The sequence below is a fragment of the Lampetra fluviatilis genome, chromosome 3 (assembly GCF_964198595.1).
Source record: "Lampetra fluviatilis chromosome 3, kcLamFluv1.1, whole genome shotgun sequence".
Classification (NCBI taxonomy): domain Eukaryota; kingdom Metazoa; phylum Chordata; class Hyperoartia; order Petromyzontiformes; family Petromyzontidae; genus Lampetra; species Lampetra fluviatilis.
In genome coordinates, this window is record NC_136277.1 from 22,716,310 (window position 1) to 22,788,398 (window position 72,089).

Consider the following 72,089-nt stretch of genomic DNA (forward strand, 5'->3'; position numbering starts at 1 on the left):
TGCGTGGAGCCTTGGACGGCATTTGACGCCGCTTTTAAATAAAAACAAACTAAATTAAGAACAAAAGTACCGACAATCTCGCAACTTCACGACGACGACGACCAACTTTAAGATCTTAACGCAGCTAAAATGAAACCAATAGTTTAGTAACCAACACACCGGTGCTGCTGTAAGGAATTGTCACCTTTTACTTGACACACCAAACTCAACTAATTGGCTGCGTCGGGGTAGCGGGCGGGGTGGGTTCAACGAAACATCTATAATTTGCGCGATCTAAGCCAACAACAAACAAAACCAACCTCTACCCGCGGATAATTAAATTTTTCTCGCCAAAAATCCTCTCGAATCTACGTCCACGACGAAGTTAAAACGCTCCCGCGTCCGCCGCCGTCGCGTGCGATCTGAAACACGGCCCAGGGAGGATGAACATTTAGGCGACGCTTGCTGCCCTCGAGGCGGATTGAGCGCCCCACGTGTGGCCATTCTCACGCGTCCACCGCCCCCAGGGCAGCAACCCGTTGCAAAATATTCTCCGACGTAAAGAGAGGTAAGTAGATGCGAGCTCACGCGGTTCACTCGCAAAGTTCCACGCTCACCCCAACGCCCCCCCCCCCCCGGAACATGAATGAATGCTTAAAGTACCGGATTATAAGACGCACACGAATCTTCTTCTGGTTCTTTCGGTAAAGTCACGTAGAAGGGAAATAATTAAAATAAAACATAATAAAATAAAATTCTCACGAAGACGCTGTCTTTCCGACAGCCCTGTTCTTCGCCTGAGGACGGATGCTTGCGTTGTGGCCGAAACGTCGTGAGAATTTTATTTTTTTATTATTTCCCAAGATGAATCCCTGCAGTCACGAAAGCTTTAAATCGAAATTTATGCACACGAATGTCATGTATTGGGGTGGTGCTGATGTGTTGGGCAGTGGTGCACAAAGCACAGATAACCTAGCGACAGAGTTTCTGTGTAAGTTTAATACGTAGGCTTTCGCGAACAATATTATCCATATTAGAGGGTTTTTTTTGGCTGAGATCGCGTAAATGTGTCGTTACACCCGCCATCACCAATTAGTAATGGTTATCACGTCAACAGAACATTCCAATTCGTTTATAGTACAGCTCACCGGTGTGTTGGGAGAGCAAATCCACATTTACAATCGGAGCACGACGTTTCGTCAGTAATTGCAACTAGCATCATCAGGCGATAGCCAGATTTGTGGAGAAATTTTCCCGTTTCGTTCTTAGGGGGGTACATTTGATGTAGTCACTTGTGAGCCCTTCAAGTGCGAAGGCCGGGGAGAGGGGGTAAGAAAAACCTCTATTGAGTCGTAACAATTCATCACACCAAGCAATTGGTAGGTTTGTAATTCAGGGTGCCGATTCAGGAATTCATTATTTGTAACATTGTGGTGAATGTTCACGTGAACCCACAACACTGGAAAAGATAAATTCTTGCGCAAGGGATTTGATGTATGAAATGAGATAATCTACTATATATTAATGAAGGTACCGATACATCATTATACCTATAGAAATAGTTACAGTGGTGTATTTTGATGGCGTTTGCTCAACAAGTGATGCTATCAGGCGCGTGATTTTATATGATTGAGTGGCATATGAAGTGGAATTGAATGCAACACGGGTGCTTTATTGGAGGACAAGAATTCTGGATTTGGTTTGGACGGGAATGAATTCTGCATAGGTTGACAAGGTTCTGTATTGAATGCAAGCAGTATTCTGCATTAAAAAAATAATACCGTATTGGACAAGACCAGGAATTTGTTGTATTTTTTATTAATATAACCAGACACTTTAGGTTAAAGAAGTTAGGACAGCCGATGCCATTGGCACAATCACACCTTGCTATCACTTCCTTCTGCCAGATCCTGCAGCTGTTGCAGTCGGCGCCCGACCTCCAAGGACAGCTTTGTCTCAACATCACCATCGTCTGTCTGCCTTTAGGTCTTCTCCTTGTTATAGTCCGTACATCTTTCAAGGGCCCCTCATACAATATCATCACCGCCACTATCTTGTTTGAAGTCTTCCCCTTGGTCACTGAACTCTGGGTATCGGTAGAGTGCCCTCCTGTATCATGTACACTTGTCTTCTAATTACATCTACAAGGATTTTACACCACTTTAGAATCTGAACCTCCACATTGTCCGCTCTTATCCTTCTATGGAATTAATAGCATATATTTGGACCTGTATGCAAAGGTCAGAAGCAACAATTTTAATTGCCTGTGTAAAGTCCAACTCACCAATAAAGTAGGGCAGACATTACAGAAACATTATTCATACACGAATCGTTTTTTTATTTAAGCTACCCAAAAAGTCAACAGCATATTTCTTTCCAACATGCACATAGGCTATGTGTCCAAAGCTGTCAGATACAAATGAGAAGCTTCAATATTGAAGAAAAATACTATGAATTGACTCTTTAGGACAGCCCAAGTGATCTGACAATGATGTAACGAGCAAAGTTTTCAAAGTCACAACAAGGACATCTCTTGAGTGCATCCATATGAAAACAATCTCACTAACATTCAAAGAAATGTAGGGCAGCCCAGGGAAACAGAACATAGGTTGGTAGCTTCTAGAGAAGTCAAATGTTTTTGGGTTGGATCTAAAACCAGAAAAGCCCCTCCAGTCTCACAAAGCCACTTTGAACAAGTGTCCATATTTGGAACGTTTGGCTACATCTTAAGCAATTTTTGACATTTTTTATTTAGCTCTCGAGTGGGAAAAACATTGGATTGCCTAAAGAAAACCCACCCACCACATATTAGAGGTAACAATAAAACTCAAAAATCTCCACCATTAAGCCAGGATAATGCCTGCGGTACTGCTTTTTGAAGGAACATGAGGAGCATTATTTTGTCCAGCTGACTTTAGGAATGTCGTAATGTTCAGTCAGTGTGTCGAGGTGGCGGTTGAATTCCTGTAGACAGAAACAGAGATCAACATCAGAAGCAGCTTCATAGAAGTAGCAGCAACACCATCAGCAGCAGCAACTTCAACATAATCATCATTAGCTTCAAAGGCAATCGTCACATTTGTAGGATTATCAGCAGCGGCTTCAATATCATCGCTTCCATCACCAGCAGCATTATCGATCAATTACCATCAGGATTGTCACTACTTCTTCCACATAACATGGAATCTTAACTGCAAGAGATGGTGGGTAATTACCACAATGACATTGCAAGATGCTCACCTCTACACGCTGCTTGTGTGTCTTGGATGCCTTCTGCAGCACTCGCTCCATTTGCTGAGTAAGCACAAAAACATACATATAAATAAATACACTTGTACATATATAACATGTACTAGCATGAATACAATATATGCATAAACTACACATACAAAGTTCTAAAAGCCAAGCACATCACCTCCCAAAAATTGTGACATTATAGCTGATATCAACCAATCAAAGGCTGCTACAAAAAACAAAGATTCTTCGTTTATCCTTAACAGACAGTTTGGGAAATGCTGTTAGCACCGAAGTCTGCTACCATACATATAAGCACGCACATCAACATATATCATCATCAGCCATGGTAATTTTACTGATAGATTAAGGCCAACACAAGCTGCAACTATGTCAAGTACATGTGATGTAATAATAAACCTACATCTCGTTGGTTGACGTCCTCTCTGACGCATACCACCCCTTGGCTGGTGCGAGCGTTAGTGTTAAAGCTAGTAGTGTCAGTACTTGCATCAGGGCCTAGTGTCATTGGTAGTGTCAGAGCTCGTGGTACTACGTGTTAATGATAGTGTCAGTGATTGCATCATGGCTATCACCATGACCAGTGTCAGTTAACTGTTTAGGGTAATCCATACCCTCTTCTCCTGCATCTTGTCGAACGCCTTCTGAGCGGGAGTCCTCGTGTCTATATGTCCCCGCGGTGTCTCCCTCTCGTCCTCGTTATCTCTGCCTCCCTGGGCGCTGCTCACGCCGGTCTCCATCACTTTCCTCGCATCTCCGGAACGCTTACGCTTCCTGTGAAACATGAGAAGATGCAGGAAGTGACAAAAATTAATAAACAGACGCAAGGGATAACACAAGGGTGGGGGGGTTGGCGAAAAAATAGGTTATGCAGAGCCAGGACGACGTAGATGAGACACTGGGTAGTGGGTGGAGGGCAGAAATGAATACAAATACACACGCAGAGAGAATAGGTGGAATACAGGGAGACATGGTGGAAACCCACAGGGCAACGTGAAGACAGGGAGACTCACAGAGATACGGACATGAAGAAATACAATAACATGCAACTATAGACATGGACTAAATCTCCAGGCAGAGGCACACAGATTACACAAAAAGACAACACAGGCACGATATACATATACACACAGGGAACAAAATAGTCCAAAGAAATAAGGCACAGACATTAAATACACTGAGTCACAGATTAAATACTAAGACACAAAGGCCGTGCAGGACACACAAACACACCGATATAAACAAAAACACAAACAAGGATAAAAGACACGTTTACTGATACATCGATAGACACTGAGAGCATCAAATACGTACAGACACGGACAGATATATATAAACACGAACCGACAAAGACAAATGTACATTAGGACAAAAACATAAACACGCACACAATGACAAGAATCAGACATTAGATACAGAGACACGCCGAGACGATCCACACACAGGGTCAGAGATAAACACACAGACCAGAAGATACAAACAGACTTAAAGACAAACATCACGTAATACAACTCTGTGACAATTCACTAAATAAGCAGTATAAGATTAATCATAAAGAGTTCATGCATAATTAGACCCATCTATAAAAACGTTTCCCGATAGCGCAATCGTGTACCGGCCTCGCCTGGCCTCGCCGTACCACTGAGAGAGGGGGTTGCTCGGTAGCTCCGCCAAGCAACACCGTAGGCTTCATAGGCCTCAACTAGGCCCGAGTACAATAACGATCCAAATATGGACCAATAAAGCGCGACACAAATATGCGGACATTTAAAGAAAAACATCGTGAAAACGTCGACGCTACACAACGAGTGCTTACTTTTTGACTCCCAGTTCCTTCACTCCTTTCAACTTGAGCGATCCCTTCTGAACGCTTTCGTAGTCGGCCATCGTTTAGTGCGAGACGAGCCCAGCGACGAACCCGACACGGAGACTCGGGGCGGCTACGTCACGGCGCCTCCTCCTATTGGCTGGAGGCGAACACGGCCACACAAAAGGCACCCGGATAGCCTCAAAGAGGGCGGTTCAGGGGCAAGTGCAGCTCCCCCCATATCGATCATCTAAATGCAAGTGTACCTCGGTTAACGATATTAATTGGTTCCACGAAAATCATCGTTGATGTAAATTACCGTTGATCGAAAATAGAAATACATCATGGGACCTCCTTTGACAGTAACCAAAATATGAGGATAGGTTTTCCCCTTTTATCTTCATTCCTTGTGAAAGGTTTCAGTTTGGTGTTTTAACAACTTAACACCTGTTTTGTTGCCAGATAAAAGAGGAAAAAACTATTATCATAGTAAATACATGTTTAAAAGGCTTAATTTGTTCCGAGGCGATCGAAAGTTGACCCTTTTCACCATAAAAAACGTAGCTTCTAATATTTAAACACGATATTTTAATCAATAGACGTTATGAGAACATATTCAATATTTACATTCATATAAACACGGATAAGTAATGAATCAATAAAGCATACAATTTTGCATAAATAGAACATAAAATAAAAACAAATTTCTTAACTTAGGTTAAGAAGATGGGTAGCTTAACGGATTGATGGAGAAGTTGGGGTGGGAGAAAATTAATAGTTATTGATCTTCTTTAACTTTTTAGTAAAAAAAACCCCACTAAGTATTCAAGGGAGCCGTTTCCAGAAGCAACGGACGATCAATCACTGATGAGGAGCCAGCAGCTAATTGCTCTCAAAACGCCCATGTAAGGAGCATCGCTGATTGGCTGTAGGCCGCCGAGTCTCTACTTAGGAGCGCTCCGATTGGCTGAAATTGGCGACCGGGTCAATATCGTCAGACACATTTGTTAATCGAACATTTTTCGTTTATAGAAACAATCGGACCCTATGGGAGGCGGATCGTTAATTCAAATATCGTTAATCGATGTCATCGTAGAACGAGGGACCACTGTGTGTATACTGGAGGAATCCGATGAACTATAAAGCTCTTTTTCACAGATGTTACAACAACAAACAATACAATACAAAACACGATAAGAGTGCAAAGTATAGGAAGGTAACCAATCACTTAAATATATATATGTACTAAACTATTTACAAATGTATACAAACACAACTAAACTATGTACACATGCAATTTTAATTTAGATACGTTATTTATTAAAGGGGCGCCACTTTGCTATTGTGATGTTAACTTTCTCGCCTGGTTACAGGAGGTCGTTCGAGATTCAATCCCCATCCTGACGCTTGCTGCTGAATATTTGGGAGTTTGCGGTGTCTCTCTCCCCGTGGTCGCGTGGATTTTTTTTTCTCCGGGTCCTCCGGTTTTCCCCTCCACATTAAGAAACATTTCGATTTATGAGTGTGCTAATCCTACATAATGCACGGGCATAATATGACTTTGAGACCCCCCCCCCCCCTCCTACGCATTCCACAAGTAGTGACTAATCCCATATCTGCATTTCCCATAAATATGCTAAATTCATCTGTTGATATGCAGATTCCTTTGTCAAGGCGCTCTTCCTCCCCTAACCCAGCTTAAATATACGCTGCCAAGCTTGGTGGTGTTCATTCAGACGCTGTCTTTCCGACAGACCTGTTCTTCGCCTGAGGACGGCTGCTTGCGTTGTGACCGAAACGTCGTGAGAATTGTATTCTTTTATTATTTATTATTTTTCTTATTTTATTATCTCCCTTCTACGAGACTTTACCGAAAGAACCAAGAAGATTAAGAAACATGTATTTCGATTTTATTTAGAGATTTCGCTGCTCTAAATGTCCACGTGATAAGCCACTTCGTCGCGCTATTATTTGTGGCCATGTCGTCGCTCCTGCTAAAGAGCCGTGAGGCTCAGTGGGCCTCACCTGGGTGTAATTTAACAATAGTTCGGAGTTACTGTGGTAAGAAACGCCGTGCCAGAAGATTGCCTCTGCGCAGCCGCTCGGCTTCACGAACAGCAGAGGGCGACTCGTGATCGCGAGCCGCAGCCTGCGTGGTCTGTGCCCAATGGGGCCGTCCATAAATGACGTCACGCGATTTTGGACGATTTTTGAACCCCCCCCCCTCGTCACACGGCTTCACAAAAAGTCAGACCCCCCCATAAAATATGACGTCACAAAGCTCTACCCCCCCCCCCCCCCCCAAAACCATTTTTCCATTTTGAAAATGAAACATGCTTCAAATCGCTTTAAACTATTGTCATTGTAGTGCGTATTTAATGTGGCGGTGCACTCTGATGTTGTAGGTGAAAACATTTATTAAAAAATCTATTTACTTAAGTAGAACGTGTTGTCTATCTATATATATAAAATCGCAAATCTGTCTGTCTGTGTGTGTGTCTGTGTGTCGCCGGACCATACGCAGTTTCATTGGACGGCGGTTGCCCCTGGCAACGGGTAGCGACGCATTCGCTGCGGGGTGGACGCCATTTTTAATTTCCGTAAAAAATATGCGCACGCATTAACACGCGACTCTCAGGTAAATTCATCAAAGTTTCACGTCCTCTTCACTCCCCCCCCCCCACCACAATGTGTGCAATTACTATTATAGGCTCGGTAGATAATACAATTATAGCGATTAGACAGTATTATTGTAGCGCGGGGGGGGGGGGGGGAACGGCCTCGGTACCCAGCCTCAGCCGGGTGGGCAATCTAGGCGAGGCCGGAGGCTCTGCACGGTACTAGGCCTCGACACCCAGCACGCGACTCTGAGGTAAAATCATCAAAGTTTCACGTCCTCTTCACTCCCCCCCCACCACAATGTGTGCAATTACTATTATAGGGTCGGTCAACTGTGTAATTACTTTTAAACCCGACGCGCCAAGAATCGATTCTCTGGTTCGCGCAAAGGAATCGAAAGTTGTAGATTCCTTTAGATTCGGACGATTCCCGTTTACTATAAGTTGCTTAAAGTCGATATAAACTGCTACGAACGGGAAATATCCGCCGTTGACCGGGGCAAAAATGTAATTAAAAACTCCTGAAAAAATAAAAAAATAAAATAACAATGAAAATGAAACTCTATCATTCAAAATGTAAACCCCCAACATGCCAGGAATCGATTATTTGAATCGCACAAAGGACTAATCGAAGGTTGTAAATTACTTTAGGATCGCGCTTCCTGTTTAATATAAGTTTTTATAGAGTTGATATAAACTGCTACGAATGGGAAATATCCGGCGTTGACTAGGGCAAAAATATAATGGTGAGGGCGGTTGTGAGTGGCGATTGTGAGTGGTGATTAGTGAGTGGTGAGGGGAGGTTGAGTGGTGAGGGTGAGTGGTGAGGGTGAGTGGTGAGGGTGAGTGTTGAGGGTGAGTGGTGAGTGGTGATTGGTGAGGGTGTGGTTCGTGAGGATGAGTGGTGAGGGAGAGTGGTGAGGGAGAGTGGTGAGGGTGAATGGTGAGGGTGAGTGGTGAGTGGTGAGGGTGAGTGTTGAGGGTGAGTGGTGAGTGGTGATTGGTGAGGGTGTGATTGGTGAGGATGAGTGGTGAGGGAGAGTGGTGAGGGAGAGTGGTGAGGGTGAATGGTGACGGTGAGTGGTGAGGGTGTGTATATATGTAAGGTTATTAAGAAATATATTTTTCACCCGGGCAACGCCGGGTACTACTGCTAGTCTATATATATAAAATCGCAAATCTGTCTGTCTGTCTGTGTGCGTGTGTCTGTGTGTCGCCGGACCATACGCAGTTTCATTGGACGGCGGTTGCCCGTGGCAACGGGTAGTGACGCATTCGCTGCGGGGTGGACGCCATTTTTAATTCCCGTTAAAAATATGCGCACGCATTAACACGCGACTCTGAGGTAAATTCATCAAAGTTTCACGTCCTCTTCACTCCCCTCCCACCCCAATGTGTGCAATTACTATTATAGGGTCGGTAGATAATAAAATTATAGCGATTACACAGTATTATTGTAGCGCGGGGGGGGGGGGGGGGGGACAGCACCTGTACCCAGCCTCAGCCGGGTGGGCTATTTAGGCGAGGCCGGAGGCTCTGCACGGTACTAGGCCTCGACACCCACCACGCGACTCTGAGGTAAATTCATCAAAGTTTCACGTCCTCTTCACTCCCCCCCCCCCCCCCACCACAATGTGTGCAATTACTATTATAGGCTCGGTAGATAATAAAATTATAGCGATTACACAGTATTATTGTAGCGCGGGGGGGGGGGGGGGTGTAACGGCCCCGGTACCCAGCCTCAGCCGGGTGGGCAATCTAGGCGAGGCCGGAGGCTCTGCACGGTACTAGGCCTCGACACCCCACCCGTGTCAAGCGACGACTTTGTGGTATAAACTCGATATACCCAGCGTTGCCCGGGGGGAAAATACATTTAAAATCTTATGAAAACTTTCAAACATTACATACCAATGAAAAAACAACTGTGTAATTACTTTTAAACCCGACGCGCCAAGAATCGATTCTCCGAATCGCGCAAAGGAATCGAAGGTTGTAGATTCCTTTAGATTCGGACGATTCCCGTCTACTATAAGTTGGTTAAAGTCGATATAAACTGCTACGAACCGGAAATATCCGGCGTTGACCGGGGCAAAAATGTAATTAAAAACTCCTGGAAAAAAAAAAACAATGAAAATGAAACTCTATCATTCAAAATGTAAACACCCAACATGCTAGGAATCGATTCTTTGAATCGCACAAAGGACGAATCGAAGGTTGTAAATTACTTTAGGATCGCGCTTCCTGTTTAACATAAGTTGGTTATAGAGTTGATATAAACTGCTACGAATGGGAAATATCCGGCGTTGACTGGGGCAAAAATATAATGGTGAGGGCGGTTGTGAGTGGCGATTGTGAGTGGTGATTAGTGAGTGGTGAGGGGAGGTTGAGTGGTGAGGGTGAGTGGTGAGGGTGAGTGGTGAGGGTGAATGTTGAGGGTGAGTGGTGAGGGTGAATGGTGAGGGTGAGTGGTGAGTGGTGAGGGAGAGTGGTGAGGGAGAGTGGTGAGGGTGAATGGTGAGGGTGAGTGGTGAGTGGTGAGGGTGAGTGTTGAGGGTGAGTGGTGAGTGGTGATTGGTGAGGGTGTGATTGGTGAGGATGAGTGGTGAGGGAGAGTGGTGAGGGAGAGTGGTGAGGGTGAATGGTGAGGGTGAGTGGTGAGTGGTGAGGGTGAGTGTTGAGGGTGAGTGGTGAGTGGTGATTGGTGAGCGTGTCATTGGTGAGGATGAGTGGTGAGGGAGAGTGGTGAGGGAGAGTGGTGAGGGTGAGTGGTGAGGGTGAGGGTGAATGTTGAGGGTGAGTGGTGAGTGGTGATTGGTGAGGGTGTGATTGGTGAGGGTGTGATTGGTGAGGATGAGTGGTGAGGGAGAGTGGTGAGGGAGAGTGGTGAGGGTGAATGGTGAGGGTGAGTGGTGAGGGTGTGTATATATGTAAGGTTATTAAGAAATATATTTTTCACCCGGGCAACGCCGGGTACTACTGCTAGTATTTATTTAAAGTTGCGCATTTTGATGTGACGTCACATTTCTCACCCCCCCCTCCTCGTCACACATCGTCACAAATGTCTGACCCCCCCCCCCCCCAGGTGCGTGACGTCATTTATGGACGGTCCCGTAGACTTGGCCTCAAAAGAGTACCTGTATCGGTAGTATGCGTGTCCTCGCCGAGGTCGACGCAGGCTTAGTTGAGTACCTTGCGCGGTGTGTAAACATCAGCTCTGGGGAGATAAAGGCGGCCGGGCGTAGTGCTGGTCACCCCCCCCCCCCCTCGTCTGCTATGCTGACCTTAATAGGTGCTGGCCAACAGCATTTGCCCCAACAGTCTGTGTCGGCTAAAACGGTGAAATATCTATGCATGAGTGTGTGGGCGAATATAACATGGGTTTACCGTTGCAGGCAGGATAGATCGACATTTCGGGCGACTGGCCGTCTTCAGGACAGATAGAGTTCAACACACACACAGAGAGAGAGAGAGATAGTATTACAGATACTGTAGAGGCCCGGTGGGGTTTGGGTGATGGTGAGAGATGTCAGAAAGAGTTAGATTGAGTGGTAATGACTGGCTCCCGCAAGTGCAATGAGTCCTCGCTGCATCCTAATGAGTTATCAGAGTGTGCCGAAATGCATGCAGGAGGTCGGACAGTTGCCCAAATCAGTTTCAAGACAAATACAAAGATCCCCCGTATAGCCTCTAACAGACTGTTGGGGCAAGGGCTGTTAGCAAGCACCTTTAAAAGCCGGCACGATACACGAGGGGATGGGTGGCCAGCACGACTCCCGACCGCCTTTGTCTCTGCAGTGGCGATGTTTTTGCAAAAACGCACCAGGTACTCATTTGAGGCTGAGTCGACCCAGGGGAGGGCCAGGACCGGTTCAGATAGCCGTCACTGGTGTTGGCCATGAGCGGGAATCGAAGTCACCAGGTGCTTAGCGTAGCACGTTAACCGCTACACTGCTGCTCCCCATACGGAGACACCACACACACACAAACATGTAAAACAATAACTCGGACTTTGGTTCATTTATACAAAATAAAAACCATTAGCAGTCGCTGAACAACTTCATCACATGTTGCCCTCTTGTCATAGAGGTCGAGATCTAAACAGACACAATGTGGCCAAACGGACAGAAGCAGCAGCAGCAGTGAGAGGCAGAGATTCCGACCTGCATTCGTTGACAGATTTGGTCAAATGTGAGCATCGGTGTGCACCGCTGGTGCGCTGGTCAGCGAACTGAGGCCAGCCACCCGCTGGGTGGCGTATGATCAAACATCCCCAGTGACAGATAAGGCACGAGGAGGATTTCGTCCAGCAGCGTATTCTCTTCAAAGGCCTGTTATTGTTTGAATGGGTTCGGCCTGTTAATGTAGAGATTATTTTTTTTCCAACAAATATTAAGCCAAACAACTGCATTCGGTTGAATAAAACAGCTTCAGTGCAGGACTGAAGTTAGTTTAACACGTAGGCTTTCGCGACCAATATCATTCATAATACAGGTGTTTTGGTTTAGATCGCGTGAATGTAAATGCGTCGTTAAACCCGCCACCACCCGACACGGCCAATTAGCGAGGTTTTGTCGCGTAAACAGAACATGCCAATTGGTTACTAATACAGCACACCGGTGTGTTGGGGAGCAAATCTACATGTACAATCTGTGTACGACATTTCGCCAGTAATTACAACTCGCGTCATCAGGCGGACAGCCAGATGAGTAGTGCAGTTCTCTGCATAGAGGTGGAACTTATGCTGAGCGCGTGAGTGCGTGTCACCCAACAGCGTGGTGGTGGGGCGGTGGCGCAGTGGTTAGCTCACTTCGCTACGAACCCGAGTTCGATTCCCACTCACAGCCAACATCGGTGGCGAATATCTGAACCGCTCCTGGGTTCTCCCCGAGGTCGACTCAGCCTAAAATGAGTACCTGGGGCGGTGGCTAAATATCAGGACTGGGGAGACAAAGGCGGCCGGGCGTGATGCTGGCCACCCACCCCTTTCGTGTACCGTGTTGGCCTTTAATAGATGCTCGCTAACAACACTTTTCCCGACAGTCTTGTAAGGCTATATGGGGGATCTTTGTCTTTACTCCATGAGACGTATTTCTGACACAGCAAGGGTTAATATCGCATCTTCTTGGTTGGCTTGGAGTAGGGATTATCGGCATGCACTAAGAGCGTGATTGAAGCCTATTCGTAATAATAATTATATATTACGCTATTTGTTTCGTAATGTCATACAATTGTAATATAATACTAAAATTATTGTAAGTTAATAATATTATTACTACTATAGTATATTCATATAATCCTATGAATTATTTAGAACAAACACTCGATAGCAAGATGCGATATGGATGTTACGTGGCCAAAATAATTCCCGATTTTGCGTTGAAATGAATCGTTCACTGATCGCGAGTGTTACCATCGATTTTTGGAATATGATCATACTCGATTAATCAATGCTAGGTCCTGTAGCTGTGGAGAGAGCACTGCGAGAGTAAAAGCCTGCAGGGTTCAATGTGCGCGCGCGTGTGTTTTTGTGTGTAACTCGGCTCCCCCCCCTCCCCTCTCCCCCACCAATCTCCCCGCTCTCTCTCTCTATAATGAATGACTTGTTTTCATTCCATCCTCATTAAACTCTCATTACCACCACCGCGATCCCCAAAATCTGGAATTAGAGTCTCTCTCTCTCTGTGTTCACGCGCGCGCGCGCCTTAAACACGCACACGCACGCGCGCGCACGCGGATGCACGCGGGCACGCGCACGGGCACGCGCGAGGGTTCGGGTTCGGGCCAGGGTAAGGAGGGTTCGTGGTCGGCGCTAGAGTTAGGGTCAAGGTTCGTTTTGGGGATTTCATGTTTGGGTCAGAGGGTACGCGTCGTGTTGGAGTTCGTGGCGAGGTTCGAGTCAAGGGCTAGAACATGGGCAATGGATGGCGTTCTCGGCTTCGTGTTGGGGATATTGTTGGAGGTGAGAGTTACGACCTTATGGGTGTTGTTAAGATCGCTGTTAATGTCAGCCGGAGGAGAAGGGTTCGTGTTAGTTGTATAGAGTCAGCGTTGGGGTTCGTGTTAGTATGTATGTTGAATTTCTTTTGCACCCCACGTCGTCAAGCCAACCGTGCTAATGGCAAGTGCGGGAGGGTCAGTGTTGGAGTTAAACGTCGGGGTAGCAGCGTTAATCTCAGTGGCAGTGGCGGTGTTAGTGTCGTTGCAGGCAGAGCGGGTTTAGAGTTAGCGGTGGTGGTGCTCTCATGGTCGTGGTGAAAAGGAGAGGGGTCAGAGGCGAAGGGGTTAGAGGCCGAGGGTCTCCAGATGTCCCCCTGCGCGTGGCTGATGGAGGCAATTAAACACTTGACTGATGAGGGAGCTTTAATGAGCAACGACTTAATTAGTGACTAACGGGGGAGGGAGTGGGGTGGTGGGGGGGGCATGTCCCTCGCCCTTCCTCTCCAACGTCTCCCCATCACGTCTCTTTTCTCGCTCCTCCCTCTAACGTCTCTCTCCTCTTCATAACGAATCGTGTTTCTCTCTCTCCCTCCCTCTCCATCCGCCCTCTCGATCCTCCGTCTCCTTCCACACATCCTTTCGCACTCTCTTTCTCTCTCTCTCTCTCTTAACATCTTCATGACACGTCTCATATCCCGTCTGTCTCTTCCCCTCTTCTCATTCTCTCCACCCTGTCCTCGAGCTTAAAACTATTTTTTTTAACTGATTTTGTGTTTCGTTTGTTGTCCTTCCCCCACACCTCCGATTAACACGGTTGGCTACGTACGGTGCGAACGAAGTTCAACATACATACCTCATTTCCTACCTCCCCTCACTTTCTCTTTCTCTCTCCAACAGCTTTATACAAATGTTACATCTCCCCCTTTCTCATTCTCTCCTCTGTCCCTTACTCTATCTGTAACATCTTCCTATGAAACATCTCATATCCCCCACGTTCCTCTCTGACCCGCTTCTACTGGACATCTGTGAAACAGAGTTTCACAGCGCATCGGATGTCTCCAGTGCAAATAACGATTCGCATTCTCTCCTTCACTCCGTCGCATTGTCGAGTCTCTCCCTCGTGCTCTCTCGAAAATCTCCTTTCTGCTTTATTTGCTTTGGTCGCTCATACAAATATCGGTGCTGTGTTTGAGAGCTTTCGTTCATGCATTACTACAGCAGCTTTTGAAGTGCGTGGTGTGTGTGTGTATGTATGACTATATACACATTATGGTGTGGGGAGCGGTAGTGTAACGCGCTGCAAAGCCGGCGATCCAAGTTCGATTCCCGCTCACAGCCAAAAATAGTGACGGTAATCTGAATAGGTCCTGCGTCTTCTCTAGGTCGACTCAGTCTCAAATGAGAACCTGGTGCGGTATGTTAATATCGCCAATAGGAAGGCAAAGGCGGCCGGGCGTGGTGCTGGCGATCCACCCCCTCGAATGCCGTTCCGGCCTTCATAGGTGCTACTCGATAACAGCACTTGCCCCAAAACTCGGTTAAGGCTCTACTGGGGGATCTTTGTCTTTGTACATTCGGGTGCCACTTAAAATTCAAATTTGTTATTTTCAAGTTCCAACCTCCTGGCTTGATTCATTCGCCTGTTAAACTGAAGCATTGCGTGTTTAAAGACAATCCGCTCCATTTTGACTGATTTCACAACGGAGCTGAGCCATGCTTTACAGTCAATAACGAGGCAGAGACGCAGAGACGACGAGAAGGCGGGGATTCTGAGCAGCCTGTACATTTGAAGAGGTTAGAATGAGATTCTCAGCAGCTGACCGTTACACCCAGGGTCTGATCCAAGAAAACCGAACCTCACCGTTTCATGAGCACACTGAGTGGTGCCCTACGTGGAGTGGAGCGGTGGGTAACGCACACTGCCATACAGAATCAAAATCAGAATATTCATTTATACTGGAGGAATTATATGAGCTATAAAACTCTTTTTCACAGATGCTCAGTAGGGGCACGGGGTAAGAACGTCACAACAACAAACAATACAACAACATCATAGTCGTGCAAAGTACGAGAAAGGTAAAAACATGTCACCCAAACACATACAAAAAAACGAAACCATCGCCATCCTACCAGGCAAAGCCCACTGAGGTATTCATTTATTTTTCAGAAGCGACCTGGCCACAAATGATAGCTCAACAAAGTGGGCCATCATTTTGACATTTCCAGCACCAAAATAATCTCAATTATCTCAATGCATGTGTTTCAATGTGGAGGGGAACCCCGAAAGACCCGGAGAAGCCAACGACCTGAGTTCGATTCCCAGGCCACAGCGAACATCAATGGCGAGTGGTATTTGAATTTGGTTTGAGGCCTCTCCCCCCCCCCCCCCTTCGCCAACCACTACTAATCACACGTGGTGAAATATGGTCAAACAACCCCGAATTTACTGACACGACGCATTCGTCAATATTAGTGTGTGTGGCCTTGAAATTTAAAATAATATATAATAGGGTGACGTTTCGGGCAATGGCCCTTTCTTCATTGCACGTGACACGGCGTGGTGAGGAATCATACAGCAGTGGATTGACAAAAGGCTGTACGATTAGCACGGTTGGCTACGTACGAGAACCCCACATTGTGCCCCTCCTCTGTCCTCAATTCGCTCCTCCTCCTCTCCCGCAACTCTCTCTCTTCTCGATCTTCTTCCGCTCTCTCTCTCTAAATTCTCTCTTCTCTCTCTCCCCTCTATTCTCCCCTCTCCTCTCTGCCTCCCCCCTTCCCCCCGCTCCCCCCCCCCCTCTCTCTTCCCCCCCCCCCCCTCTCTCTCTAATGGATCGCTGTTAGTTTAGCTCTCGGTGTGAGATTTCGCTAAGAGGCGCTCATCCCTGGATTAGACTTCACTCGGCACTGAGAAAACGGGACCTCACAGACTGACACATGCGCACATACACATATACACAGACAAAGATCCCCCGTATAGCCTTGAACAGACTGTTGGGGCAAGTGCTGTTCATGGCACGCGAGGGCGGTGGGTAGCCAGCACCACGCCCGGCCGCCTTTGTCTCCCCAGTGCTGACGCTTACACACCGCACCAGGTACTCCTTGGAGGCTGAGTCGACCTAGGGGAGGCCCAGGACCGGTTCAACTAGCTATTAGTCACCGATGTTGGCCGTGAGCGAGAATCGAACTAAGATAGCCTGGTTCGTCGCGCGGTGTGCGACACACACACAAAGACACACAGATAAATATACTGTATACACATATATACATAGATATGTAAAACATTTAATTCCACATACATGTAGAGAGACATATAAATACTGTACACGTATCCTCTTCCAACACGTCTGATAAGCGTGGAAGAGTAGGCCAAAGTAGGCTCTAGAGGGGCTCTCTAGGGCTCCCTCTCGTGGAGGTCCTTCCACCAACAGTGGCGTCAGCAGGAAATTGCAGGGCTGCGCCGTTTTCGCATGCACGCACGATGTTGCGGCTACACACGGAATTGAGCTTTCGGGAGGTGGAAATTCCACATTCCTATGGCAGGAGACAGTCTTCCCATATATTAAGCACTGTTGACTTATATTCCAAAAAGAGTACTCATTTTATCGACCCCGATATTATATTATTTCAAACTAATGTTAGCCGTGGCCGGGAATCGAACGCAGGTAACTGGAACCATAACACTGCACAAATCACTACACCGCTGCATCCTTTAACACCCACACAAAGATCCCCCGTATAGCCTCAACAGACTGTAAGGGCAAGTGTAGCTGGCACCTATGAAGACCGGCACGGCAACACGATGGTATGGGTGGCCAGCACCACACCCGGTCGCCTTTGTCTCCCCAGTAGCGATGTTTACACATCGCACCAGGTACTCATTTGAGGCTGAGTCTACCTAGGGGAGGCCCAGAACGGTTTCAGGTAATCATCACTCGGGTCGCCGTGTTCGTAGCGCAGCGCGCTAACCGCAACAACACCGCTCCCCACGTACACACCCAGACACGCGCACACAGATTCCCTCTCTCCCTCTCTCCTTCAGAATTAATCTGTGAGCCGAGCACTCGGATCGGATCAGAATGGATTAGAGACAAGATGCTCCCTTAAGTCTCCTTAGCTCTCCCCTAACTCCCTCTAACTCTCCCAGATAAGATGGGAGACGGCGTCAACAGACAAACTCACAGACACACCGTCCATCGACACTCTCCCCCAACTCTCCCCAATTCTACGCCACTATCCCCAACTCTCCACCATCTCCACCACTCTCCCCCAACTCTACCCCGTCCCACCACTCTCCCTGCCGCTCCTCAACTGCCGTTGGCCCAGTTGCATCAAACATAGTAATAGGTTTTTACCCTTTCAACTGGTACAACAACTGACACCTTTATACAAGGCATCATGTTTGCAATAACCACAACACAAGCAGTCAAAATGCAAACAAAAAGAAACAACTCTGATGATGATAATGATATGCACTGTCCTTGAAGTTGATTGGTCCACACCCGAGACAGCTTTTCTTAGAGCCTAGTCTCACATGGTGTTGGACCAGATGACGCCAAAAGTCGAGAGCACCATGCTTCAGTGTGCTCACCTACTCGGAGTCAATCGAGGAAGGCTTTCTCTGAGGATACCACAGGCCACGTGTGTCAACTCTTCCTAACGGTACCCCCCCCCCTTGCCCATCCTCATCTCCCCCGGCTCCCATCTCCCCCCCCGCCCTCTCTTCTATCACCCACGGCTCCTGTAAGGTCGACACGGCGTGTGGTGGCACGGCACCGTGGCCTGTGTAACCCAGCTTGTTGGAGAGCGGTGGTGTAGCGGTTAGCGCTTTGCGCTACGAACCCGGCGACCCGAGTTCGATTCCCGCTCACGGCCACCGACACCAGTGACGATTATCTGAACCTCGTCCTGGGCCTCCCCTAGGTCGACTCAGCCTCAAACGAGTACCTGGTGCGGTGCTTAAGCATCGCTACTTTGGAGACAAATGCGGCCAGGCGTGGTGATGGCCAGCCACCCCCCTTGTGTGTCGTGCCTGCCTTCATAGGTGCTGCTCGCTAACAGCACTTGTCCCTACAGTCTGTTAAGGTTACACGGGGGGTCTTTGTGTTTATGGGGACAGTGAGGGGATGGTGGACCGCACAAACGACAAATGTCGTGAAATCCTCCCCCCTATGATGGCAGTACGGCAAGTGGATTCATCACCATCTGTATTCCATCTGTAGGGAAATGTAGTGTCACCCACCTTGTGCGCGTGGGCTTTCTCCAGATACTCCCGATCTCCTGCCACGTGTGTGAATACTCGTGTATCGAGTTGGCCAGACATCACGATAATGGACCACAGAATTTGAGCAACAGCTGGCGCCAATTCTGGCCTCTTTCTCTCTTGTCGGTGGTTGCCTCCCGTGTCTCTTGATGAAGCTCAACTCCAAAACTATTTTTGTTGTTTATCAAGCAAGGCCCACTGGAGCTATATAGCAATTTTTTTAGAAGCGACTTGTCCGCAAATGATAGCTCAACGAAGTGGCTTATCACGTGGAAATTGACAGCTACCAAATGCTATAAATGCGTGACGTTAATTCTAAATGTGGAGAGAACCCCCGGAGGGGCCGGACAAGAAATCCACGCGACCGCGGGGAGAGAGAGACACCGCAAACTCCACATTTTCAGCAGGCGTCGGGATCGAACCCACGTCTCCCTCCATACCAGGCGAGGTATTTACATCTCGCCGCCGTGACGATTCTCTCTCTCTCTGTGAGCGTGAGAACTGTACTCGCGTTCTAAAGTATAGAGATAGCGAGATTAGCGTGGCTCACCCCTACACTCACCACCCTCCTCGCTTCTCCTCCACCCGAGGATTTGAGGACTGATGGGGAGGAGTGGAAGTTTCATTTGAGGAGGTTGCGCGCAAGAGATCATGAGAATGAGTCCAGGTGTCTTCACGTACAACACACACATACACTAGCAATTAATACGTACATTAAAACATACACAAACACATGTCACAATTCGCTTTCGAAGACGACGTGACCAATATTAGGGAGAAAAAAATTTATCCGCGTCCGTTAAAGCGCTCTTGTGATGTCCCCGACTCGTCACCCCCACGCACGGTGAGTCGGTGGAGCATCAGGAGAGGCCCAAATCTCTCCCCTCTCACTTCCCACCCTGCTGCCATCTCCCTACAATCTCCCCTCTTCCACCTTTCTCATCGCTCTCCACTCTCAATCATCCCCCCCCCTTCTCCTCTCTCTCTCTCTCTACTCCCTACGCTTCTAAATCCTTCCCGCCTCACTTCGTCCCCCTCCCCTCTCTCCTCTACGCTCTTCCCCTCTATCCATCTCCACTATCTTCCACTATCTTCTCTCTCATCTACCCTCTTCATGCTCCCCTCTATCCCTCCATCTCCCCTCTCTCATCTCTCTCATCTCCCACCTCTCCTCTCCATTCTCCCCTCATCTCCCCCATCTTTCCCCACTCCATTCTCCCCTCTATCCCTCCAAACTCTCTCTCATCTCCCACCTCTCCTCTCCATTCTCCCCTCTATCCCTCTCATCTCTCTCTCATCTCTCTCATCTCCCCTCTCTCCTCCCTCCACTCCATTCTCCCCTCTATCCCTCTCATCTCTCTCTCATCTCCCACCTCTCCTCTCCATTCTCCCCTCTATCCCTCTAATCTCTCTCTCATCTCCCCCCATCTCCTCTCTCTACATCTCTTCCCCCATATATCGCTCCCATCTCTCTCCGCGCTCTCCCCCCTCTCTCTTTATTAATTGTTGGTGTCGCGAGCACCTAATTGAAAATGATTCCGAGGCCGAGGAAGCATCTGTCATGCGGCTCATTAACCCCCCCCCTCTCCACCCCATCCCCCCCCCCCCACAATTCCCCTCCCAGCCAATTACCAACAATAACGGCAATTAACGCGCGTGCTTCAAAGCCTAGCGGGCGTGACGGTAAAGACCCCCGTGCGTATGTGCGGGTCGAGGTGCGTGTCGGGGTGGGTGGGTGGGGGGGAGCGGTGGCGCAGTGGTTAGCGCACTGCGCTGTGAACCCGCATAACCGAGTTCGAGTCACGATCACCAACGCCAGTGACGAATAGCTGAACCGGTTCTGCGCCTCCCCTGGGTCGACTCAGCCATAAATGAGTAACTTTGATATCTAGACTGAAAACGGATTTCTTTAGAACTGATTTTTGTGTCTAGTTTGTTGTCCTTCCCCCGCACCTCCGATTAGCACGGTTGGCTACGTACGGTGCGAAAGAAGTTCAACACACGTAAATAATACCTGATGCGGTGTGTAAACATCGCCACAAGGAAGACAAAGGCGGCCGGGCGTGGTGTCGGGCCCTCTCACCCCGTCGTGTGCCGTACCGGCCTTAATATTTGCTCGCTAACAGCACTTGCCCCAACAGTCTGTCAAGGCTATACGGGGGATCTTTGTATTTGTTTGTGGAGCAGTAGGGTAGCGGTTAGTGCCACAAACCCGGCCAACCTGAGTTCGATTTCCGGCCACGGCTAACATCAGTGGCGAGTGAAATACACCTACTTGTACCGGGCCTCCCTTAGATCGACTCAGCCTTAAATGAGAAAACAACGGCACGAGGGAATCAAGCCGTGCTGGTTCCGTACCAAGCCGAGAAACACGACTTAGGCCGCGTTCTCTGGACTGGCCTTCACCAACCAGAAGACTTAAAAAAAAACCTTAAAATCGACTTTCATGAGCACAATAATAGCACGCGGCTTATATCACAGCGGTGTGACTGCAACTCGGAGTCGTCTGGAACGGCGCGGGAGACGCGGGCCTCGGTGTGTGGAGCGATAACGGGGCCGTCCATAAATGACGTCACGCGATTTTGGACGGATTTTTATTGCCCCCCCCCCCCCCCGTCGTCACACGGCGTCACAAAAAGTCAGACCCCCCCTCAAATATGACGTCACAAAGCTCTGCCCCCCCCCCCAAAACCATATTTCCATTTTGAAAATAAAACATGCTTCAAATCGCTTTAAACTAGTGTCATTGTAGTGCGTATTTAATGTGGCGCTGCACTCTGATGTTGTAGGAGAAAACATTTATTAAAAAGTCTATTTAATTAAGTAGAACGTGTTGTCTATTTAATTGTCTATATTTATTTAAAGTTGCGCATTTTGATGTGACGTCACATTTCTCAACCCCCCCCCCCTCGTCACACATCGTTACAAATGTCTGAACCCCCTAGCTGCGTGACGTCATTTATGGACGGCCCCTTACCGAAAAGCTGTGCGTTTGGGTTGTGCTTTTTTATTCCTGTAAACTCCTGCCGCATGGTTCTTAGAAATCCATCAAACATCCATCTCACATCCATAACCACGTGGCTTCTCAACATGATAGTACGTCTGTGTGCATTGCTGCCATCAGAAGCTTGCTTGGTGCATAATGAGGCCAGGATTATTCACAATGACCTTGTCAGAGACACGGAGTTCCACATCGCTGAGAACCTGAATTCAAGTTCCGAGTATGGATATGTCTTGCTTTCTCTCTTTCTTTCTCTCAAGCGGACTCACAATGGCTGTGTTAGCGACACTGAGCTTGTCCTGGCAAGATCTTTCGTTTCAATCACAAGTTCAGGTGCCGGTTCTCAGCTCATTCAACAAAGACTGCGCAAACAGTCACGCGTGTTACATTAGGTGTGTAATTTAATTCGAATTGTGCCCACCCTGAGTATTACACGTGATGCAAATTATTTTGTCAAGGCGCTCTTCCCCCTCCAACCCAGCTTAAATATACGCTCCAAGCTTGGGGTGTTTCATTCAGACGCTGTCTTCCCGACAGACCTGTTCTTCACCCGAGGACGGCTGCTTGCGTTGTGGCCGAAACGTCGTGAGAATTATTTATATATGTTTTATTTTTATAATTTTATTATTTCCCTTCTACGTGACTTTACCGAAAGAACCAAGAAGATGAATCCCTGCAGTCACGAAAGCTTTAAATCGAAACGTGACGGTTGTCACGAAGAAACCCCCTCGGAATGTTGCGCCACGCCGTGTGGATGCGAGGCAGTTGAAGGAGAGGCCGGCCCCGGGTGGCTCAGAGGAGGCGGAGCGCTGAGACGCCGCCAAGAGAGGCCCGGGGGTTGACCTTGAGATTCAGCCGCTTGCGATTAAACCCTGTGCTCGAGTGGAGTGAGTTGGACGCCTTAGCGCGGTCACCACTGATGTACAAGACAGATAAAGATTTCCCGCAGTGCCGTTCGCGAGGACCCGATGAAGGTGGCCAGTGGCGATATTTGCACACCCGTACCGGGAACTAATTTGAGGCTGAGTCGACCTAGGGGAGGCCCAGGACCGGTTTAAATAATCGTCACCGCTCCCCTCCCCCCACATACACACCCCACACACAAGAACACATCTATCCAACGAAACTTGCTTCTTCATTACTGATTTCACCAAACTCTTCTAGCTCGGAGTGAATTCCAAATGGACGTTCCGTTCATTCATCACATTCCACGACATCGATAAAACGATCCCAATCAAATTGGGACCAAGGCATCGATAAAGAAACGCGTTCACTGTTTATCTGTTGCAACCTGGATAATTATGTTTATTGCGAGCCACGTGACGTTATTTTGGCCTGTGCTCAGCGACTGCATTTTCACAATGCCGGGCGGTGGTGGCTACGCACGTGACCTATGACCCATCGCTGTGGAGGCAGCGAGGGTTGGTGGATCACGAACATGTTCCCGCGGGCGTTGAGGAGGGGCTGAACCCCTGGCTCGCCAGGAGGTGGTACAGCAAAGGACGTGCGCACTCATCATATCAGCTGTCCCTTCTGCATGGAATTGAGCGTTGCTCCCTCGCACGCGTCAATGTATGGTCAACTCATTGGCTGAAAATGTCTTAATATATAGAGGGCCGCAGAACTTGGGCTATTGTTGGGCAATTGTTGGCCGGCTCACTACCTGGCTGCCCCCCCCCCCCCTCCGACGTGTTCGTGGTTGCTCAGTGATTGTGAGATGCGATTTGCATGAACAACGCTGCATAAAACTAAACTAAACTCTACGTAATAAGAAACGATTGCACAGTATTTAAAATACTTGAGGAATGTGTCTGTCACGTCATTCTACTGGGTGTTAGAGACATCCAGATGGCATTCCTCTGTGCTGGAAGAAACAGCATCGCGGGAGACATACACCAACGCCGGTCATCATCATTTTGAGATGTTACGGAGAGTAAGCGGGCTTGGCGGGCAGGACACGTCGCTTGTCGGGATGGATGGATGATGGGCAGATGGATGAGACTTGGTGATGGAGGAAGGAATAGCAGCCGCTGCCGAGAGGAGACGGTGTGAGATGACATCATCAGCTTGTGGAGCAGGAGTGAGATGGGTTTACGGCAGCACAGCAGCTCGAGATGTAGGAAGTGATGCGGGGGGGGGGATACCTTAATCCATCAGTAGATAGTTACTGGCTCATTTACGGAGACGATGGTGATACTGGTGATGAAGAAACGACTGAAGCACACGATAATACAAATGCAACTGATGCTACTGCTGCTGTTGCCATGTATGATGATGCTGATGACGGTACCCTGAGGATAATGACAGCACTGCGGTGATTGATAATGATGACTTGTGATTGATGACGATCGTGCTAATGATGACAATCCTGCACCTGACGTTGATACCGATGACTGCTGATGACGGGCGATGTTACTGCATGTACGGTAAGTGACGATAGACGCTCTTAGTAATAGTCGAGACAGTCTTAGCGACAGTACGTGCGACTCACTAGTCAGATATACTGTCGGAAAGACTGTCTCTAATTTGCATACGCAATGAGGCGACCCTCCCCCCACCAAACCAATTAGGGTGAGCGGGAGTGGGTGAACGCCCTGGAGGGGTGACCTCATTAAGGCTGATTAGCACCCCCAGATTCATTACGCGGCCACTCGGCCGCATGACGCCCAAGCGGACATCGAGTGTTGAACCGTGGCAGCGAGTGGCAAGCAGCGGGGATGAAGCCGCTGACGACTGGGACTTGGGTTTGACTCCTCGGCACGGGCTAGAGGTGACGTTACGTACGGTGCAATAGAAGTCCGGCATGCATACCAAGGGGTTGTGAGATGTTAGCCGCCTCGCCCGGTATACAGGAGGTCGTGGGTGTTCGATCCCGACCCCGACGCCGGGTGTATATTTGGAGTTTGTGATGTTGCTTTGCTCGCGGTCCTCCGGGATTTTTTCCCCCTCCACAGTTATGAACATTACCTTTAGGGCACTTGGCTGCTATAAATGTCCACGCGATAAGCCACTTCGTTGAGCTATCATTTGTGGCCTTGTCGCTTCTGAAAAAAGAGCCATATAGCTCAGTGGGCTTTACCCGGTCAAATAAATATAGTTAGTTGGAGATGATGTTACATGCGGTGCGAAATAAGTTCAGCATACGTACGTGTACGATAGGGCTGTGTAAACACAAGCATCACACGTGCATATACAGAGAGTACAACGGACACACGCACGTATACACGAAAACAAACACTCAACACACTCGTTTACAGCACCGCCTTGAAAGGAAGAGAAAAGATCATTGATAACAGGCGACGTTTCGGGCAATGGCCCTTCTTCATAGCACATCACGTGCTATGGCTACAGTGTTGTCGACGAGTGTGTTTAGCGCTGGTATTAATCGTTCCCTGTGCACCGCTACCAACGCAGCGGCGTCGCCAAATAAGAGGCACACAACATCCTCGTCGACAGACGTCGCACGTACGAGGATAGATTACCCACACTCGCACATTGACATCTAGACACACACAACGACACAAAGACGAAGATGCCCTGAACAGACTGTTGGGGCAAGTGCTGTTAGCGAGCAGCACCTATGAAGGTGGGCACTGCACACGATGGGATGGGTGGCCAGCACCACGACCGGCCGCCTTTGTCTCCCACAGTGCTGCTGTTTATACACCGAACCAGTTATTGTGCTCATTTGAGGCTGAGTCAACCTAAGGGAGGCCCAGGACCGGTTCAGATAATCGTCACTGGCGTTGGCCGTGAGTGGGAATCGAACTCTGATAGCTGGATTCTCAGCGCAGCGCGCTAACCGCTACACTACCGCTCCCCATCGACACGCATACACACAAACGCACAGACATTACACACATACATAGCTACAGACACCCCCACACACACACATGCGCGCACACACACACAGAGACGCACACACTTCGCCCCGTCACCTGCGGGAGATAAGTCATTCCATTCGTCCCGGCTCAGGGATGTCGTCTCACACCATCACGCACCCACCATCATCACTTGCCATCATCATACCCACCATCACACCGTCACGCCCCCACCACCTTCACACCCACCACCACCCCCCACCACCACCATCACCCACCACCATAATCACAATCACCATCATCACTCCCACCATCACACCATCATCACCCCCATCAGCAGTAGCAATATCACCGTAATCATCACTCATCATTCGCTTAATCGTTAACAGCAACAATAGATGAATATAACCATCATCTTTAAACCCATCACCATCAGCAATAGCAGCAGCATAATCATGATACACGAACCTGTACATACACGCGTTCACATATTCACACATTCACAACCTCATTCACAAACCATTGGAGCAAGGAGACACTGACTTTTTAATGCAATCAAACACAAAGATCCCCCGTGTAGCCTTTAACAGACTATTGGGGCAAGTGCTGTTATTGAGCGCCTACGAAGGCCGGCACGGCACACGAAGGGATGGGTGGCCAGCACAACACGCCCGGCCGCCTTTGTCTCCCTAATGGTGGTGTTAACATATCGTAGCAGGTCCGCATTTGAGGCCGAATCGACCTAGTGGAGGCCCAGGATCGGTTCAAACAATCGTCAGTGGTGTTGGCCGTGAGCGGGAATTTAACTCACGTCGCCTGAGTTCATAACTCAGCGCAGTGCGCTAACCACTGCGCCACCGCTCTCCGCATAGCCGCAACGCCCCCCCACCACCGCTCTCCCCACGCTCTCTCCACCCCACACGGAGCTAATGTAAAGGCGGTGACGCGTTTACACCTGGAGAGAGGGGACGAGGGGAGGAGAGGGAACCGTGTCAGAGCTATTAATGAAGTCGACTTTAGAGAAAGGGGAGATAACCCAGGCGGATATGCGCGCGCGTGTGTGCGTGCGTGTGCGTGGGGGGTGGGAGCGGTGGCGCAGCGGTTAGCGCACTGCGCTACGAAGCGGTAGTGCAGCGGTTAGCGCGCTGCTCTATGAACCCGAGTTCGATTCCCGCTCACGGCCAACACGAGTGACGATTATCTGAACCGGTCATGGGTCTCCCCTAGGTTGACTTAGCCTCAAATGAGTACCTGGTGCGGTGCGTAAAAATCGCCAATAGGGAGACAAAGGCGGTTGGGCGTGGTGTTGGACAACCACCCCCTTGTGTGCCCTGCCGGCCTTCATAGGTGCTGGCTAACAGCACTTGCCCTAGAAGTATATTAAGGGCATAGGGGGGAACTTTATCTTTGCGTGTCTGGGTACGTCTTCAATAACTGCCGTAGGGTTATACTCGCGTGGTTGGCTACGTACGGCGTGAAAGAAGTTCAACATACATACAAGCACCGTTTAAAGTCGGGCACTCCACGGCAACGGGAGTAGAGTTAATGATGTAAGGTAAGGGAACAGCAATGGTAAAGGGAAGTTCAATAATAATGGGAGCAAAGGGCCCGGAGAGATGAGGATCGGGGCGGACGAGGGTGCTGAACGAAGCGGCGTGTGTTTTCACAGCGGGCGGCGGTGGAGAAGTGGATGGGGGGGGGGGGCTTCAGAGTGGGGGTGGCCACACAAGTCGCGGGATTTAAAGCAGACGTCGATACAGTGTATATGAACTGTATACACATACTCTGCTGTGTTTACAGTTGTGTCCCGATCATCGCTGCGTTTGTTTCGCGAGCGAGATACTCGCGATGGTACACAGAGGCGGACCGCAGCGCTTTCTGGAAGCCTGGATTCGATTAAGAAGGGCCATTGCCCCGAAACGTCGACCCATAATCTACTTGTTTTCCTTTTGAAGGCCACGCGATGCTATTGACGAATGCGTTGAGTGTTGTGAAGTTCACGCGTCCAATGTGTCGAAGGAAAGTGCCGATGCACCCCATGATGGGACGAAAAATTGAGATGAGGATACATACCATTCCGAGTACTGTGGCAAGTAGATCGTCGTCGACTGAAACCGCGTTATAGCGGTGCGCGTTCCGCGTTATAGTGGTGCGCGTTCCGCGTTGTGCGGAAACGTGTTCCCGAATTGAAGAAGCGCGTCATAGCGAAAACGCGTTAAGCGAGGACGTACCGTGGTGCATCATTCTCGCCGTTAAGACGTGGCCTTGAGCAAGGACATGCGGCTAGACGAGGGAGATGATGGCCAGTGGTCAAGGCGAACATCATAATAGCAGCCAAATCAGAAAAGGCGTCAAACATTAAATCAACTCATGCGCGCAAGTGCTGGATGGCTTTCTACTCTGCACAGCTGTGAGTGTTTGGGGAGGGCTTCATCCAGCAGTGGATTGATCATGGCTGATGATGACGATATGTATGTGTACGTGTGTGCGTGTGTGGGTATGGAGTCTGTTTACTGGGTAACCAGTCTACGCCTCGCTCCATACAAAGACAGAGATCCCCCGTGTAGCCTTTAACAGGCTGTTGAGACAAGTGCTGTTAGCGAGCACCTATGAAGGCCGGGACGCACACGAGGGGGTGGGTGACAACACACACACACACATAAAAGAGACAAAGAACTCCTTAATAGCCTTAACAGCCTGTTGGGGCAAGTGCTGTTTGCGAGCACCTATTAAGGCCGGCACGGCAGACGAGGGAGTGGGTGGCCAGCACCACGCCCGGCCGCCTTTGTCTCCACAGTGGTAATGTTTACACGCTGCACCAGGTACTCATTTGAGGCTGAGTCGACCTAGGGGAGGCCCATGACCGGTTCAGATAATCGTCATTGGTGGTGTTGGCCGTGAGTGGGAATCGAATTCGGGTGGCCGGGTTCGTAGCGCAGCGCGCTAACCGCTACACCACCGCTCCCCATACGCTCATACACACACAGACACACACACAGACACACGCAACCACCACAGACACACACATACAGGCCCGCACATCTGTGCACGCATGCCCGCACACAGACACCTATACACGTCTCCCTGTATCTCTCTCTCCCCTATCCGCTCTCTCCCTCTCCCGTGAGGTTAATGGACGGAGCGATTTGGGCTGATGATGTGAGGAGTCGAGAGGAACTCAATCTGGTCAGGGGGTTAAGCACATATTTTACTCAAAATAATATACACACACGCGCGCACACACACACTAAGTCATATACACACATATACATACACGCATAGAAATGACACACACACATCGACAAACATATAAAATGCATGAATATACGAAGTCACAGATGGTCTTAAACAGACTGTTGGGGCAAGCGCTGTTGACCGAGCGTCTATGAAGTAATATTCTACACACAAACACAAAGATGCCCCATGTAGCCTGTAACAGACTGTTGGGGCAAGTGCTGTTAGCGAGCACCTATAGAGGCCGTCACGGAACACGAGGGGGTGGGTGGCCAGCTTCAGCCGCCTTTGTCTCCCGAGTGGTCGATATTGGTGAGGCCCAGGATCGGTTCAGATAATCGTCACTGGCCGTGAGCGGGAATCGAACTCGGGTCTCCGCGTTCGTGCGCTAACAGCTGCACCACCGCTCTCTATATGCACACACACACGTATAGATTGGTGCTTACAACAGCCGCGATTCACCGCTAAGTTGCGATGACGTCACCGCAGCTGTCGTGCCAGGCTAGGTGCACCTTTGGGGCTATCACGTGGAAGTGTTGAAGGAGGTGACGGGGACGGTTGACAGGTGTTCGGGGTTAATTCCTGAGGATGACGCACCTGCGCTGCCCACTGTGCCACCTCGCTGGGGCTTTATCTGCCCGGAACTCTACTCCGTTGTTGTGAGCGTCGCCCTTCTACCCTCCAGCGTCGTTGTTGCTGTTGCTGTTGGAGAGCAAATGCTAAGATTGCAAGGCAGAAATGTGCGGCGTGCGCACATTTATGCCAATACAGTAATACCCCGGTTTGCGTCGGAGATGCGTTCCTGAAAGGCGACGTCAATCGAAGCGACTTCACGAGGTAAGGTGGAGGGCGGTGGCCGAGGCGACGGATACGAGAAAGGACGGACGATGCTGTCAGCGATGTGAGTTGAGGCGACGCTAATCAGGTGGCGGTGTTCATAAAGTGACGACGTATTTGTGAAAACGACGTAAAAGGGGGAGACTGAAACGGGAGCATTACTGTTTATAGATGTGAATTGCGCAGCACGTGCGCGTTTGAGCAAAGTAAAACTCTTGGCCGGTTCGACTCGATTTGCAGAATTATTTTCTGTTTAAATGTTACTGGTAAACGTTGGTCATGGAAGGCTCACAGGTTGATGGACCTAACAGGTGATTTTCTTTATTGTTCATGCCCAGAGACTGGTTTCAATGTGTTATTGCACGTTAATGAACAACGCCTTTCACGGCCTGTTTGGGGTGAGAGCTGGTAGCGAGCAGCTATGAAGGCCGGCAAGGCACACCACGCCCGGCCGCCTTTGTCTCCCCAGTGCTGGCTCATTTACACACCGCCCCAGGCCGGTTCAGATATTCGCCACTGTTTTGGGTTGTGAGCGGGAATCGAACTCAGGTCGCCGGGTTAGTAACGCGGTGCGCTAACCACGACCCCACCGCTCCCCACATGCACACATAACACACCTTATATAAGTACAGTAACAAGACGAAGACCACCCCGTGTAGCCTTAACACACTGTTGGGGCAAGTGCTGTTAGCGTGTAGCACCAATGAAGGCCGGCACGGCACACGAGGGGCTTGGGTGGCCAAAACCACGCCCGGCCGCCTTTGTCTCCCTCGTGGTGATGTTTACACACCACCCCAGGTACTCACTTGAGGCTGAGTCAACCTAGGGGAGGTCCAGGACCGGTTCAAATAATCGTCAGTGGTCTTGGCCGTGAGCGGGAATTGAACTCAGGAGTGCACTAACCATTACCCCACCGCTCCCCACATCCACATGCAGTACATACACACACACTTTATATAGGTACACACCTTTCTAAACATACACACACGTAAATGCATACACTACACACACACTATAAGATCTACTGTGGCGAGTGATATCTGAACCGCTCCGAGCCACCCCCGCCCATCCCACTCTACCCCATTCACAAACCCGCACTGACCAGCGTGGTGAAGTATGGTCAAACAAAAGGAAAAAGAAGGGAAGGAAAAGGAAGGAGGGAGGCCTCGTCCAGCAGCGGATTGACAAATCGTTGTACAGCGAACGACGGCACGCACGTGGGCACAGCTGTTGTGCCCACGTGGGTCTGGCGTTTGACGTGTGAACAACGGCAGCACCGGGGAGACAAAGGTGGCTGGGCAATGGTTCTGTTCACACAACCAATCGGCTCGTGTACCATCTGCAGCGTTTTTTTTTTCCCACAGGCGTTCGCTAAACAAGAGCGCGTATTCCCAGACACTCTGTTCGGGGGCTATACGGATGATCTTTGTCTCCGTATGTATATACGCGCGCATATGGCTTGCGTGTATGTACGTAGATTTGCGTGTGTTGATGTGTCTGTGTTGATTCAACCCCTGGCTGGAAGTCAGTCTCTGTCTGATGCATTAACATAATGAGGCGTGAGATGGCGACATTAGAGTCGTGAACATTAGCCCTGTGAGGGCTCACCCCATTACACACGCCCATGCCCCACGCGCGCATATACATACATACATACCCCACACACACACACGCATATACATACATGCCCTCATACACAAAGATAAAGATCCCCCGTGTAGCCTTGACAGGCCGTTGGTGCAAGTGAAGCTTGCGAGCACGGTGCACGAGTGGGCGATGGTGGACAGCATCCTTTGTGGCGATGTTTACACATCACACAAGATACTCATTTGAGGCTGAGTCGACCTAGGGGACCGTTTCCGACCACCGCCACTGTTGGTCGTGAGCGGGAATCATGACATCGACAGGGGACGATGCCGAATGGTTAGCAACACAGGGATTCTCAATCCATAGATGTATGTAGAACTTATTTCGCACCATACGTAGCCAATCGTGCTACTATTCGGAGGTGGTCGCCGGGTGGGTTCAATCTCCCGGCGTGAGAGACACACACGGGCGTCTGACCTCACTCACATGGACAACGCCAATCACGGCAGCCCCATACTCGTATGCTGATTGTGAGCACGGTATAGTCACCTCCGCATATATCAGAATCGTTATCTATCCGATGAGCAGAGCCGCCCCTCGGGCACGGCGGATCGGAGCGAATAGAAGCCCCCCCCCCCCCTGAGTAACGATAGGTACGGAGCGTTTACAGGAGTCAAGATGGGAGGTCTCGTAAATATTGGAAAGTTTTCGAGTGGATTGCTGGCAAATGCAACAATATTTTGGGTGCCGCGGTGACGAGATGTTAACTTCCTCGCCTGGTATACAGGAGGCGTGGGTTCGATCTGACCCTGACGCCTGCTGCTGTATATTTGGAGTTTGCGGGTCTCTCTCCCCGTGGTCGCGTGGATTTTTCTCCGGGCCCTCCAATATTTCCCTCCACATTTAGAAACGTGCGTTTAGAGTATTCAACTGCTATAAATATCCGCATGATAAGCCACTTCGTTGAGCAATCATTTGTGGCCAGGTCACTTATGAAATAGAGCTATGCAACTCAGTGGGCCTTACCTGGTCAAATAAAAAAAAACTTAGTTTCGTTTAAAAACGCGACTCTTAAACTGGGCGATATTCCTCAGATGGTAAAATCGGTGTCCCCGTTACGGACGACACTCCTGACATTGAAGCGTCAGTTCCTCATCGAGCAAAACGCCCAGATTTCACGCCTGATCAAAAGTCCACCAGCTGGCTACGACCTCCCAAACTAGAGACCGGGAGCCTGCCCAGGCGATAGCCACTTAACTTGGGCGCCCCGGGTTCGAAACCATTACCTCGGTCTGGTCAGGATTCAGCCTCAGCCATTTGACATTCACCCAGTCTTGGATCTCTCCGGTAGAAAGCTGTTCAAAAAGTTGAGACAGCTCCACATTGTTTGGGCACGAAGGGCACGAGTAGCCGAGTAGGAGCTGCATAGCAGGGAAATCTCAGGCTATACCGCCTTGTAAATGTCTTCTGGCGGTACACCGCGGACGGACGAAAGAATAGAGCCCTGAGGCTGCCCGCCACACGACAGGGAGAAGTTGCCCGAGGAATCAATCCCGGACATGACCCTCTGTGAGCTCCCTGTGCAGGAGAGACGCGAGCCATCGTGTTGAGGACTGTTCCAGACGATCCCACAGACCCGTGACTGAGATATAACGCATTGCGGTCCACCGTGTCAAACGCTGCGGAGAGATCAATGGGAATCGAGATAGAACGGCTCTTCCGATCTATTGCTATCTGGAGATCGTTTGGTGTCCGAACGAGAGCCTGGAGAAGGTCACAAGACGATCCTCCATTTGCAGGGCCGCAACCTTCCTGCTCAAGATCCCTACTCACCAATAATAGTCGGATGGAGACAGCTTTGTAGTGAGCACTACAGCCCCCCCCCCCCATCCGCACCCGGGTCCAGAGGTTTACTTCTGGGAGGTTCCACCAACGGAGAGATGCCTCCTCCAGGGTGTCAAGTTCAGGTGTAGTTTGTTGAACCGCGTTAGAACTCAAGAGACCGGGGGACAGCCTAATTTGCAAGAGTGACCTGGAGGTCAGGAATCCTGTCTGCCTCGATCGAACACGATAAGCCACTTGCTTCGTTGAGATATAATTTGTGGCCACGTCGCTTCTGAATGAGAATCAAATAGCTCAGTGGGATTTACCTGGTAAGATTGTTTCGTTTTATTTGTATTTTATTTGTATGTAAGTGATTTGTTTACCCTTCCTATACTTTGCACCCCTATTGTGCTTGTGTATGGGTTGTAGTTGTAACGTTCTGAACTACCCCTACAGGACATCTGTGAAAAAATTGCTTTACAGCTCATCGGATTCCTCCAGTACAAACAAATATTCGGATTATGTGAGTCTGAATGCGGGACTTTCGCCAGTATAGGCCCGAGACTCTCCACGCACCCTGCCTATGGGTGGGGGGGGGGGTGTCACATCGCCTGCGTGACCTTCACGATACCCACCACCATCGGACTTCCGTGTGACCTCCCACCGTCGAGTACTCAGCAGGGTTGAGCCTGGGGTCACGTGCTCGGATCGGGTGTCCGCCGCGTACACGCGGTGCGGCTGTCACTGCCCACCGCGGGCAAGAAGTTGTGGGCAACAGAGAGGGACGTGGTGCAGGGTCGACTGTTGTACTGTAATCTATGTTTCCCTTTAATGTCATTCTGTGCTCACCCCCCACCCACCCACCTCACCTTTACCAACTCATACCGGAGTACCGTATGGCACTGCGTGGGGAGGAGGCACTCATGCAGCGGTGGATTGACACAGGGGGATCGTCGCCGGGTGGAACGTGCAGTGGTGCAGTTGCGATAAAAGGTGGCCAAACCGGCCGCTTTTAAGTTTTGTCTTCAAGGTGCCAACTCATCACCCGCACGTGAGTCGTCCGGATTAGCTCAACGGACTCACGTTTATTCTGGACGACACGACAACTCTGGGAAGCCTTGATCCCTTTCGTCGGACTGACGAATGGGGTTTAACAAGCCCTGCTGTGATTTTAACTTATTCCTGCGGAGGGAGCTGGTAGGAACGTTGGGTTGCTCGGTCAATGGCCAGGGTCAACGGCGGCGTGGTGTATTCAGCAAATATGCCCGACGTTGAGTTTTATAAGGGCACCACGGGGTGACCAGCCCCTCCCCACCCAGCCCCACCCAGCCCCTCCCCACCCTCCCCACCCAGCCCCTTCCCAACCTTCCCAGCCAACCCCTCCCCACCCTCCCCTCCCCACCCAGCCCCACCCTCCCCACTCAGCCTCTCCCCACCCTCCCCTCCCCACCCAGCCCCTCCCTCCCCACCAGCCCCTCCCTGCACGACGGACACAATAATTCCCTGTGGGCTGGTGTAACCAGGAGGTTCCTACCAGTAAATTCAACATCCTATCATGACCAGGTGGTTTGCTGCAAGCGTGCACACCTGCCCAACGGGTGGATTTGAGCTTCTGTCTCTCCCAGGATCTGCTGTTTCCCCGAGGATCTGCTGTCTCACGAGCCCAGTTTAAATCCTAGCTGTAATGAAACATGCAAAGTTATGAATATAGGCCTGAGATCCATCAGTGGCTTGTGAACCCATGTTCCCAGATCAGCAGTCCAAGAGCCCTGACCATGAGGCAATGGCTCGTGGTGTAGGGTTGCTGGTTCAATCTTATTTCACCTCGTGTTCATAACATCAATAACAAATAGAGAGAAAACATCCCCCCACCCCCCCGTATAGTCTACATAGACCGTCGGGGCAAATGCTGTCAGCGAGCACCTATTAAGGCCAGAACAACGGTGGTGGTGTGGCCAGCACCACCTCTCGGCCGCCACACCAGGTAGTCAGTTTAGGCTGCGTCGACCTAAGAGATGCCCAGGAACGGATCTGATATCACTTGCCACTGATGTTATCTACCAGCGTTCATAGTGTAGGGGTGTTAGAGAGAGAGCCGTTATGCATGGCAGCTTATGGGAAACAAACACAGTGGGCGGGGCTACGTGAGTGCACGGGGGGGGGGGTGCTCTCAACGACGTCCGCACCAGGTAGCCCGGGGCCCCACCCCTCAGCGGGGGTTGAGTATAAAGGGGGATGTGTCAGAGGGCTCGGGGCAGAATGTTAAAGCTAAACCAGTGAAGACCGAAGATCGTCTAGCTAGAGCCCTGGACTCCCCTGGGACGCCGCCCTTGTCAGGGCCGCGCAGGACCGAGCCAGCGGCGTGGTCCCGAGAACCAGAGCCAGTGCTCTGGGACTCCGGGTACCGTAGCCCGACTTACCAGTGTCGGGCCAGACAGCCTCCCCTAGCCCGTTAGTGGAGGACTAGGAGGTAGGTCAGAGATAGCTAGCAGTGTATTCCCAGCTAGCCGGGTGAGGGGGCCGATACCCCCTCCAGTATTGTATGTCCGCGGTTGTGACAACTGTTGCGGAATAAATACGTGTGCCTCAACCCCGGGTGTCCAAGAGTCCTCAACGGTATTACAATAGCACAAGCCACTAACCACTGCGCCACCACTCCCCGCATACAAAGACCCCCGTATAACCTTCACAAACTGTTGGGGCAAGTGCTCTTAGCGAGCACCTATGAAGGCCCCCACGGCACACGAGGGGGTGGGTGGCCAAGAACACGCCTCGCCACCTTTGTCTCCCCAGTGGCGATGTTTACTACACACCGCGCCAGGTCCTCGTTTGAGGCTGAGTCGACAGAGGGGAGGCCCAGGCCCGGTTCAGATAATTTACGATGTATAATCATCACAATGTTTGTGACCGTGAGCGGGAATCGAACTCGGTTCGCCGGGTTCGTAGCGCAGCGTGTTGCTAACTGCTACACCACCACTCACCTGCGCACAATCACACAACAACAACAACAGCCGCCATCCACCACCAAAATTGGCAATGACATCACCACGGCGCTTGTGCCAGGCTAGGTGCACTTTGAGGCCACGTGAAGTGTGGAAGGCTCGCTGAAGGTCACGGCACAGGTCCAGGTGCTGTGGGATAAATGACTGAAACTACCCTCCAGATGCACCACCTGTGCTCCACATTGCACCAACTCGTACACGCGAACACGACGACGCGTGCGAGCAGTTGATTAAGACGCCATCACTTCACACGCCCGTAACTTGGCACAGTTTTATTTTGCGTTTAAGATATGTCTTCGTTATAACAGGCTTTGCATAAGAACGTACGGTATTTTATATAGCGTCCGGGCATGACCTGCGTTGAGTTATGCCAAATGGAAACACGTCAAAACCCTTAAAGTGGCTCCTCTGATGCACAAATCGACGCATCCCCGCTCCTTATACCAATTTCACGCCACTCTGCTGACAAGAAAGTGATGGTTGAGAGGATCGAGTGGTCGCCCAGGTCCTGTAACAAGTTCTCGCTAGGCCAAGCGAGTCTTTTCAACAGGGGCCATCGATATTCGTTTGGGTCGTGTCACCACAACTCGCTGCTCTTATTTTCTACAGCGGTGGTTCTCAACCCTCCCGTGGCTATTGTAACCCCATTTGTTGAATTTAGTTTCAACCGAGTATCCCTTTGCCCGACTCAACATGGTTCTGAGAAATAAATGTTCGAATAATGAACATCAATATTTTTTAACAATTGTCCATTCTGTGAAGTATCCTAACGAGCTAGTGAGTAACTGCAAGTGAATACAAAAATCAACAGACGCTTTGCATGCATCACGCCATGTGTTCGCGCTTAATGGTTACTTTAACACGTAGGCTTTCGCGACCAATATTATTCATAATAAACGTTTTAGGGTTAGATCGCGTTATTTATAAATGTGTCGTAACCCTCCAACACCCGACACGGCCAATCATTAAAAAAGTGTCACGTTGACAAAAGACAAATAGTTCACTACTTTAGCCCCCACCGTTGTGTTGAAGAGTGAATCCACAACATTTACAATTTTTGAGTACGACGTTTCGCTGGTAATTACATTCAGTATCATCGGGCATTTTGCCAGAATGGCAAATTGAAAACCATCAATGAGTTTACAAAGGTATTTAATATCGTTATAGGTTACCATATGGATTTATGTTATATCGTACTTATTTTATATTGGCAGATTCACACGTGATTATTCACCAATGACTCTTATGTATGATATAATTTCACACATTTATAAATCACCTGACGTACCCCCTGGGACATTGCCACTTACACCCAGGGAACCGCGTACCCCCGGTTGAGAACCACTATTGTATAGGAACCACCTCGTTGCTCAATAGTTAGAAGCCACGTATCCTCATCATCACCATCATTGTTATCACCATAATAATTATAGAACCCATGCTCCAGCACAAATCCAAATAAGTGCTCATTTACGATCGCAAGTCCAAGCCACCCGCTCGAGATTGATTTAACATGTTTCAGGAGTAACGGATTTTTTTACTTTTAAGATTATGGGCATATACACATCGTTCGTATACGCGACAGGTAATATATTAGCACGAACATCTCATAACAATGTATTAAACCTTACACAGAACTCAACAGCTGATGTTGAATGGATGTGGAAACCGGTCTGAATAAAACAGCTCAGGGTACAGCGGGCACGGGTAAAACACTGGAAAATGGTCAAATGCACAGCAACGTCCCGGTGAGATCCAAATACCTCTTCATTAAATGAAGACCTCAATAAATAAATAAAAATACCCAACTTGATTAAACCGGGTGCGAGATGACAAGAGGCATGCCATCAATTAAGACCTTAAAGGAACATAATATCCGTCTGTTATTTAATCAAGTTGAGCACAGGATGACAAGACGAGAGTTCTTTAGCTAAACAGTTCTTCAGCTATGTGGAGCGTAGGCCCATTTAACGCCTGTTGTTTATTTATCCAGAGATTAGGGTGCGCAAGAGGTGATGGTTAAAAGTTTTCACTCCTCCTGATTATGAACAGCGAAGAAAAATGGCATCAGGCCTAAACTAGGCCGAGGTTTCAAGAGAGCATCGATTTCAATGAATGAACACATACATTAAGCACGTTTAGTGTGACACACACGAGCTTACCGGTACATTTTCCATGAACACTTAATGACAACAACAAATCATATCTCAACTAGAGCTGCAATACTTTATCGAATAGTTATTGGCTTAAATAAACCGAGTAGATGACTCAGTCTGTAATCACAACTGTATACCAACCTACGACACACCATTGTCTCGACCCATCTGATAAATAATCCTCGTCTAAGACAGAATCTTCATCTTATCTGACGCAGAATCCTGATCTGATACAGACTCCGCATGTTGTCCAATACAGAACCATCGTCTTGTCCAATAAAGTCTTGATTTGTCAGATATAGAATCCTTGCTTTATCCAGTACAGAATTCCAGTTCCATCAATTATAGATCCCTTATCTTGTCCATTATAGAACCATTGCACCCAATACAGAATCTTCATCTCATCTTATACAGAACCCCCGTCCAATCCAACAAAGAATCCCAATCTCATGACATGGAGCCCTCACCTTATCGTACAGACAACCTTTGTCTTGTTATGGTGCCTTCAGCTCAAATATCGCCACCCAATTCCAGTAAACCATACAAACCTGTAGGCTTTGTCACGTCACCTCCATCAACACACATAGACCACCGTTTATGACAAATAGATCAGTTAGAACAAACTACTCTACACTGTTTACACTTCAATGCTATCACAGTTGCATTGCTCCTGTATGTACATACAAATTTACATATACATAATATTAACACACACTCACATATTTTACAGAATATATATCTGAAACATCTAATTATTACGTCTTGATATCTGGGGGTTATCAATGTGACGTCTGTATCAGTCACTGTGCTTCTGAGTGGCTCAGACGCAGCCATGTGACCTCTAATGCTGGAGGGTTGTTTGGAGCCTCGATCCAGGCACAAACTCAACTTTCTGTAAAAAAAATGTGAAAACCAAACACGGTCATTATTCTGAGACGATCATTAAGCGAACATTATTTACAAGCTCAAGAACAACATAATTGAAAGTAAAAAAAACGTAATATTCTAGTTATGCTTACAAGTTAAACGTCACAAATGTACAGAACGTTGTGTAATACACGCAAAACAAAACCGTAAATGTTTCAGTCTTTAGCGTCCATGAGTGTGGACAGATTTTCATTTTTTAATTCTCGTCTCCAGTTTTTTGGCGGTGGCTTAACGTCCCTGCGCGATGGACGACGCGCACTCTTGCAACCGAGTGTACTTACGCATTTGACAATGCGGTCTAAATAAATATAGTTTCAAAAGAAAGAAACAAACAAATAATTCAATGACGGTTGGATCATCACCGAACCTTCGTCCTGACCGAAGCACGCCGCTTTCAGTCGTGGTCTTGCCCATTACGATACCGGTCACTGACCGCACCGGCTACTTTCTTGATTTTCCGACTGCATTGATGGCACCTTTAATTGGTCAAATCGAGTTTGTCGACATCAACTATATGTAAATCCGAGTAAGAGTGTATCAGCCTAATTCTGGTGAACGTACAACCCTCGTCTCCCTCCAATAGAATGAAGGTACAGTTGCTTAAAATGTATCAGAGCTTACTCCTCTGGCCTTCGCCACAACCCAAGGCATAAGCTTAAAGGGCCTCTTCTAGATTCACCACCCAGCAAGTGGAGTTGGCCTAATCCACATAATAAACGGTTTCCTTGGCGAGTGTGCCCACGTTTTGTTTTGGGTGCTGGGGATCCTGGTAAAGGCCCAAGGCTTGCAGAGCGTTTGTGATTCAAGGTTCAACAACGTTGTGGAGTAGGGGAAGGCCCAAAGAATATCAGCAATTAGAAGAGAGCAGACGGCTTCGAAGTATTTGCATCGTTATCGCTTCGATGGAAGGCCAAAAACGGCTGGAAATAGCCTTTAAATCCTTGAGGATGAGAATGATGAGATTCAATCCCACACCGTCTTCTTCTCATCTCATCCTCCTTGCCTTCAATTTTCTATCCTTTAATTTGTAGACCTTTCCCCCTCTCCTTTTCCATTTCCTCTTTCCATTTACTCTTGTCCTTCTCGCTTCATCACCCGGCCTCCCGTCCCTCCTCTACCCTCGATCGAGCATCTTCATCCAATCTATTTTATGTTCTTCCTCCAACATTGACTTTCTCACTTCCTCCCCCAATCAACTGCATCAAAACCCCCCAACTTGTAATTTCCACTGTTGAAACGATTTGTGGCAGCGTTGGGATGGGCGCTTTACGAATTAAGATTAACCGGGTTTTTTTTTTATCGAAGGAAGTTTTGCTCGACTGGCCACCTTCGGGAAATACTGAGGTTTGCAGCGAGGCGAGGGATGTGCGGGGCTCGTTTAAGTTTCTTGATATAAAATGACGTTCATAAAGGTGCCATCCACTACCAGAGAATCAATAACAAAAAATAAGTCCCAAATGGGCAGTTGAAATGTTGCCAACATACGCCTTATGCATGCTTAATCCTTTTCTAGCAAACAACGCACACACAATCTTCAACAGCTCATTAATGAAACGTTTAAAAGAATCACACCCGCGACGATGTTGGCCAACACCCGGGTCTCTACAACGCACGTCGCCAACGCCATGGCGGACACGCGGGGGGGGGTGGGTTTAGAGGGATTAGACTCAAACTATAACATTGTCATACTACCCGGTGTGTGTGTATGTGTCAGTAGTTTTATGGGCTTTCTTCAGCGGGTCTTATGGTACGAACATCAGAGCCAAGAAGATGTGGGCCACTGCAATAACAGTGTTGAAGGTGAGGCGTCTACCATCAAGGTTCGTGCGCAGGGGGAACGGTTGGAACAGGTGTGAAGGTGTGACTACCTTGGAGGCCACTGAAGATGGCAGGTGTGAACAAGAGGATACGAAAATATGAAGAATCGGATTGGCCAAAACTGTATTTGAAAAGAAGTGTGGTAAGTAATAAGTTGGACACGAAACAGAAGAGAGAGGATTGGATATTGGAACATTTTGTTGTGTGGAGTGTCGTGGCATATACCAGTAAAGCATGGACACTGCGGTAGAATGACTTAAAGAGACTCAATGTGTTTAGGATGTGGCTTTATGGAAGATTGGATAGAGTTAAGCTGATGTGTTAAGTAGAAGGATGACGATGAGCTGAGAGAGAATGGCTACGAGCGAGAACGACTGACAAGTCTAACGAGAAGGAAGGTGGCATATGCAGGACACATCCTAAGATCGGTAGGTAGGCCTACGTGAGCGGTTGGACTGGACTCTCCATGAGACGCTGCAGATCAAGGCTGATGAGGATGACACTAGATATGGAGAATAATGGATAAGAGCACCTTGACGGACACCGTGCACAACTGATAATACCTTTATGGACTTCCTGTTATGAAGGAAGGTGGCCTGGCTTTGTGATGGTTGGTGCAGTGTCAATAGCATCAACGACATTTGCAACAAGTTTGAGACTGTGAAAAATAAGATGCTCAAACACCAAGTAGATATTTTTTTGCAAGGAATCAAGTCTGCATCAACCGCACGTATTTGTGGTGAACATGCAAACATGACAATCTATTTTATTGCCAGAAAGGGTAAAACCTATTCTTATTTTTCATACTTTGATGCTGACAAAAAGGTCCCATGCAAAATTGAGACTCTCGCACTGCACAGCTCAATATTTCCTGTAGATCGTTTTGGCCAAAAGTGTCGAGATATGCCTCTCCTCTCGGTGTCAGTTTTGTATTATTATCTCAAACCAATCTGTTAATAGCGTTGTATAAATTCACGTCAGCAGTAACGTCGAATGCCGTAAAGCGACATGCCAATACAGAATCTCTCTTCTTCGTAGCGCCCCCCTCTTTTTCTCCCCCTCCCCACCCACCACCTCGAGCCCCGCCCCCATCCCCTCGCTCAATTCATCATCTCGATGTCGAGCCCCAGCGACGCCGTGTGCTGCTTCGCCCTCAAGCGCAAGTTCTCGATGCTCGACGTCTTGCTGCTGCTGCTGCTGCTGCTGCCTCCGCCGATGATGCCCACCAAGCCAGGCATCGCCAGCGAGGAGGAGGAGGAGGACGGCGACGCCATCGCCACCGCCGGGCCCACGACCCCGCCGGTGCGGGCGCCGATCGCCGTCGGCGACGGAGCCACGAGGATCCCGGCGCCCCCGGCCGCGGCGACGGCCAGTGGCGGGGGCGGCGCGTGCGTCCCGGTCGTGGCAGTCGTGGTGGCGGTTGTGGCCGCCGCGGCCGCCGCCGCCGCCACCGCCGCCGCCGCGGCCGTGGAGGCCGACAGGAGGGCGGCGCCGCCCTGTGGCACCCACGCCGGGTAGTAGGGCTGGCAGGCGAGCGGCGCCATGGGGTAGGCGAGCGGGTGCGTCGACTGCGCCAGCTCGAAGGACGAGCGGTACACGAGGCTGCCCGCCGCCGCCGTGGCCGCCATGTGCTGGCGGAACTGCTCCTGCAGGCGCAGCAGGGAGAGGGGCGCCGAGGCGTAGCTGTGCGGAGGAGGGGGCGGCAGTGGTGGCGGAGGTGGTGGCGGCGGAGGTGGTGGCACGGGGGCACAGGGCGGGAGCAAGGAGGACGGGCGGGACGTGGGGTCTGTGAATGCGCGAGGTGGGACGTGGGACATGGGAGGAGGAGGTGGGCGAGGAGGAGGAGGATGGCACGAGGAGAGATGGCAAGAGGCAGGAGGGGAATGAGAGGAAATGGTAGAGCGTGGGAAAGCGGAGAGAGGTGGGAGGAGAGAGTAAAGCAAGAGTTAAGTCGATTTAAGAGAGAGCAGTCGGATAGTTAAGGGAGAGTATAGAGAGAGTGGAGATAGTATAGAGAGTTGAGAATGAGTTGTTAAATAAAGAGGTAGTTGAGATGAATTACAGATTTAAGAGTCGTTGAAAGAGATATGTGCACGTAGTTATAGGTCGTTCATAATGGTAGTCAGAGAGCGAGTTGTTGAGATTTAAGGGACGGTAAAGAAAGAGGGGGAGAGATAGAGGACGGTGATGGAGAGATTGGGAGACAAAGGAGAGAGATTAAAACATCAGGACGGGTGGCACTGTCATCAGAGCAGTCGACTCGCAGTGCAGATATCACTCACCACTGGCGGTAGCTGCGGCTGGAAATCAAAGTCGGGTGGCCAGGTTTATAGCGCGACGTGCGAACCAATATGCCATCGTTCCACCCCTACATCTGTGTGTACACATGTTCGTTTTGTACGTTTGATTATGTTCAAGTCAGGTCCAAATGTGTCCCTGCTCAAATAATTGTGGATGATGCTCATCTCCTTTGACCTCAGTCAGTGGTGGAAATTCCACATTCCTATGGTAGGAATTCCACATTTTCTCCAAGGGAAGACCACTGGTCACTTCTGCTGCTGATGAAACTAATGCGGCTGATTATAATAACACTGCCCGCAGCTGCTGATGGATGCTGCTACAGCTGCTATTGATGGGCTGGAGGACAATGACGAATGAACCCCAATCTACATGTGAACTCGTGACTTTCAAATTGTGAGGTGGGAATTCCACATTCCCATGGCAGATCTCGGTCTACCCATATATAAACAACAGCGGTGGTGGTAATAATGATAATAATAAATGAAAGAGGTAGTATAAGTTATCCGTAAGGGGGTGTGCGTGTGTTGGTCACTAATTATTAATTAATGACAAATTCCCGAGTTGCCCATTAGGTGCCTCCCGCCCCGGGCTGTATGGATCCGCAGGCCCTACCCCTCCTCGTTTAAATCGATTAAACCTGAGCCCCAAGTCGGCCTAATTAGCCACTAATTAGCGACGGCTAATTACACACGACAGCACCGTGTTGGCCATTATGAGCCGCGAGGGACACCGTCACGTGGCCGGGTTACATTGTTCTGTCAATGTGTGTGTCAATGTGTGTGTCAATGTGTGTTCCCTAAAACAACTCAATGTGTGCATGTCTCGACGCATGCACATGGCGCATAGGTTAACGCCACGCTGCACTACGAACCCGGCGACACGAGTTCAATTCCCGCTTACGACCAATAACAGTGGCAAATATTTCAACCGGTCCTGAGCCTCCCCTAGGTCGACTCGGCCTCAAATGAGTACCTGGCGGGGTGTGTAGACATCGCCACTGGGGGGGCAAAGGCGGTCGGGCGTGGTGCTGGCCACATCCACCCCTTCAAGTGCCATGCTGGCCTTCTTCATAAGGGGCCGTCCATAAATGACGTCACGCGATTTTGGACGATTTTTGACCCCCCCCCCTCGTCACACGGCGTCATAAAAAATCAAACCCCCCTCAAATATGACGTCACAAATCTCTGCCCCCCCCCCAAACCATAAAACATGCTTCAAATCGCTTTAAACTATTGTTATTGTAGTGCGTTTTTAATGTGGCGCTGCACTCTGATGTTGTAGGAGAAAACATTTATTAAAAAGTCAATTTAATTAAGTAGAACGTGTCGTCTATATTTATTTAAAGTTGCGCATTTTGATGTGACGTCACATTTCTCAACCCCCCCCCCCCCCCGTCGTCACACATCGTCACAAATGTCTGACCCCCCCCCCCCCCACTAGGTGCGTGACGTCATTTATGGACGGCCCCTAGGTGCTTACTAATTTGCCCTGAAAGACTCCCAAAGCTACACGTGCTTATGTGTTTGTGTACGTAACGTGTCTGTGGATATTTGTATGGGGAGCGGTGGTGTCGTGGTTAGCACGCTGTGCTATGAACCTGGTTTCCTCAACAGCACTGGGGGGACAAAGGTGGGACCAGGCGTGGTGCTGGCCACCCACCCGTGCCGGCCTTAATAGGTGCTCACGAACAGAACTTGCCCCACAGTTAAAGGCTATATAGGGAATCTTTGTCTTTGTATGTACGTGTGCACGGAACTGTGATTTCGTAGTTTGCACATTGTGCTACGAACCCGGCAATCTATACTTGATTTCCAGGCACAGTTTACATCATTCTACATACACATCATGGACACACATTCGTGTAATTACGCTCATAACACCTTCTTACCGGCTTCAGGCAATGAGGCCTTCCCAGGTACGGAGCCTGCCTCGCCTGGATCCACACCCTCTTGAGTGAGGGGGTCTTCAGGGGAAGGGTCAGTGGAGGGGGGGCCTGAGGTCGCAGGCGACCCAACTCCTCCCTTGTTCAGAGGCACAGGGGATCTGGGGGAGAGAAAGGTCACTGTCAGAGTTAGGGGTCAGAGGTGGGACTCTCTTGGTATTAGTGATGGGGTAAAGCCAGTGCATCAAGGCTAGAGCTGTAGATTTAGGACTCGGTGCTAGCTTTGAGTACAGGGGCAAGGCTCGGGTCACGGTCAGTGCTATGGGTACGATGGTTATTTGTCATGATTAGCTATGACTGCGCTGTGTGTTGGTGCATCTGAGCGCCAGTGTCCACGTCCGCGCGATCGCTCGCATGGGATCAGACATGATCCACGAAGCGTGGGCGCAGCGGTGGCAGTGGTGGCAGTGGTGGCAGCGGCAGCTCGAGCATGAGCACTAGAGCGATTCGAGGGAGCAGGAGGACGCATCCCCGTTGTTTTCCTTCCTTCTCTCTCGTAGCCTCCAGCGTGGTTGCGCGCTCAATCTTGTAAGCTGCAGTAGTGACATTACAATCTGCCTCCAGGTTTCACGGTCCTTAGCCTCCTCCTTCTCCCTGTCACCGGTGTTCCTTTGATGTGCTTTGAGGGTGGATTTTGAGAGTGTCCTTGCATCACGCGTATTGGTAGCCAGTTCTTTTTCCACGAGCGAGCCGGCTGTGAAACACCTAATTAGGGATTCTGAGAGTAGTTCATCCTGACAACATGCCCAGGCCAGCGCAGACGTGTCTTGGTCAGAAGGGTCTCAACGCCGGGGAGGTTGCTACGGAATACAGCTTCTGTGTGTTTGCTATAAGATCCTGCCAGTAGACGGACAAAATATGGAGGAATTGTGTAAGCTGTCGGATAATGTGGCAGTACAGAGTTCGGGTCTCATCCATAGAGAAAAGCAGCGAGCAAAAACATCTCTGTATGCGGAAATCTTGATTGAACACCGGACCGTTCGCTCATTTCAAATTCCAATTTGCAGATGCCCGAAGGATGAGGAATGAGATTTTGTCATCGGTGCCTACGGATATGGACAGGACAGTGTCAAGATATGTGAATCTGTCTAATACGTTGAGCATCGTGTCATCAGCTGTGTGCTTTTATGTGATGACTGTAAGGGTAGTTTTGGGCTAATTGGAACATAAGTTCCATCGACTGGATGCTGATGGTGGAGACAAAATTGCTTTGATGCTGTTACAAGGTGATGGAGGAGATCCTAAAGACCCTCTTCAGAATGTCACAATGTTTCAGTCATCGAAAAACTGAAGCTCACTGATGATGGCTGCACTAACATGCATCTATATATTATTTTGATTATTTTGCTGCTATAAATTTCCACATAAATCACTTCATTGAGCTATCATTTGTGACCAGGTCGCTTTTCAAAAACACACCAATAGCTCAGCGGGCTTTACCTGGTAAGATAAAACATATTTTAGTTTCATTTGTATGTCTTTTTTAAGTGATTTGTTTACATTTCCTATACTTTGCATTCCTCTCGTGTGTTTGTATTGTTTGTTGTTGTAACTATCTGAGCTGCCCCTACTGGCCATCTGTGGAAAAAAGCTTCATAGCTCATCGGATTCCTCCTCCAGTTTCAATGAAGACTGATAACCTTGAATCTGAATTTGGGTCTACTAAGATTGAATAGATGTCCATCAGGTCGATAGCAGATGCACCCTCTATCAGAGCAGGCTGAGAGCAGCATGACCAAGAACACATCGCGGACCAGAATGGTTGAACGTACAGAGCCCTGCTTGATGCCACTGGTGACCTCATAGAGGCAGTTCCATTTTCTGTCACGTGGGGCTGCAAACCTCCCTGACTGAGCCCGATTATATCACTACGGGCGTAATCACCGTAATACCACCATGTGCCGTCTGCTTCACGGTGGACGTTAAACATCCCCTGGCACCGTTTGCAAGATGAGACCACTGTGTGCCAGCGTGAGTGTCAAAAATTTGCCAAATTCGAAACATTTGCCCACGAAATACTCAATTGGGATTAAAATACAGCTATCATCGCCCCCTAATGCCAGACTAATATCCCAGCCCACTCTTGAAAATTGAGACTAATGCTGGTCTAATTTCGATATAAAGCTTTCGTGACTGCAGGGATTCATCTTCTTGGTTCTTTCGGTAAAGTACGTGACTTTACCAAAAGAACCAAGAAGATAATGCTGGTCTCTTGAGTTCTCGCCTGGTTAAATACAGTTAAATTAAATAAACCTTCAGGAAGGATTGGTTAAGAATGCATCACTTGACAAGGCATCCCCCCATTTGCCGAGGACCTTCCAGAAGTCCGGTTGACTGACAAAGTAAAATTATTTTGACAGATCGATAACGACATAATTGAGATCACGACGATGCTCCCTGCACGTTCTCTCAGTTTTTTTTCTGGCACATCATCAGCCGCGACGAGGGAGTCGATCGTGCACCCGCGCCAGGAGCGCGGAAGCATCCGGGTGGTTTGTAGTTCTCCGCTCGCTAGAACAGAGCGTTTGTGATGCAGGGCTGGTGCCTGGTGCAAGAGGAGTGGAGTGGCTGTCCCGAGTTTCGTTTGTCGATGCGACCCAATGGATCGACACACTTCCTGTACACTGTGATCATTTCCTGCCGGGGCACTGCAATCCCCCTATCCTTGCGTCCTTGTAACCTTACCAGGCTAGCTAGGGTCAGTGATCTCGCACCTCCGATTAGCGTGGTTGGGTCCATACGGTGCGAAAGAAGTTCAACATACATACATAAAGTAATAAGGCTTGCACTTGGGTCATGGCTAAGATTATGGGTTAGAGCACGTGCTAGCGTCAGTGCTATGTGCTAATGTACGTATGTATGTTGAACTTCTTTTGCACTCTACGTAGCCAACCGTGCTACGTATGGTGCGAACAGCACCGTTGGTTAGGGTCAGGGGTAAAGCTATCCCCCCCTCCCCGTCTTACCTTCCACCTGGGTGTCCCAGGAGGAACAGCACCATTGGTTAGGGTCAGGGGTAAAGCTATCCCCCCCCCTCCCCGTCTTACCTTCCTCCTGGGTGTCCCAGGAGGAACAGCACCGTTGGTTAGGGTCAGGGGTAAAGCTATCCCCCCCTCCCCGTCTTACCTTCCACCTGGGTGTCCCGCCGCCCCCTCGGGCCCTGCCCCCGCTGCGTCGTGATCACGTGACTTCTGCACCGTCTCCTTCTGGAGGCTCCGTTGCTTTTTGCGAAATTTCGCCCGGCGATTTTTGAACCACACCTTAAGTCATTCGCGGAGAAGGGGTGGCATCATCGTGACCATCATCATCTTTCGTATAAACAGCAACGGCGACAGAAAGTGCCCAACTCACAATGAGAAGTTTACAAGCGTAGTGGAATAACGCGCGCGGGGGTTTGCGAGCGGTGTGAACGGACGTGCGAGTTACGGACAGTGAGGCCGCATCGGGACGACCAGGTGCGGCGAGAGGGAGCAACGCAGAGGTGGGACAAAGTCATTGTTATGCAAGTCCAAGTCGAGTCGCAAGTCATCAAATTCATGACTCGAGTCTGACTCGAGTCCAAGTCACATGACTCGAGTCCACATCTCATAGGTGGGACAAAGTCATTGTTATGCAAGTCCAAGTCGAGTCGCAAGTCATCAAATTCATGACTCGAGTCTGACTCGAGTCCAGTCACATGACTCGAGTCCACACCTCTGGAGCAACGGAAAGGAGACGGCCAATTAGGATGCATAGCGGTGATTGGCTGGCTGCAAAAGCAGGCGCGGAATAGGCGCCAGGTTGACGGGAGATTGAGGCGATAGCGGCGGAAGCCACGGGCTTAATTAATGAGGAGGGGCATTTATACGGGAGCGTGAGAGAGAGAGAGGGGGGTTGGGTTGGTCGGAGTGAAGGCAAGAGGAAAGACAAGAGAAGTCCAAGGCCCCGCTCTCCACACCTCGCCCTCTACAGCGGTGATGGCTGAACCCCCACTGGAGGCAAGGGCGAGGCTGGAGAGGCGAGGGTAGAAAGGCTAGCAGTGGAGAAGTTAGCGGAATCCTAAGTGTGGGAGTGAGAAGGCTAGCAGCAGAGAAGCGAGCAGAGAGTAGAGCTAGCAGTTGAGAAGCTAGCAGAGTGTATAGTGGAAGGTTAGCAGTGGAGAAGCTAGCAGAGTATATAGCGGAAGGCTAGCGGTGGAGAAGCTAGCAGAGTGTATAGTGGAAGGTTAGCAGTGGAGAAGCTAGCAGAGTATATAGCGGAAGGCTAGCGGTGGAGAAGCTAGCAGAGTATATAGCGGAAGGCTAGCAGTAGAGAAGCCAGCAGAAGATATAGTGAGAGGCTAGCGGTGGAAAAGCTACCAGAGTGTAAAGTAACAGGCTAGCAGTGGAGAGGCTAGCAGAATGAGAGGGAGAGAGAGCAGGCTATCAGTGGAGAGGCTAGGAGAGTGAGTGAGAGAACAGGCTAGCAGTGGAGAGGCTAGGAGAGTGAGAGAGAGAGAACAGGCTAGCAGTGGAGAGGCTAGGAGAGAGAGAGAACAGGCTAGCAGTGGAGAGGCTAGGAGAGTGAGAGAGAACAGGCTAGCAGTGGAGAGGCTAGGAGAGAGAGAGAACAGGCTAGCAGTAGAGAGGCTAGGAGAGTGAGAGAGAACAGGCTAGCAGTGGAGAGGCTAGGAGAGTGAGAGAGAGAGAACAGGCTAGCAGTGGAGAGGCTAGGAGAAAGAGAGAACAGGCTAGCAGTGGAGAGGCTAGGAGAGAGAGAGAACAGGCTAGCAGTGGAGAGGCTAGGAGAGAGAGAGAGAACAGGCTAGCAGTAGAGAGGCTAGGAGAGTGAGAGAGAACAGGCTAGCAGTAGAGAGGCTAGGAGAGAGAGAACAGGCTAGCAGTAGAGAGGCTAGGAGAGAGAGAGAGAACAGGCTAGCAGTAGAGAGGCTAGGAGAGAGAGAGAGAGAACAGGCTAGCAGTGGAGAGGCTAGGAGAGAGAGAAAAAATAAGAAGTTGTCCGCGTGAAATAAAAACACTACACAAGCGTAGCCCCGTGTGGTGGCGCGCGTCTGTGATCCAGCACTTTGGCAGTCGAGGGTTGGTGAATCACGTAGAGATTTATGAAACTCGCAAACCCCCGAGTTTTGAGAATTGGTACAAATATCCGAATGCAGGACCTTCCTGCGAGCGTGGTGAGATTCAGTACGGCTTTCCTGATTAAATTACCGTGTCATTTTAAGTCCTAAACAAATGTCCACTCTGTCCTTAATTGTCGGTTCATAACAGGTTTGTTGAAATAAATGCCACTGCTTTTTAGCAAGTGGACAGCAGCGGATTTTCTATGGATAGATTGGCCACCACCATGGTATTGTGGAATTTCCATCCTCATAAAGAACTCCCACCAAAGATTGCATCGCTGTTGAGTGAGCGTCCCTGAAATCACCAATTTACACCCCTCATAGACAAAACCACCCGACACAGCCCTCTGACCGAGGACCTGATTGCTAAATCTGCATTTCCAACACAGCCATTATGAACGGATGAGAGACACACCCAGACCTAAGGCTGGAGCCCAGGACTTCATCACTGTTAATTTGGCGTGGCCATGATGAGCGCAGCACTGACATTATGAACCTCCTAGCAGAGAGAGATTGACACCCAGCCTCCGGGCTCAAAGCCACCCCGCAGTTATTGCTAACTCAGTGTTTCCAACACGGCCATGATGAACCCCGTGTGGGAAGTGTTGACAGCGAGGTGTTGTTTAGGGAACCCGCTGAGATTTCAAGGTTAAGCCGGAGTTAAATGGTCCAATGCTCCTGTGATGTTGCGAATGAAATAATGCTGTTCATGCTGCTGTTTACCATGACCCACAATTCTGAGCAAAGTTGCTTGCACAGTGCCAAAACTCGCAGCGACTTGTTCTCTTGTTGCGCGTGCAAAAGCAGTGATTGGCTGTGCGAGGTCAAACGAATTGTCATGGCAACGTACAAGTTAAAAGAATAACAGAGTGCATATTCCTAGTGAACATGGAACGTAGATCCAACGTTGATCTGTTCCAACCACATACCAACATCGCCTCAACGTTGAACGTTAGCTGGGTTTGTATGTACGTGTGAAGAAAAAAATGTAATAGCCTGTCTTAATGCATTTAAATAACACATCAATGACGTTTGTTGTTTGTACTATTCACAGGCTAAGCAGAGGGATTTGCTTGTCTAGTTTCCCTGCCAGGTTTGCGTGAGCCCCACGGGCCGGGATATCCAGACAAGAGGGAAGGGCAGGAAGTTGAACTTTGGGCCTTCAGTCCTTAACTGTATGAGCACGACTGTGTGTGATGGGCTGAAACAACTTTGTAACGTGCATCCCTGTTGCAAAACAGAAGCAACCAAGTGATAGGTTTTTACCCTTTAAACTGGTACAAAACTGGCACCTTTATACAAGGCATCATGTTTGCAATAACCACAACACAAGCAGTCATCTGGTCCAACACCAATGGAGACTAGGCTCTAAGAAAAGCTGTCTCGGGTGTGGACCAATCAACTTCAAGGACAGTGCATACATTATCATCATCAGAGTTGTTTCTTTTTGTTTGCATTTTGACTGCTTGTGTTGTAGTTATTGCAAACATGATGCCTTGTATAAAGGTGTCAGTTTTGTACCAGTTTAAAGAGTAAAAACCTATCACTATATTTTGCCACTGGTAAAGGAGGTCTCATAGAAGCAACCAAGTTGCAGTGTTTAACACGAGATGTTGCACAACATTTCAGCAACGTATCCAGTGGTGCAGCATGGACTTTGTGGCGCAAATAATGAATTGGGAGGCCCTGTCCAATCCCCCCACTCTTCTTATAGCCCAGTGCCTGGGCCCCTCCAGCCTGTGGGCAAAGGCACCGAGAGGGCACCTGGAGTCGCAGAGCTGGAAGCCTGGGGCAGAATACCAGGTGGAGCCCTCATCTTCATTTGCAACAATAAAACAAAATCAGTTCCGCTGTAGGACCCTTCGTTTCGAGGGGTAAATTGTCCCGATTGCCCTCGTCCTTTTGGGCGGCCCTTGCCTGTGAGGCACAGCGCAGTTGCACCGCCTGCACATTCCAGAGATAACCTGGGCTCTCCCTGTAGCTTGTTTGGCGGGGAGAGGGATTGATGATTGTGGTTGTGGCCAAGCAAACCAACAATCTGGTCCGTCTCGTAAACCGACGTAGTCTGCGCTCGACATTGGCAATTTAGCCTCCCTGAACATAACCGCCACCATCGTACACAACAGAACACAATTTATCTTCTTGGTTCTTTCGGTAAAGTCACGTAGAATGGAAAAAAATAATAACAATAAAACATAATAAAATAATAAAATAATTTTATTATGTTTTATTTTTTCTTATTTTCTTATTTCCATTCTACGTGACTTTACCGAAAGAACCAAGAAGATGAATCCCTGCAGTCACGAAAGCAGCTTTAAATCGAAATTTAGAACACAATTTTTGCACGAACGTCCAGGCGGCACCTGCACGCGAGCCTCGGGCAGGTTGGTGCACATGGCGAGACGTTCCCGCATCACCACATCGGGGTAGTGCGTCTTCTGGAAGGTCTTCTCCAGCGCCTCGAGCTGCTGCGCCGTGAAGGCGGTGCGGGAGCGGCGCTGCTTGCGGTGCTGGGTGCCGTACCGCGCCTCCAGGATGATGTCTGCGTTGGGCGGAGAGCAAGACGGAGGAGGGACAGGGGTATAGACATCAGGGCGAGACCAGGGGGGAGGTGAAATTCAATGTGAAGAGGTGGAGGGGTGCGAGAGATGGCGGTGTTGTGCGTTTGTTGGTGATCTACCGGTCGATCTACAGGGTGGCCCAGATGTCTTGTGACACCCCCCCCCCCCCCCCCCCCCATTAAATTCTCTAAAACTTAATATATTTTTTAAGTAAGGTTTATTTAAAACTGAAGTGAATATGCAAAGGAAACAATGTTAGGGGTCAATTAATTTGGGGTCACAAGACACCTGGACCACCCTGTACTTGGGTCAGAGTTTTGTAATAAAGAAGCAAGGCGAGGAAAATACACATTTACAATCTAAACGCCGTAGATCACTCCATACCGAGACGTGTTTATACATTGTAGCCCTCAAGAGCTCACCTCCACCCAATTAAAGATGCAAAGCGGAAATAAATCACGAAACCTCCTTTAAAACAAATTAAGGTGGTCAAATGACTTTTTTTTAGTTCCCCAAAAAGCAGAGGTGGGACAAAGTCATTGTTATGCAAGTCCAAGTCGAGTCGCAAGTCATCAAATTCATGACTCGAGTCTGACTCGAGTCCAAGTCACATGACTCGAGTCCACATCTCATAGGTGGGACAAAGTCATTGTTATGCAAGTCCAAGTCGAGTCGCAAGTCATCAAATTCATGACTCGAGTCTGACTCGAGTCCAAGTCACATGACTCGAGTCCACACCTCTGCCAAAAAGTACACGTGAACATAGAATTTTACAACATCATACGCTCGAGTTAACAGTCGCGACAACCCAGATGCAGCTGTACTCTAGCAGCTGCACACCCAAGGGCAGTTGTATGACCTTTCCAACGCAAGGTTGCGGAGTCATTATTTGTAAAATGAGTAAAGTCACGATCAGCGGGGGTCGCCATCTCGCTCTTTAATGACTTCACTCTGTTGTAAATGGCTGACTTTTCAATACGAAACAATTTGGTGATGCTGCTGCTGCGTTGGCAGCGGTGCACAATGACAATTAACAACAACAAAAAGTCAACACATTCGTAAATGACACTGTGGCCATGAAATAACAATCATAAATATATAATAGGCTACATTTCAGGCCGTGGACTTTCTTTAAAGCACATAAATAGGCCGCAGAGATTATATTCCATTTTTGTTTGCATCAATATGTTCAGGAGCTAGATTAGAATAATAATTTATATTGGAAGAATCCCATGAGCTATAAACCTCACAGATGTCCACGAGGGACAGGTCAGAACGTTACAACAATAACAATACAAAAACACGTAAGGAGTGCAAAGTATAGAAAAGGTAAACAAATCACTTAAATATATAAATACAATCTTATCAGGTAAGGCCCACTGAGCCATTAGCTTTTTTTCAGAAGCGACCTGGCCAGTATTATATTCTTGGTTCTTTCGGTAAAGTTACGTAGAAGGGAAATAATAAGATAATATAAATAAAACAATACAAATTCTCACGACGTTTCGACTGCAACACAAGCAATCATCATCAATCTGTGTGAAATGCTGTGGATTTCACAAATGCTGTGGATTTCACACCTGATGATGATTGCTTGTGTTGCAGTCGAAACGTCGTGAGAATGTTTATTGTCATATATTTATATTATTTTATTATTTCCCTTCTACGTGACTTTACCGAAGGAATCAAGAACATGAATCCCTGCAGTCACGAAAGCTTTAAATCAAGACCTGGCCAGTGTCAAGGTTTGTTGGCCACAATAGGGCTTCCGGAGAGAATTTGTGTAGTATTGCTATTCCTCCATTGAAGGAGCGCAGACTTCAATGGTAAACAATATGCTCCATAGTTTGAGAGAGACCGTGGATAATAAGATTTGTAAGATTTGTAGACTGCACTTTACACCATGGGGTCCGATGGGAGTTAAAGCCACGTTACATTGCTCCCCCACATTTCTAAGCCAATGGGGTCTCAGCCCACGAAAATTTGAAAATTAAAATGGTGGCAACTCGGTTCCCAGAGGAAATAGGGCACCAGGGGTGACGAATCATCAGCGTTCGATTTGTAGAGTAGCAGAAGCAGATGTAAACGGCCACGTCGCCCTGGATCGATGCCGTTTTGATAGCGACATAAAAGAGCAGTACTTTATTTGCTGGGTTGCGTCGTTCGTAAAAAAAAACATTTACTGACGCCATTAACACAAACCATTAACAGCCTCAATATGCTGCACCGCGTAACGTGCAAACGGACACAACATACCTATTTTTGGATCAATGGAAATTAAGTAATAATTTCCACATTACAAAGGGTATAATCAGAACACGGCTGTGATTGATCTTTGAATGTCGGATAACTGCCATCGACCCCACCACGTGTACACCGTGACGGACGAGGGAGGTCAGTGAAGGAGGGAGTGATGGAAGGAAAGGAGGGAGGTTCACATCTCTGAAGACTCTAACAGTGCTATTTATATCGCAACCCGGTGTCACGCCACTACAAGCCAAGCTTACACTCATCTCCCCCCAATTGAGGGGTCTGAAAAGTGAGTGGAGAGGGAAAACTAAACAATCAGAGACCGGGTATAGCAATGACTAGTGAGAAGAGAGAAAAAGCGAGATAGGAGAGTGTGCGAGAAGGTGTAGAATAACTGAGAGGAATTGGAGAGTGAGGGGTTAGGTGAATATGAATGCGTAAAAAGAAGAGCAATGGACAGAACATGAAAAAATAAACAAGTATAACGATTCGACAAATGAAGAACGAGAGCAATTACAAGCACAGGATGAATATCACAGCAATTATAAGAAAAACATAATGGGCAATCATTGATGCAGCAAGAACTGTATGACGAGCAATATCACGAGGATTGACACTCTCACACCCACCCGCCAGTCTCTCGGCGAGCGTGAGCGCGTGCACCGACGGCCGGTATTCATGCGCCGGGTGCACGTGGTGACCTAAAATGGCCGCCCCCACGTGCGCCGAGCCGCCATTGTGAAGCTGTTGATGATGTTGCTGGTGTTGCTGTTGATGCTGCTGCTGGTGATGCTGTTGATGATGATGCGGTTGATGATGATGCGGTGTGGTTGTTAAATGTCCAGCAGCTTGCGGCTCGTGTTGCTGCTGCGATGGCTGTTGTTGATGATGGTGTTGATGTTGATGATGGTGATGCTGATGATGGTGGTGATGCGAAGCTGCTACGGCAGCAGCTGCTGCCGCCGCCGCTGCCACGTGCTGACCACCGATATGGCCGCCGGTGTGCACGTGCAGCCCGTATATGGTGCCCAGCGGATATCCGTTCGCCGCCGCTGCGGCGGCAGCCACAGCCGCGGCACCGCCAAAGTGCTGCATGTTCCTCCGCTGCTGAGAAAAGTAGTCCCTGAAAAAAACAAATAGAAATTGAATGAAACTCATCTAAGCATATCCATGCTCGAAGGAGCATAGACTCTCTGATCTAGTGGAAATTCCATATTACCGTGGCTGGAGTCGGTATCTGTATAAGACAACTTATTTTTAAAGCTGCTGTAACATGTCTGGAAGGCTCAACCAATGGCAGAGCGAGGATTTTCAGGTAGAGGAGGCAACCCCTCCAGCAATGAAAAATGATAGGAGTTGAGTAAGTAAGGACTTGTCTATTGCTTTTATTCGACGCGTGTGCGGCGATGGCGCAGCCATCAATCGAGGGTCCAATTCGAACCGCATTGTGTGATCGGCATCGCGCTCGCTGAAGGTGTTTGCCTTCAGGGAAGTCGTGTGCTGTATAAGCAACTGTGCACAATTCTGAGTCACTTATAACTGCTTTGCCGTTACTTATTGCCAATTATGGACTCACACTATTGTCCTATCATCTCATAGAGTCCCTGGCATGTAATAATATGCTACACAGTGGCAGTGGGGGTCGCAAAATGCCGATTTATTACTAATGAACCCCAATGATCCGATCGAGATTCGGGATTTAGATCGGATCATTGGGGGGGCACGTGCCACCCCCACTGGCTCCGTCAGTGGGCTCAACTGGAACACGTGACGAGCTGGCAGCCGCCTCCCTCCCCCAGCCCCGCCCACATTCGAATAACCACGCCCACTCAATCGCTATCCTTCGCCCAGTAACCCCCCCCTCTCCTAAATCATGGGCCCGTTCCTTTGTCCGAACCATCAGTTGAGAATGAGGCCAGAAAAAAATAAAACCGGGACGAAAATCAGAACCTTCGCCAAGCTTCATGGGGGACACAAGAACAGCCTTTCTGAAAACACCGGGACTGTCCCAGCCCGGTCGGGACGTTTGGCAGTTTTACACTGACGTTTCAATTTTAATATCAGTCAACCTGTTGTCGGACAATTATTTAAAAAAAATCGATTGGAACAGCGCGGAAGATGAGGCCACACAGACCTCGCTGCAATCGGAGCCTCGTGCCCGCCTCGCCCAATAGCAGCCACGCGGTTCAACACATGCCAATCATCGCACGTGCTTTGAATTAGAGTCAATCAAAGATAAGCCCGAATGAACAGTGACTATTAATGACGGTGATCGTGATGGAGTTTGTTTTGTGCGGTCATCATCGGTGAGATATCTCACGACACAAGACAACCATACTTTAGTCGTTAAAACGAATTATTTGGCAATGCTTGCTGCGTTGGCAGTTGAGCACAAAGCACACGTAACACAACAACTCAACACATTTGTCAATATCACTGCGTGTAAAGGAAAAGTAGAAATAACAGGAGACGTTTTGGGCATTGGCGCGTCTCCATTGCACATCAAGGCCTCCATGGCGTCTTTAGTCATTGAGGACAAACATCCGGATTCGAACCCAGATCATCAGCGGTGCGTTCTTGTTTTCCACCTATTCCAGGTTTGACCGGGACAGTCCGGAAAAAATGGCAATCAATATTCGCGTGGCAGGAATTGATCTGTATCGAGGTCTGGTGGCATTGTGTTGAAATGTATCACAGGATACTGCAGTGTTGATAGACCTTAGGCTGACTAAGCAACACGTCACGGTTTGGTGCTGGGAGGAGATGGCAACCCCACTGGTGCTGGCACGGCCATTGTGAGACACCCATGGAGAGATGTTAGAGAAACACGCACACCTTGGCTGTCTGCAGCTATGCCTATCTGCATTCTGGCTGAGTACTGGGCATTGACACAATGAACTCTGAAGAATCATGTGAGCCTTGGATGACACTGAATTCTAAGAATCCTCAAGGTACCTTAGCCAATGTCAGCATCGTGTGTGTGTGTATAGTCTTTGGGTTTTTCGGTAAAGTCACGTGACTTTACCGAAAGACCCACAGAATATGAATTTCTGCAGTCACGAAAGCTTTAAGTCAGGTGGCCAGGTTCGTAGCGCGTTGCGCTACGAACCTGGCCACCCGGGTTCCCGCTCACGGCCAATACCCAGTGGCGATTATCTGAACCGACTCAGCCTCAAATGAGTAACTGGTGCGGTGTGTAAACATCGCCACTAGGGAGACAAAGGCGGCCGGGCGTGGTGTTGGCCACCCACCCCCTCGTGTGCCGTGCCGGCCTTTATAGGTGCTTGCTAACAGCACTTTTCCCTACAGTCTGTTAAGGTTATACGGGGGATCTTGATGTGAGACTGTGTGCGTATGTGAGAGTGTGTGAGAGTGCGTATTGTGAGTATGTGAGTGTACGCGATAATGTATGTGTGTGTGTACGTGAGACTGTGTGTGTGAAAGTGTGTGTGTGAGACTGTGTGAGTGCGCATTGTGAATGTGTGAGTGTACGTGCGAGTGTGCATGTGTGAGACTGTGTGAGTGTGTATCTGCAAGTGTGTGTGTGTGCGAGTGCGTGTGAGTATTTATGTGAGAGTGTGAGACTGTGTGTGTGCGAGTGTGTGTGTGTATGTGAGAGTGTGAGACTGTGTGTGTGCGAGTGTGTGTGAGTGTGTATGTGTATGTGAGAGTGTGAGACTGTGTGTGCGAGTGTGTGCGAGTGTGTATGTGAGACTGTGTGTGTGTGCGAGTGTGTGTGAGTGTGTATGTGAGGGTGTGAGACTGTGTGTGTGTGTGCGAGTGTGTGTGAGGGTGTATGTGAGAGTGTGAGACTGTGTGTGTGTGCGAGTGTGTGTGAGTGTGTGAGACTGTGTGTGAGACTGTGTGTGAGACTGTGTGTGTGTGTGCGAGTGTGAGTGTGTGTGTATGTGAGAGTGTGAGACTGTGTGTGTGTGCGAGTGTGTGTGAGTGTGTATGTGAGAGTGTGAGACTGTGTGTGTGTACGAGTGTGTGTGACTGTGTGTGCGTGTGTGCGAGTGTGTGCGAGTGTGTATGTGAGACTGTGTGTGTGTGTGTATTCGAGTGTGAGTGTGTGTGTATGTGAGAGTGTGAGACTGTGTGTGTGTGTGCGAGTGTGTGTGAGTGTGTATGTGAGAGTGTGAGACTGTGTGTGTGTGTGCGAGTGTGTGTGAGTGTGTATGTGAGACTGTGTGTGTGTGTGCGAGTGTGAGTGTGTGTGTATGTGAGAGTGTGAGACTGTGTGTGTGTGCGAGTGTGTGTGAGTGTGTATGTGTATGTGAGAGTGTGAGACTGTGTGTGTGTGTGTGCGAGTGTGTGTGAGTGTGTATGTGAGAGTGTGAGACTGTGTGTGTGTGTGTATGTGAGAGTGTGAGACTGTGTGTGTGTGCGAGTGTGTGTGAGTGCGTATGTGAGACTGTGTGTGTGTGCGAGTGCGAGTGTGTGTGTTGGGAGAGCTAAATGCCCGTTCGTTGCGTCCCTCCGCTCTCATCACCTCGCTGTCAAACAAGCCGCCTCGGGCTCTTACAGGGAGATGGATGGGAGGAGAGGGATCGGGGAGAACGGGAGGGGAGAGGGAGGGGAGAGGGAGCGGGGAGACGGGGGAGGGGGGTGGAGGAGAGCGCTGATGTACAGCCCCTTTGTCAATCCACTGCTGGATGAGCCCCCCACCACTGCGCAATGACCCTACTTCACCACACCGGTCAATACGGGTTGGTTGAAGGTGATCAGACCCAGGCTCGGTTGAGATGTCACTCGCCATTGATGTTATTATAGCCGTGGCCGGGAGTCGAACTCGGGTCGACGGTGCGGAGTGCGCTAACCAATGCGCCACCGCTCCACCAGAGACGCCTTATATCGAGAGGTGCTACTCAAATGCTATCGATGGATATGAATGATATCGAGATGGGTGTAATGAAGATGTTATAGCGACGTTAGAGATATTGTGTAAAGATGATAAACACGCACGCACTGATGGAGAGACGCTGTAGGGGCTGTGGGGATTGTGTGTTATTATGCCAATTCGTTGGCATGTTAAATATTGTATCGAAATACATTGAAAGATAAATGTAGTTACATCATATATCCCATATTGGAGAATGTCACAGATATATGCACAGTAATATGGTACGCATATTACGACTGTACGTATAGCCTTAGGACCATCTCAGACCTCGGCAGACGCGCAGGTCTGAGCCTGGGCAGGTTAGACCACCGTGCGTGTCCGCGTGTCCTACAGGCAGCAGAGGGCAGCAGTGCAGAGAATCACATTTGTGTAAACCCCCAAAATGTCGTGGGTTTACTCTCCAACACATCGGTGCGCTGTACTGGCGACGAATTTGCATGCTTTGTTTGTTTCCGTGACAAACCTCACTAAAATTGTCTGTGTCGAGTGTTGTTGGATTTAACCAGACATTTATAATTCTAGATTTGAAGCTTTCGTGACTGCAAGGATTCATACTCTTAGTTTTTTCGGTAAAGTCAAGTAGGTAAGACATTTATATTTATGCGATCTAACCCCTAAAAAACCTCTCTCATGGAGATTCCTATTGTACGTGTGTGTGTATATACTGTGGGCTTCGCACTGACCAGTGTGGTGAAGTAAGGTCTCATTGATTAATTACCATGCTGTGCGACTCTGGATTAAATCATCTCTGTACCGTTTTAAAACACCATTGCATCTACAATCTCTCTCTCTAATGTGGGGAGCGGTGGCGCAGTAATTGCCTGAGTTTGATTCCGCATCACGGTTAACATCAGTGGCGAGTGATGTCTGAACTGGTCCTGAACTGCCCGTTTTACCATAACCTGGTAACAAGACAAAGATCCCCCGTATAGCCTTAACAGACTTTTGGGGAAAGCGAGGAGCTATGAAGGCCGTCACGGTACACGAGTGGGTGGGTGGCCAGCACCACCCCGGGTACTCATTTGAGGCTGAGTCAACCTAGGGGAGGCCCAGGGCCGGTCCAGGTAATCGCCACTGGTGTTGACTGTCAAGCGGGTCGACGGGTTCGTAGCGCAGCGCTGTATACAAACATTTCGCCAGTAAACATGGAATGTCGGGGGCCCACGTAGGCCAAACGTTGGTCCGACGATTACAACCACATGCCAACGTTGAGCCAACGTTTACTGGGTACAGCGTTGTACATGCATAGAGGGCGCTGTACATATGCACGTATACCCCCCCACCCTCCCACCAAAGATAAAGACCCCCCGTATAGCCTGAACAGACTATTGTGGAAAGTGCTGTTAGCAAGCACCAAACAAGGCCGGCACGGTACTTGAGGGGGTGGATGGCCAGCACCACGCCCGACCGCTTTTGTCTCCCCAGTGGCGATGATTACACTCCATACCAGGTACTCATTTGAGGCCGAGTCGACCTAGGGGAGGCCCAGGACAGGATCAAATAATCGTCACTGGGTGTTGGCCGTGCGCGGGAATCGAACTCGGGTCGCCAGGTTTGTAGCGCAGCGCGCTAACCGCTGCACCACCGCTCCATTGCAGACAAAGACACACAGACACACGGACACACACACACGGACACTATACACAACAGCGCATCTCCCACTGCTGGATGACGAGGGCCTTCCCACGGCGTGCGGGTCCCGGCGCGGATGACTGTGAGCGGCCTTCAGTCGCCCCACTCTGCTGGCCACGGCGGCTTGGTGATGTATGCGGTTGGGTGGAGGGGGGAGCGTTTCCGTGTGTGGGAGTGCAGTCCAACACCGGCGTGGCCCGCACTGCCCTGTGCTTCCCACCACGCAGCACAACCCCGATGATGGCAGCCGGCATGCGTGGCGGTCACTCCCGACTGCTCCGACATGTCCATGAACATGTCGCCAAATCTCCCCCCTCTCTCTCCCCCGATCTCCCCACTCTCTCTCCTCTCTCGATCCCCCCTCTCTCCCCCTTCTCCACCGTCTCTTTTTTTTACGATCAGTGGAAACAAGAAGATGCTCGGTCTATTCGGCACTTTGTCTGTGAAAAAGAGCTTAATAGCTCATCGGATTCCTCCCGGATAAATTATGATTCTGATTCTACCCCCCCCCCCCATCTTCTCTTTTGTTTACGACCAGAGGAAACAAGAAGATGCTCGGTCTAGTCGGCACTTTGCTTCGTTCATCATTTTGGGTTTTTTTTGTTTTTTTCAATGCTTTGCTTTTTTAAACGAAATATTTAACAAAAGCCCCCATCTTCTCTATCCCCACTCTATCCCTTTCACTCCACCCCCCATCACTCCCCTCTCCCCCACTCTCTTTTCGCTATTTACTCTCTCCACCTTCTCTCTATCCCCCCCATGCTCTCTCCCCAATCTCTCCGCCTCTCTCTCTCTCCGCTCACCTTCTCTCTCCCCGCTCTCCCCGTCGTGTATTGAGCGCCTGTCACTTCTACCCCCCCGGTCTAATCGTCATTAATGTCCGTGATGGTGACTCTGTTAATAGCTCTACCCCTGACCCTAACACTCTCCCGTCCGCTTTGCTAAATCCATAATTGAGTGTCAATCAGGGAGACGCGACGCGGGGAGAGAGAGAAGAGAGAGGGGGGAGAGGGGGGAGAGGCGGGGTTGGGTGGGGAGGAGGCGGAGAGAGCAAAACTAAACATGACGAGAAGAGAGGGAGGCGAGAGATGTTGTTACGAGGGTGAGATGCGTGCGGAGCGGTGGCGCAGCGGTTAGCGCGCGCTGCGCTGTGAACCCCGGCGACCTGCGTTCGACTTTCCGTCACCGCGAACAAATCAGTGGCGAGTGACATCCGATCCAATCCTATTATCCACATATTCCATCTCATCAAATCGGCCAGAATGCGCAAGCAGGCTCGAGTCGCACAGCGCGGGTGTTAGCGGCTGCGCCAAGACGTAGCGGACATTGCGAGCAATGTCCATTGTTGCACTGCCCAGGACTCGATTTGGTTCAACGTAAATGCGCCCATTCCTTCATTCAGCCGCACTGAGCCGTCGCTGCGAAGCTACGGTCAGTCAAACAAACCCGCACGGCGTGGGGGAGGCACTCGTAATACACGTGATGTCTATACACGCATGGACATGTCGACACAAACAAAGACAAAGGTCTCCCGTATAGCCTGTAGCAGACTGTTGGGGCAAGGGCTGTTGGCGAGCACCTATGAAGGCCGGCACGGTACACGAGGGGCCGGGTGGCCAGCACCACGCCCGACCGCCTTTGTCTCCCCAGTAGCGATGCTTACGCACCCCACCAGGTACTCATTTTAGGCTGAGTCGACCTAGGGGAGGCCCATGACCGGCTCAGATTATAATCGAACCCGAGTCGCCGGATTCGGAGCGCAGCGCGCCAACCGCGATACACACACACGTACGTGTGCACGTGTGCACGTACGTGTGTGTGTAAATATTCCAAAGATGATGTTGTATATGGATAGATAGTATAGAGCAGATGTAATAGAGAGATATCCTTCCTCGATGGGTAAGCAGACAAGACGTCTTCTTTCCGTGTCCGTCTTTCCTCGTAAAATATACAAGTTGTATTTTTTTTACACATCCCATCAGCACTACGGCATTCCGGGAGTGCATCATTGCAGCAGCGTTGATTCAGCACAAGCAAAACTCTGGACAGGTTTCTACGCATCGCGCTTCGTCGCCAGTCAGGATTCCTTGAACCCAATGCCGGTGAACTGTCAGACATTTTAGGCAAGGACCCTGTCCTTGAAACACAAGTCCTAGTTCCGATTTAAAGCTTTCGTGACTGCAGGGATTCATCTTCTTGGTTCTCTCGGTAAAGTCACGTAGAAGGGAAATAATAAAATAATATTGTGTTTTATTTTTATTATTTCCCTTCTACGTGACTTTACCGAAAGAACCAAGAAGATGAAGTCCTAGTTCGTATTGTCTGCTTATACATATCGTTACCTGTATTTATTGTGACAACGTCGTATATCCGACGGACCGATGTATACGTGAATATCTAAAATGAAGGGGGGGGGTGGTATGTGAACGTCTGTAGATCATTATCAATCACGAGCACGCAACGCGCTCGGCGCGAGTGGTGAATAGGTCAGAGCGGATGTGGCGACGGTCGGATGTGCGACGTTGCACTGCGATACTCACCCCCCAGAACACACCGGGCCTGCCCGGGAAACACCGTGCAACGTCAATGTCGACTCAGCCTTAAATGCGTAAAAACACGCCACTCGATGTGGGTAGGATGAGGGCACCGTGGTGGCAAGATGTTAACTACCTCGCCTGGTATGCACGAGGTCCTGGGTTCGATCCCGACCCTGACGACCGCTGTAGATTTGGGAGTTTGGGGTTTCTCTCTCCCCCGTGGTCGTATAGATTTTTTTTCCGAGTCCTACGTTTTTTTGCTTCAAATTTAAAATCAACATCACGCGTTTCGAGTATTTGGCTGCTATAAAATTGCACTTGATGAGCCACTTCGTTGAGCTATCATTTGTGGTCGTTTCTGAAAAAGAACTACATAGCTCAGTGGGCATTATCTGGTAAAATAAAAATCGGGTTATTTGTTGTGAGTTTAACGTCGCGTAGACGTCATCACGGTCCCGCAATGCCCATTGACGGTCTCAGACTCTGTCTGTCTCTGGGAGCTCATCAACAATGTGTGCCCTACACAGCCACTGGATCCATGCAGTCAAGGCATTAATAATTCATACCAATAATCTTTCACAGCCCCCCCCCCTGCCCCTGTCAATCCACTGCTGGATGAAGGCCTCCCCTACGCCGTGTCGCCGGTGGGGGAGGGGGCGATGATTGATGATCCACGCTGGTGAGTTCGGCGAGCTGAAGGCGGCGGCAGAGACGTGAGGCGCATAGCAGTGTAGTAGAACAACAACAGCAGCAACAATGTAGATTGAATGCGTCATACACTCCCCTCGATGTGCTAGGATAACGTCGCATAGACAAGCCACAAGGTTCTTTTGGGGGGAGGAGGGAGGCTTGTCCACGTTAGCATGTCAGAGGAGGGGACCGACTCTCGAAACGTAGTAGAATGAGGTTACTTTAAAGAGCGGTCGGTTCAACACCTCCGGCACTTCCGATCCGTCGCGTCGGCTCGAGCGGGCAGTGGCGTTCATATGCTGAACTTCTTTCGCACCGTACGTAGCCAACCGTGCTCATCGGAGGTGCGGGGGAAGGACGGGGTTGGGTGCACAATGCGGTGACACGCGGCTGTAACGAACACCTCCAGTCGCGGTGTCGACTGGAGGTGTCGTTTCTTGTTTCACTGCCCGCTGCCGCATCGTTACGCGGTCCCGCAGCCAACGATGATTATGATGGTGATCATAATTACGATGATTTTGACGGTGATGATCATTATGATGATGATGTTGATAATGATCATTATAATTATATTAGCACGACTACGTACGGCGCGAAAGAATTTCAACATAATCATGTTAATCGCAATCACGTTGAAATAATATTAATCACGATAATTATGATGATAATTATGGAACTTCTTCCGTACGTAGCCAACCGTACTAATCGGAGGTGCGGGATGAGGGCCTTCCCAACATCAAGTCGGCCGCGAGGATTGCGCGACTATACTTCACCACGCTGGTCAATGCGGGTTGGCGAAGGCGGTTGTCGGCACAGAACCACTTCTGATGTCACGCGCCACTGACGAGAGCTCGCCGGGTTCATAGCGCAGTGGCGAAAACCACTGCGCCACCACTCCGCGCCGTGGAAATGTGGAATTTTTACCGCTGACTCCAGCGTCACTCGGATGTAAACAGCCGAGAGTGTCAGGATGACTCGATTAAAGATCGATTCTCAGACCAAACTCCGGTTTGCATCGTGGTTATTTCCATTCGTCGGTTTGATGTATTTGTGCAGGGTAGAAGAACGTCCGGCGCCGTATGAGGTCCGCGAAATCATTTGGTGTGGCCCTGCCAAGGCAACCGCAGGCGGAACTCGAAATTCAATAAATCTAGGAGCAAACCTGGAAAAGCAGTTGCGAGTAGCAACATCATCAATACCAGCTAACATCACACGCCTCGCCAAAGAGAAGCAGTTTCAGCCATCACATTAGGGGTGAGTTAATTAAATGTTTGACCAAATATAACGGGCTAATTTTTAAGTTGATAATTTTGTATGGCCCGCGAATGATGTTATACATATTCAAATGGCCCTTGGCAGAAAAAAGGTTCCCCACTCCTGTCTTAAGGGGTTCGCTTGAATCCTGTAGCCGCTAGAGGCCGCTACATGCACAGTACAGTAAACACAAAATGAAATCGAACATTTTAATCAAATTGCGCCCCTGCATCGCGATAATTAATCGAGTGGCAGGGGACTGAGAACCGTTAAATCAATACGTTCATACATTTAGCCGACTGCACGAGGGGACCCGCCGATTCTCGGCCAAGACTCGCATCCGTGAAAAGGAGCTTCACACCTCATCGGATTCCTCCAGAAAAAAATATTCTGGTTCTGATGAGTGGCGAGTCAAATCTGTACACCGCCTCCCAGCCACCCATCCACTCCCAACTCGCTCTCTCCATCCAGCAGTGGATTGATTTTTTTAAAGACTGTAACATCCCGTTTCCAGTACTAAATGAACGCATACAACACAATCGTATGCACGCACATAATACGCGTACAGAGCAGAGGGCGAGCAGACCCCTGAATCAAATATAGCCGAGTCCGTATCTTGAAACGTTCCAATTTGAGGTCTCAAGACATCTGCTGGCCTGCTTTGGTGATGGTGGAGGAGAAGGAGGAGGTTGATTGGATCCACTCATGGGGCAGGGTCGCACAGCCCGATGCAGTCGCTGTGAGTCTCCCGCTCATCACTCACACGCGGGGTTACGAGTAGGACGCTAAAGCCCACTGGGGTTGCGAGTAGGACGCTAAAGCCCACTGAAAGTCGTAGCATTAACAACAATAACCAAAGACGCAACACATTCATCAATATAGCCACTGCGGCCTTAAAAGAGGAAAATAAAAATAATAAATCTTGACTTAAAGCTTTCGTGACTGCAGGAATTCATATTCTTTGGGTCTTTCGCTAAAGTCGCGTAGATAAAAAATATATATATATATAATAGGCGACGTTTCAAGCAAATGGCCCTTCTCATAGCACGCAACATTATACCAATCAATCAATCTTTATTTTACTTGCCAATATCGCCCTCAATAAAGTAGACGTCAGCGCACGTAACATTGTATGTCTTATGAAGAAGGGTCATTGCCCGAAACGTTGCCGATTAATTTTTCATTTTAAGGCCACACACGCGCACACACACGGAGTCATTATTGACGATTGTGTTGACCTGTTTACATGTAGGCTGTGCTTGTGCACCACAGCCAACGCAGCCGCAGCGGCGGCAGCGGCATCACCAAATCATCTGAAAATCGTAAGCTCGCTTACCAGGTACGAGTACAAAAACAAAGATCCCCCGTGTCGGGGCAAGTGCTGTTAGCGAGTACCTATAAAGGCCGGTACGGCACACGAGGGGGTGGGTGGCTAGCACCACGCCTGGCCGCCTTTGTCTCCCCAGTGGCGATGTTTACATACCGCACCAGGTACTCATTTTAGGCTGAATAGACCTAGGGGAGGCCCGGTAATCGTCACTGGTGGTGTTGGTGGGCGTGAGCGGGAATCGGACTCGAGTCGCCGGGTTCATAGCGCAGCGTAGCGCTAACCGCTGCGCCACCGCTCCCTCGCACGTGCACGCGTCGTGGTTAGCCCACTGCGCTACGGTCCCGACAAAATGCGCTCGATTTCGGGCCCACGGCTAACATCAGTGACGAGTGGTGTCCGAAACGTTTGGGGGGAGTCCCGCGCCCCTCCCCCCCCACATTCACCAACCCGCATTGGCCAGCGTGGTGAAGTATGGTCAAACAACCCCCTCCCCCCCATGTCCGTCACGGCGTGGGAAAGCCTTAATTTAGCAGCGGAATGATAAAGGACTAAACATCATTATTGCTATTGCTTAGTCTATGACATCTGCATGCCATCACTGTAACACATGAACACGCATGTATGATCATATATGAAGACGCATGTAACAATACTGTAAAGCAGACCGTTTTGGTAAGTGCGCTTAGCGAGAACTACAGCATATGATATACACGTGTGTGTGTGTATACACACGTTTATATAACAAGATGAACAAACACACGTGTACACAAACACACGTGTACACTAGATTTGAAGCTTTCGTGACTGCAAGGAATCATATTCTTAGGTTTTTTCGGTAAAGTCACGTAGGTAAAACATCAAAATTAATTAAAATAAAATTTAAAAAAATCACGACGTTTCGGAGGCAACACAAGTCTCCGTCATCAGGTGGGACCGTCACAGCCGAATTAGCTGCATCAAGTGAGGCAATGATTCAAGAAGTAATCCCTTATAAGCAAGTTGAAGGGGGGAGGAGAGGGGGGGGGCTCATCAGAATGTGGTAGCCAATGAAAAACAATGGACTACGGCTTGGACGAGGTTGCTGCTGTACACGCCAACACAATGGACAGAGAGGGGGGAGGGGAGGTCTGATACACATGATAGACAAAAGAACGAAAATGCCCATGTTTATACCAATGCTGGCTGAACAATGAAGAGAGCACTGCCAAAAAATAACTGGGGATGTTAACACTCGGTAAAGTAAAGTAAAATAGTGCCTGTCAGATAAGATGGTCCAAAAAAGTGTAATTAAGTCTTTTTTGCGTGGTTGATGACATCTTTCCAATGATTACTAAGTTTGTACCCATCATCACGGTTGAAATTATGTCTGTGTTTGTATATTTGTATGGCTTCGTGTACAAACCTTTGATGGTAGCCGGGAGGTTTGCAGAGAACCTTGGTCTCGGAAAAGACAATTTCATGAGAGCCCACCGAGTTGTAGCAATGATCGGCAACGGCAGAAGAATCAGTTCTGCCGTGTTTCAGATCTGACTTGTGCTCGCGGACACGATCAGAAACATGACGTTTCGTTTCTCCAATGTAGCAATCACCACAAATGCAACTCAATTTGTAGACTCCAGGATACTGTAAGTCAGGAACGACATCCTTCACAGATGGAATCAGATCTGCTGCCGTTGCCGATCATTGCTACAACTCGGTGGGCTCTCATGAAATTGTCTTTTCCGAGACCAAGGTTCTCTGCAAACCTCCCGGCTACCATCAAAGGTTTGTACACGAAGCCATACAAATATACAAACACAGACATAATTTCAACCGTGATGATGGGTACAAACTTAGTAATCATTGGAAAGATGTTATCAACCACGCAAAAAAGACTTAATTACACTTTTTTGGACCATCTTATCTGACAGGCACTATTTTACTTTACTTTACCGAGTGTTAACATCCCCAGTTATTTTTTGGCAGTGCTCTCTTCATTGTTCAGCCAGCATTGGTATAAACATGGGCATTTTCGTTCTTTTGTCTATCATGTGTATCAGACCTCCCCTCCCCCCTCTCAGTCCATTGTGTTGGCGTGTACAGCAGCAACCTCGTCCAAGCCGTAGTCCATTGTTTTTCATTGGCTACCACATTCTGATGAGCCCCCCCCTCTCCTCCCCCCTTCAACTTGCTTATAAGGGATTACTTCTTGAATCATTGCCTCACTTGATGCAGCTAATTCGGCTGTGACGGTCCCACCTGATGACGGAGACTTGTGTTGCCTCCGAAACGTCGTGATTTTTGTTTTATTTTATTTTCATTAATTTTGATGTTTTACCTACGTGACTTTACCGAAAAAACCTAAGAATATAACACGTGTACACACACACGCGCGCGTGTGTGCATGAAAGTGCAGCACAGACATCACATCACAAGTGCGCTCATCTACAATGACGGCTCTGAGCCACGGACGGAAATTCCACATTCACAGGGCCGGACAATTATGTGTACATTATGAGCCTCCATTGCGTAACTCTTCACAAATTGGTACCACAGCACTCGTTTTAGCGACTTTGATGGAAAGGTGATTATGATGATAGCGATCATGAAACTTTTGCTGCCGATGACGATTCTTCTGCTGCTGATCTTGACGTTGAAGGTCATATTGCCTTTGCCGCTGTTGATGATGATGCGGACTGTCACGATGGTGAATTCGTTGCTGATGATGATGCTGTTGATAATGAGTATTACGGTGATGAGGATGGTGATAACCATGATGGTAGATATGATGATGCTGCTGATGATGGAGATGCTCGTGATGATGGTGATGGTAATGACGGTGCTAGTGAAGATGATGCTAATGATGGTGGTCGTGAAGATGATGATGGTAATTATGGTGTTAGTGATAATAATGATGGTGCTGGTGATGATGATGTGATGATGACGGGCTAAGTCGACTGACTACCGCCTGGGATTTGAACCCATGACCCTTGTTAGTGCGAGGCGAGCGATGTGACCACGATGACCCCGGGATGATCATATTAACAATACTCTAATGATGATGCTGATGACGACGCTAATAGCCCTGACAGCAGCGATGCTATATACAGCACAACGTAGCCAACGCCACAGCTCACTCCGTCTAATCGCCGCGTGTCGCCGCTTGCGTACACAGATGACGCGCTGTAAGCTTCGGTCAAAACGTACTCGCGGGCTCGGCAGAAGACAGAAGATGTCACTTTCTCCGATTATTGTTGGAAAATAATATAAAAGTAAATTTTGTCCGGCTGACAACGAGATCCGTTTTTAGTTTTAACCTTCCGAATATCTGACGGATTAATCTCTTTCGGTACGCATGTGTGTGTTTGTGTTTATAGACTGCGCTACGAACCCGGCCATCCGAGTTCGATTCCCGCTCACGGCCAACACCAGCGATGGCGAATATCTGAACCGGTCCTGGGCCTCCCCTAGGTCGACTCAGCCTTAAACGAGAACCCGGTGTGGTGTGTAGTAAACATCGCCACTGGGGAGACGAATGTGGCCGGGCGTGGTGCTGCCCCGCCCCCCTGTGTGCCGTGTCGACCTTCATAGGTGTTCGCTAACAGCACTTGCCCCAACAGTCTGTTAAGGCTACGGGGAGGATCTTTGTCTTGTGTGTTGAGATGGACCTCCCCTCTCCCGACGAGATGGAGCGTGTGAGATGATTACAGCAGAGGCCCGGTGTGCAGGGTTAGCAGTCACCCAGGCCCCGCTTACACAATCAATTTAAATATTCAGCAAAGCCCTCATGTTTATTGAGGTTAACCTCACTGACTATCAAGACTCATTTCGAAGGGGGTCCTGCCCTAAGATGTTTGGCCATTCCGTTGAAGATGAGCGGGGAGAACTTCGGATATTAAAACAGGCAAACTCGTTCTCCTGTGCTCCCCGCATCAATGCTGTCGACTCCATACCCCTGTTCAAACCCAGACTCTCAAGCCCTTCCGAGCCATTGCAGTCCTTTCCGCCAGCGGTGGCGTGAGCGAGCAATTGCAGGGCTGCGCCTCTATCTGCTGTTGTACGTTTGCCGTCTCGAGTCGCGCTCGCTGTCCACAGTCGCCTTCACGACCAGGACGCAGAGGCTCCTGGCTCTCGTCAACGCAGTCGCACGCTGAGGATTCTCGCCCGAGTGAGTGGATGAATGTTCATTGTCAAACAGAGAGAGGGCAGAGGGACTACACAACGGATGGGCTTTGAGCCTGGACTTGAACAGAGAGGTGGAGTCGACAGGGGCGCCACGGTTATGATGTTAACTACCTCGCCTGATATGCAGGCGGTCATAGGTTCGATCCCTACCCTGACGCCTATTGTATATTTTAAGTTTGCGGTGTCTCCCTCCCAGTCCTCCAGGCTGTCCCTCGACATCACGCGTTCAGAGTATTTGGCTGCTCTCAATGTCCTCAAGATGACGAGCCACTTCGTTTGAGCTCTCATTTGTGATAGCCAGGTCGCTTCTGAAACGAGCTATATAGCTCAGTGGACCTTACCTGGTAAAAAATAAAAAAAT

At 49.2% G+C, this 72,089-nt stretch overlaps 3 protein-coding genes across 3 annotated transcripts in view; all 3 read right to left on the reverse strand.

The window, feature by feature from the left end:
• Nucleotides 1-551, reverse strand: part of CAAP1 (caspase activity and apoptosis inhibitor 1) — an 8,685-nt gene extending 8,134 nt beyond the window's left edge. The window contains exon 1 of the mRNA XM_078885203.1: nucleotides 1-551. This exon is cut by the window's left edge and continues 23 nt beyond it. Within this exon, the coding sequence (XP_078741329.1) occupies nucleotides 1-22 (22 nt within the window). The 5' untranslated portion in view covers nucleotides 23-551.
• A 1,230-nt stretch (nucleotides 552-1,781) lies between these two features.
• Nucleotides 1,782-5,189, reverse strand: FAM32A (family with sequence similarity 32 member A). Its single transcript, XM_078879245.1, has 4 exons — nucleotides 5,051-5,189; nucleotides 3,849-4,008; nucleotides 3,220-3,273; nucleotides 1,782-2,943 (listed from the first exon to the last, which is right to left on the reverse strand). Exons 1-4 carry the CDS (start codon nucleotides 5,119-5,121, stop codon nucleotides 2,875-2,877), a joined length of 354 nt encoding a protein of 117 aa, XP_078735371.1. The 5' UTR covers nucleotides 5,122-5,189; the 3' UTR covers nucleotides 1,782-2,874.
• A 36,977-nt stretch (nucleotides 5,190-42,166) lies between these two features.
• On the reverse strand, nucleotides 42,167-56,313 carry DMBX1 (diencephalon/mesencephalon homeobox 1). The gene is made up of 7 exons (XM_078880134.1): nucleotides 56,202-56,313; nucleotides 55,848-55,919; nucleotides 52,771-52,949; nucleotides 48,436-48,569; nucleotides 45,256-45,410; nucleotides 42,546-42,852; nucleotides 42,167-42,269 (listed from the first exon to the last, which is right to left on the reverse strand). Exons 1-7 carry the CDS (start codon nucleotides 56,311-56,313, stop codon nucleotides 42,167-42,169), a joined length of 1,062 nt encoding a protein of 353 aa, XP_078736260.1.
• Nucleotides 56,314-72,089: the final 15,776 nt, after the last annotated feature.

What these genes read in the sequence shown, in the direction of transcription:
- DMBX1 (XM_078880134.1), bottom strand. Translation starts at nt 56,313, where the DNA reads ATGCAGCACTTTGGCGGTGCCGCGGCTGTGGCTGCCGCCGCAGCGGCG. An exon ending in GCTCGCCGAGAGACTGGCGG is followed by an intron (nt 52,950 to 55,847) that starts GTGGGTGTGAGA and finishes CGCCCAACGCAG; the next exon opens with ACATCATCCTGGAGGCGCGG. An exon ending in CAGGGCGGCGCCGCCCTCCT is followed by an intron (nt 42,270 to 42,545) that starts GTCGGCCTCCAC and finishes CGGCGGAGGCAG; the next exon opens with CAGCAGCAGCAGCAGCAGCA.
- FAM32A (XM_078879245.1), bottom strand. Translation starts at nt 5,121, where the DNA reads ATGGCCGACTACGAAAGCGTTCAGAAGGGATCGCTCAAGTTGAAAGGA. An exon ending in ACAAGATGCAGGAGAAGAGG is followed by an intron (nt 3,274 to 3,848) that starts GTATGGATTACC and finishes GTGCTTACTCAG; the next exon opens with CAAATGGAGCGAGTGCTGCA. An exon ending in CACACAAGCAGCGTGTAGAG is followed by an intron (nt 2,944 to 3,219) that starts GTGAGCATCTTG and finishes TTCTGTCTACAG; the next exon opens with GAATTCAACCGCCACCTCGA.